A 68,135-nucleotide genomic window follows, 5' to 3' on the forward strand; every position below is an offset into this window, starting at 1 on the left:
TGGCCAGGGGGCATGATAAAGGGTGGCAACTTAATCTAAGGATCAATATAAACCATTCAGTTCAGTTGTTCAGTAGTGACTCTTTGCCACATCATGGACTGCAGTATGCCAGGCTTCCTTGTCCATCACCAACTCCTGGAGCTTGCTCAAACTCCATTGAGTTGGTGATGCCATCCAACCATCTCATTCTCTGTCATCACCTTCTCCTACTGCTTTCAATCTTTCCTAGCATCAGAGTATTTCTTCGCATCAGAGTCAGTTCTTCGCATCAGGTGGCCAAAGTATTGGAGCTTCAGCTTCAGCATCCATCCTTCCAATGAATATTCAGGACTGATTTCCTTTAAGATAGATTGGTTTGATCTTCTTGCTATCCAAGGGCCATAAAGATGTTAAGTTAAAATGTGATCTTTAAACTTTTTTTCTGCTTTTTTTTAAAATTTTATTTTATTTTTAAACTTTACAATATTGTATTAGTTATGCCAAACATCAAAATGAATCCACCACAGGTATACCCGTGCTCCCCATCCTGAACCCTCCTCCCTCCTCCCTCCCCGTACCCTCCCTCTGGGTCATCCCAGTGCACCAGCCCCAAGCATCCAGTATTGTGCATCGAACCTGGACTGGCGACTCGTTTCATACATGATATTATACATGTTTCAATGCCATTCTCCCAAATCTCCCCACCCTCTCCCTCTCCCACAGAGTCCATAGGACTGATCTATACATCAGTGTCTCTTTTGCTGTCTCGTACACAGGGTTATTATTACCATCTTTCTAAATTCCATATATATGCGTTAGTATACTGTATTGGTGTTTTTCTTTCCGGCTTAGTAAAACTCTCACTATTTGCAGATGACATGATCCTCTACATAGAAAACCCTAAAGACTCCACCAGAAAATTACTAGAACTAATCAATGACTATAGTAAAGTTGCAGGATATAAAATCAACACACAGAAATCCCTTGCATTCCTATACACTAATAATGAGAAAATAGAAAGAGAAATTAAGGAAACAATTCCATTCACCATTGCAACGGAAAGAATAAAATACTTAGGAATATATCTACCTAAAGAAACTAAAGACCTATATATAGAAAACTATAAAACACTGGTGAAAGAAATCAAAGAGGACACTAATAGATGGAGAAATATACCATGTTCATGGATTGGAAGAATCATATAGTGAAAATGAGTATACTAGCCAAAGCAATTTATAGATTCAATGCAATCCCTATCAAGCTACCAACGGTATTCTTCACAGAGCTAGAACAAATAATTTCACAATTTGTATGGAAATACAAAAAACCTCGAATAGCCAAAGCTATCTTGAGAAAGAAGAATGGAACTGGAGGAAAATGTGATCTTTAAACTGATTGGTTAGAAATGACATATTTTAAGGACAGGAGACAACCAAAAATGCACAGATCAGTGCTAGTAAGTCCTGTCTTTCTGGGGGACTATTTACCCCCTCTCAGTGTTTATGCTGTCTATGCAAGGAGATTAAACCACAGTCAATCCTAGAGCAAATCAGTCATGAATATTCATTGAAAGGACTGACACTGAAGCTGAAACTCCAACACTTTGACCACCTGATGTAAAGAACTGATTCCTTGGAAAAGACCCTGATGCTGGGAAAGATTGAGGGCAGGAGGAAAAGGGCACGGCAGAGGATGAGATGGTTGGATGGCATCACTGACTCAAAGGACATGAGTTTGAACAAGCTCCAAGACTTGGTGATGGTCAGGGAAGCCCAACATGCTGCATTCTATGGGGTTGCAAAGAGTTGGACATGACTGAGCAACTGAACTGAACTGACTGAGTGTCTGTGCTGAGAGCTTTGTATTTTTTCTCTTTTAAAATAAATCCTATTCACTTGCATGCAACTGAGAGTGTTTGCATGTTCTGTTCATCAAGTTCAGCTCCAGAAATAAGAACTCTGGTTCCAATCTCAGGAATCTCCAGGGAATCTGGCCTTGAAGTTGTCCTTAGGCCAAATAGTTATTTTGGAGGGAATGCAGTGCCACTCATCAGCAAATAACTGGATTAAAGTTTTATTGAGTAAGGCCCTGCTCATCAGGGCAAGACCCAGTTTTTCCCATTGCCAGTCCCTCCCATTAGGAAGTTTACACTTATCTAATGCTGCAACAAAAAATGATGACTTGGTGTGCTATTGAGGTATGCTGTTGCTGCTGCTGCTGCTGCTGCTAAGTCACTTCAGTCATGTCCAACTCTGTGCGACCCCAGAGACAGCAGCCCACCAGGTTCCCCTGTCCCTGGGATTCTCCAGGCAAGAACACTGGGGTTGCCATTTCCTTCTCCAATTCATAAAAGTGAAAAGTGAAAGTGAATTCGCTCAGTCCTGTCTGACTCTTCACGACCCCATGGACTGCAGCCCACCAGGCTCCTCCACCCATGGGATTTTCCAGGCAAAAGTACTGGAGTGGGGTGCCATTACCTTCTCGGCTCAAACTAACTGACCAGTAATCAAATATAACAACATTAACTGTCTTTTATGGAGTGCCTATTAAATACCAAGAAACAGAAGTACTATATCATATACCAACACTACAAGGTAGATACAATACTCAATTGCAACTTAAATATCTTCCCCAAGATGAGTTTAGTTCAGTCATTCAGTCATGTCCGACTCCTTGCGACCCCATGAATCGCAGCACGCCAGGCCTCCCTGTCCATCACCAACTCCCGGAGTTCACTCAGACTCACGTCCATCGAGTCAGTGATGCCACCCAGCCATCTCATCCTCTGTCGTCCCCTTCTCCTCCTGCCCCCAATCTCTCCCAGCATCAGAGACTTTTCCAATGAGTCAACTTTTCGCATGAGGTGCCCAAAGTACTGGAGTTTAAGCTTTAGCATCATTCCTTCCAAAGAAATCCCAGGGCTGATCTCCTTCAGAATGGACTGGTTGGGTCTCCTTGCAGTCCAAGGGACTCTCAAGAGTCCTCTCCAACACCACAGTTCAAAGGCATCAGTTCTTAGGCACTCAGCCTTCTTCATAGTCCAACTCTCACATCCATCATGACCACAAGAAAAACCATAGCCTTGACTAGATGAACCTTTGTTGGCAAAGTAATGTTTCTGCTTTTGAATATGCTATCTAGGTTGGTCATAACTTTCGTTCCAAGGAGTAAGCGTCTTTTAATTTCACGGCTGGAGTCACCATCTGCAGTGATTTTGGAGCCCAGAAAAATTAAGTCTGACACTGTTTCCACTGTTTCCCCATCTGTTTCCCATGAAGTGATGGGACCAGATGCCATGATCTTCGTTTTCTGAATGTTGAGCTTTAAGCCAACTTTTTCACTCTCCTCTTTCACCTTCATCAAGAGGCTTTTTAGTTTCACTTCACCTTCTGCTATAAGTTGGTGTCATCTGCATATCTGAGGTTATTGATATTTCTCCCGGCAATCTTGATTCCAGCTTGTGTTTCTTCCAGTCCAGCGTTTATTATGATGTTCTCTGCATATAAGTTAAATAAGCAGGGTGACAATATACAGCCTTGACGTACTCCTTTTCCTATTTGGAACCAGTCGTTTGTTCCATGTCCAGTTCTAACTGTTGCTTCCTGATCTGCATACAAACTTCTCAAGAGGCAGATCAGGTGGTCTGGTATTCCCATCTCTTTCAGAATTTTCCAAAGTTTATTGTGATCCACACAGTCAAAGGCTTTGGCATAGTCAATAAAGCAGAAATAGATATTTTTCTGGAACTCTCTTGCTTTTCCGTGATCCAGCAGATATTGGCAATTTGATCTCTGGTTCCTCTGCCTTTTCTAAAACCAGCTTGAACATCAGGAAGTTCACGGTTTGCATATTGCTCAAGTGGCTTGGAGAATTTTGAGCATTACTTCACTAACGTGTGAGATGAGTGCAATTGTGCGGTAGTTTGAGCATTCTTTGGCATTGCCTTTCTTTGGGATTGGAATAAAAGCTGACCTTTTCCAGTCCTGTGGCCAATGCTGAGTTTTCCAAGATCACCAGCTGACAAGTCAGGAAATTGGAATTCAGAGTATCCAATTCTAAAGCCATCTCTTTTTATAACTGCAAGGTAAGGTGTGTATCTTAAATCATCAGTGTAATTAGATTAGTAAGCACCATTATTGATAACTACTTTGCATTCATAACCACATTAAATTCTTCATATGTATTGCCTCATTCATTCTCAGAACAATATTAGGTATTTTTAAGTTCCTCATTTTACAGACATGGAAACCAAGGCTTAGAGAGTTTCAGTGACCTCACTGAGGTCATAGAGGTAGTGCTTGACAAAACTGGGCTAACTTCAGAATCTAATGTTCTCAACCATCTCACTCTTCTGCCTACAAAATGACAGAAAACACTTTGTTCCTGTAGAATTAGCAAAATCAATACCAGAAATAAATTGCGGAGCCAAAGTCCTATTGTATCACAAAGAATCTCACAATCCTAAAATATTCTCTTTGGCAATGTATGTTCTTAAATATTATAACAAAACACATGGGGAATGGCTGAAGGAACAACAAAAGTGTAGCCCAGTACAAGAAAGAATCAGAAACAGCAATCTGGAAGTACCTGAAAAGCTGTCATGAAAAAATGAGCATATATACTTGTTGTTACACAAGGAAAAATGAGGGTTGCATATATGTAAAGTTAAATGTAAAGAGCTTTCTAATAAGAAGAATTCTCCCAAAGCAACCTGAGTGGCTTCATACAGTGCTCTAACCATCACTGGGTTGGGAACAGAAGTAAAATAACATCAACACAACTTTAGAGGAAACAACATAGTTTTCATATGGATGAAACAAAACTAAATAAAACCATAGGTGAAATTTCATTCATATTTTTCAGGGATAAAATGAAAATCTTAATGAAAATTTAAACTTCATGTCAAAAATAAGAAGGAAAACTACAAACTGGAAAGATATTTACAGAGACAAAAGTTTTAATTAAGAGTTCATACAATTTAAGAGGAAAACTATCAAAATACCAAGAGACAAGAATAATAAAAAGGTAAATATAAGTAATACATAAACATAGACGTAATATTCAATATCATGAGCAATCATAGGAATAAAAAGTAAAACAAAGTAATGTTTTATATAAATAGAAAAGAATAGATACCATTTCTGGTTCTAGAAAATATGCAAAAATTAGTCTATGTGCAAATACTGCAGTAGCACAGTAAAATGTTAAGCTTTCAAAAATAATTTTGCAAATGAATCAAGAATTCTCTCAATTCATATCTTTCCATTCTATGATCACATCACTAGAGGTTAACCTTATGTTAGTTCTAATAGAAGGAAAGCAGATGACAAAGATATCAATGATCATTATATCAAAATCACAAAATATTAAAATAAAATTAAAATATCCAACAGCATTAAAATTAAGGTTAGATTATTCTTCAAATATTAGAGAGAAAGATTATAAAGACTGCAAAGTCACAGAAAATTATTGATTTAAAATGCAATATGCTAATTAAATTTTATCCACACGGGTATAAAGAAAAATTATTTCTATGTAGTTTTCAGTTAACAAGGATATGGATAATAAAAATAATTTAAAGAAGTAGAATGACTTCCTCTTTTACTAGGATTTCATTAGCACTGATCTAGCATGATCTGTGGAAGCCAAAGAAAAACAAATTCTTAGGGGAAGTTTAAGTGTTTTGAGAACTTTGCTGAGGTCATCAAATAGATGTGTTCAAAGAAAATTCAAAGAAATACATGGCTAGGGAAGGTTTTTGTTCAGTCAGGTTAACTGGGTTTTTGGAATGAACAGAAGTGGGGACTTCTCTAGAGAATTCTAAGTTTCTGACTCACAACCTTAGGGACTAAAGAAGTTTATAAAAATGAGTGCTAAATTAGCTTCCAAAAGAAGCTGAGTCTCTTGAGTGTCAACTTTAAGACAAATCATGGGAAACTAGAGTTGCATCACATCTTCTTTTTAACATGTTTTATTTCCTTCATGCCTCTTAAGAATATTCATGCACAGACAGATGGCCTAATCATGGCTGCTCTTTCTCCCATTTCTTTTTAGGAAGGAGCAACTGAAGTTTAGCATCTTCTGGCCTTATTAATAAAATGCAAATGAAATTCAAAACTGAGAATTCTTTCAGGTAATACAATGGAATGGTATGAATGACTAAAACCCAGTCAGAAGGTAAGATAAAGAGAGAAGTTTTATTTAAATTTTTCAAAAGAAAAACATCCCATCAATAAATATACAAATATTGAGCTGAGGTGACCATTGCTCAGAGGTTTTGAAAATATGTATATATTTATTTATGTGAAAGGAAAAAAATATAAAAACCCACCAGGCATCATCTCCAAGACCGGGATACAACTAAATTTTTGTATCTCAAATTTTTCCATGGGAGAGACTGTGAGGAAAAGAAAGTAGTTTGCAATGCAAAAGAGCCTCGTAAATAATAGACTTAGGCTTCCCTGATGGCTCAGGTGGTAAAGAATCTGCCTGCAATGCAGGAGACCCAGGTTTGATCCCTAGGTTGGGAAGATCTCTTAGAGAAGGAAATGGTCCCTGCTGTATTCTTGCTTGGAGAATCCCATGGACAGAGGAGCTTGGTGGGCTAGTTTGTGGGGCTGCAAAATCAGATAGGACTGAGCAACTAACACTTTTGCTTTCAGTGGCTATATCATTTGAGTACTGAGAAGTATTGAGTTCACTAAAATTTTAAGTAAAAAGTATCTGGAAAAAGAACGCCTCGTGTTTATATATTATTCACATATAAACTATGTTCAATAAGAGCTTGAGGATATATGTAATTAAAGATGTTTGTAATAAAAACAGCATTAGAAACCCCCCCCCAAAAAAAGTAACAAAGGGAAGAAATAAACATGAGGGTTAGTCTGATCCTCAGAAGGCCAAAGCAAAAAAAAAAAGTATTAAAAGTTTTTGAGTTTTCATTTATATAATTAATCAAATTCCACTACTGAGACCTTAATTCTCTACACTAAACCTGAGTGAAATTTTCAATATTTTTGCATATGAATTCATTATTAGAATAACGTCTTCATAGGTGGAAGATGATGAATGTCTTCAATGTTTTCAGAGGAAAATTTACATTTTATTGTGTATTTATCATATGGGTCCTTGAAAAAACTTGAGTGCATCATTTTGAATTGTGCTTTTATTTAAAAATTCATACTTATGTAAGCATTTTGACATAGCAATAAAAATAGGGGCTTGGGGACCATAAAGATACAGATTTAAAATTAATTAAAACTGCATTTTGATGTTGGGTTCCTTTCATTTTGTATGGAAAAAACTGCATAACTGGAACACTTTCTACCTTGAAAAACAGCACAAAAATAGTAGTCTGAAAATTTTTTTTCATATAAAGTAAATTAAATACCTATATAAAAAATAAAGATAAGGGTTCAAACAATAATTCTGGTATTTACCAACTATAAGACATTGAAATTGTACTTGAATTTTGAAATATCAAATTAATTTCTTCACTGTTAAAATATCGATAATAACTTTGAATTATTCTGAAAGATAAATGTTAAAAATTATTTGAAGTGCCAAATACAGACTAGGACCTCACATGTTGTCAATTACTCTTCTCTTGGTGAGCTAAAATAATACACCTTTCCATGTGGTATGTTAATTGAAGATCAGAGTTTATAAAACCTACAGCATAAAAGTTGGTAACTCTACTTATTTTTTCACAATATCAATTGTCTTAATTGATCTATTTAGAAGAACTGGAGAGGATAACAGAATTATATCCTCTAGTAAGAATTTAGAGTATAGATGGCATCTGCTTTTCAATGAAAAATCTTAGAACTTTAAATATTAGATCTTCAAGTAAGCAAGTCAATAAAAGTGAAAAAAAGTTCTAGAAAGTTAGGGATCTTTCTAGAAAATTAGAGAGCTTAACTTCTGTCTTGAATAAAAAAGTCACAGACTTTTCTTTAGGTCTGCTACAACAGTAAAAGAGTGCCTGAATGAAACCTCACAGCATGGAACCACAGACTGATTACTCTAAAAGACCAGGAGTTGGTTGAGAAGGATCAGAGGACAGCTAAGATTTAGGTCAGTTCAAAACCTCAACAAATAAGAATATCATCATCTAGTGACAATTCTATTCTAGGGACCATGGATCGGAAATCTCTTTTGAGATTATATTAATATGACTAAGAACTCAAATTCTTTATCTTGGTTCACTCCAAAAATAAATAACACTGTTAACCTGCAAGATTTAGAGAGTAGGGATCATAAATGCTCCAGGCCTACCAGAAAGAGTAGCTTCCCATGGATAACTAGACAAGATGCACCTGTACACCTCAGCCTTAATGTTTAGTATCTAGACACAAGGGACAATAACTGTAATGTTTAAATTGTTTTAGCATATTTTACTCTGAGTTAATCTTCCTAATATAATTTGACACCTACTTCAGTGTCTTTCTCTTTTTCATTATACTTTTCCTTTTGCACATTTATTTTAGAATTTGGGTAATTCAGAAAAGTAGGGGAAAAGTATCTAAGATAACCATTAATGTTTTGATATTTCTTTTCAGTCTTTCAATTCTGTCTAGGTTATCTTGGTTTAGATTTTGATCTTCCAAATAATGCTATAATTGTCTTGTTATCACTTAGTCATTCTAAAATAATTTAAATGTAATTTGGGGGTTAGTGGAAATTTATCACAAATGTCATATTAAAAGGTGATTAATGACCCAAAATAAGTGTACTATGATTATTTAACAATTCTCCTCGCATTAGATAAGAATGAAAAACTGTTTTAAAAGACCACTTCCAATATATAGATACCATGGAAAGTAATTGTATTATAAATTACCAAGAATCTTTTAAAATCTTCATTTCCTTGTTCCCAGATTCTATAAATTCATTTTAGAGAAGTAAAGTTAAATGGGGAAAGCATTTCAGGCACTATGCAATTCAATAGAGCATTTATTAACTGTTTCTTAAAAGGTACTCTAGCATTGCAAGAGTAATGAAAATCGTCTCCTTTATATTATCTATTATCCTTCCTCTCTACCTCTATTTGAAAACCTTAAAGCAGATTGGTGGTCTCTCTTTAAAAAATCTGCTAATAAAATTTTGTTTGCAGAAATTATCAAAGGGCTGTTAGGATACCTCATGTACACTACATTTATTTACTATAAGTAATTTTGAAATAGGAATCAGGTTTATAAGATGTTCCTCAAAACAGAAGGTTTGTGACCTGATTTACATCTGTCCTCCCGAAACTGCAGTACATTCAGATCTCAGATGACTGAAGTTCTGCTATCAGAAGATTATTCTCAAAGTCATTTGGTATGTGTACCTACAGTCAATCAAGCTCCAATCTTAATACCAAGTAAAGGTATATCCTGGCCTACCCAACTCTTGCTACCCTTTTTGAAATGTATGCCTACAAAGTAGGGTGCAGCCTGAATTAAATGAGTGTCCTCCTTTCTATGGACAGAGGAGCTGGCTGGGCCATAGTCCTTGAGGCCACAAAAGTGTCAGATAAGACTTGGAGACTAAACAACAACAATTTCCTTTCTATAAGCAATAGATATGTAAGTATTCTATTATTTTGAATGAATTGTCTCACTATTGTAAGCTAGAGTTTTCATAGAAAGCAGTATAACTCATTGGCAAATGACTATCACAGAAATAGCTAGTCCTATACTGGAAACATAACTACTTTTTGAAAACCCTAAGTAAAAGCCCATCTATTCAATCAACATTTTTTCTCTAAGAATATTTTTTAATCTAGGTAGAGTATCTTGAGAATGAAGAAGTGTTTTCAAAATTATACTCAGTTTTACTTAGTTGTTATAGGGAAGAATATCATACTAATATCTACTCTTTAGATTTTTTTCAAATTAAAGTCATTTTCTCTACACTCTACAGCACGGAACTCTGATCTTGTTCAGTTCAGTTCAGTCTCTCAGTCATGTCTGACTCTTTGGACCACCATGGATGGTAACATGCCAGGCTTCCCTGTCCTTCACCATCTCCCAGAGCTTGCTCAAACTCATGCCTATTGAGTTCATGATGCCATCCAACTATCTCATCCTCTGACGTCCCATTCGCCTCCTGCCTTCAATTTTTCCCAGAATCAGGGTCTATTCAAATGAGTCAGTTCTTTGCATCAGGTGGCCAAACTATTGGAGTTTCAGCTTCAGCATCAGTCCTTCCAATGAATATTCAGGACTGATTTCCTTTAGGATGGACTGGTTTGGTCTCCTTGCTGTCCAAGGGCCTCTCAAGAGTCTTCTCCAACACCACAGTTCAAAAGCATCAATTCTTCAGCACTCAGCTTTCTTTATAGTCCAACTCTCATATCCATACATGACTACTGGAAAAACCATAGCTTTGACTAGACAGACCTTTATCGGCAAAGTACTATCTCTGCTCTTTAATATGCTGTCTGGGTTGGTAATAGCTTTTCTTCCAAGGAGCAAGCATCTTTTAATTTCATGGCTGCAGTCACCATGTGCAGTGATTTTAGAGATCAAGAGAATAAAGTCTGTCACTGTTGCCATTGTTTCCATTGTTTGCCATGAGGTGATGGGTTCAGATGCCATGAGCTTAGTTTTCTGAATGTTGAGCTTTAAGCCAACTTTTTCTCTCTCCTCTTTCATTTTCATCAAGAGGCTCTTTAGTTCTTCTTTGCTTTCTGCCATAAGGGTGGTGTCATCTGCATATCTGAGGTTATTGATATTTCTCCCGGAATCTTGATTCCAGCTTGTGCTTCATCCAGTCTGTCATTTTGTATCATGTACTCTGCATATAAGTTAATAAGCAGAGTGACAATATACAGCCTTTACATATTCCTTTCCCAATTTGAAACCAGTCTGTTGTTCCATGTCTGCTTCTAATTGTTGCTTCTTAACCTGCATACAGGTTTCTCAGGAGGCAGGTAAGGTGGTCTGGTATAATTTCAACTTCTTGTCTTGGAAAATCAGATCAGATCAGATCAGTCTCTCAGTCGTGTCCGACTCTTTGTGACCCCATGAATCACAGCACGCCAGGCCTCCCTGTCCATCACCATCTCCCGGAGTTCACTGAGACTCACGTCCATCGAGTCAGCAATGCCATCCAGCCATCTCATCCTCTGTCGTCCCCTTCTCCTCCTGCCCCAAATCCCTCCCATCATCAGAGTCTTTTCCAATGAGTCAACTCTTTGTATGAGGTGGCCAAAGTACTGGAGTTTCAGCTTTAGCATCATTCCTTCCAAAGAAATCCCAGGGCTGATCTCCTTTAGAATGGACTGGTTGGATCTCCTTGCAGTAAAGGACTTTCAAGAGTCTTTTCCAACACCACAGTTCAAAAGCATCAGTTCTTCGGCGCTCAGCCTTATTCACAGTCCAACTCTCACATCCATACATGACCACAGGAAAAACCATAGCCTTGACTAGATGGACCTTTGTTGGCAAAGTAATGTCTCTGCTTTTGAATATGCTATTTAGGTTGGTCATAACTTTCCTTCCAAGGAGTAAGCGTCTTTTAATTTCATGGCTGCAGTTACCATCTGTAGTGATTTTGGAGCCCAGAAAAATAAAGTCTGACACTGTTTCCACTGTTTCCCCATCTATTTCCCATGAAGTGGTGGACCGGATGCTGAGCTTAATTTCAAATTCAGAAAATGGAAAAGGAATGACTTTCATATGGACAGAAATAAAGGGCAAACTCTTCTATGTGGGATTTTGTTGTTTGTATTTCTAAAAACTAAGGAATCCAAAACAAATTGCAATACACTTACACTGAAGTCTCACCAAAATGTTTAGTTTTGTATTGTCTGCTGTTCAATTTCAATATTACATAGAACTGAAACCCCAATGGCAAGTTCCAAAGATAACCAAAGAGAGATGATTTAAAAGGCCTTGCTAGTCATGTGCTTATACACAAGCAACATCAACAACATCTGAAAGCATGTTAATGAATACAGATCTTAAAACCCACTTCAGATCCACTGATTGAGAGTCCTTTACAAAAATTTCCCAAGTGATTCATCTGTATACTAAAATTTGGATGGGTGTTTTCTTCCTCAGCTACACAATAGAATCATCTTGAGAGCATTATTCTAAAAGATGCCTTAAACACTCCCATTCAGACAACTTGTATAATTTTGAGAGCAATAACCAAGTAATTTAATAAGGGGGATGTAAAGTCAAAAATTTAGGACTGAATAGTAGTTTGTTTACCTACTGTGTTTTAAAATACTTCTTACGTTATGAACTTTATCTCCCTCAGAGTTATAGTGATGATAAAATAAGTATGATGAAAATTTTCATGAATTGTAAAACCCTAAACCAATGTTATTGTTAATGACTGGCATGATATAAAATCATAAATCCATATTTTTAAGAAGTTAAGCATGTTATTTCCAAAATGATGACATTCAAAGTAAGTCTGAATCAGGAATAAGAAGTATTTATTATATAGTTCTTCCCTGACTCATAATTTGTGCATCATAATGTCAGAAATGGAATATTAAGTTTGTATTTTTAATAAATTACCAACATAATTATTGTCTTTCTTTTATCCCCTGACACATGAGCTAAAAGAAAAATTTGAAAATCTAAACTCACAACTGTAAACCCAGCCAACTAATACTGACCTGTTGCCCTTCCTCCAATATTCTCTTACTTCATATTATAATACGTATAGAGTCCTTAAACCCGCATCTCTTCTGGATTACTCCAGGTATGAAAATGTGAAATGGAAAGGACCAATTGGACAGACATTGAGTTCATTCTACAGGGACTTTCTGAGTATCCAAGAGCAGAAAAACTCCTTTTTGCAATGTGTTTGTTGATGTACCTGGTGATTCTCCTGGGGAACAGCACTTTGATCATCCTCACTCTCCTGGATTCCCACCTTCACACCCCTATGTACTTCTTCCTCTGTAATCTTTCCTTCCTTGACATTTGGTACACATCCTCCTTTATCCCCTCAATGCTGATACACTTTCTATCAGAGAAAAAAACTATCTCCTTCACTAGGTGTGTTGTTCAGATGTCTGTCTCTTACACTATGGGGTCGACAGAGTGTGTGCTTCTAGCAGTGATGGCATATGACCGTTCCATAGCCATCTGCAACCCTCTGAGATACCCCATCATCATGAGCAAGGCGCTTTGTATTCAGATGGCAGCTCTCTCCTGGGGACTGGGCTTTCTCAACTCATTGACAGAAACAATTCTTGCAGTGCAGTTGCCCTTCTGTGGAAAAAATGTCATCAATCATTTTGTTTGTGAAATACTGGCTTTTGTCAAGCTAGCTTGCACAGATATATCCTTGAATGAGATTACTATCATGTTGGGCAATGTACTATTTTTATTTGTTCCATTACTGTTGATTTGTATCTCCTACATTTTCATCCTTTCCACTGTCCTAAGAATCAATTCAGCCGAAGGAAGAAAAAAGGCTTTTTCCACCTGCTCAGCCCACATAATGGTGGTGACTGTGTTTTATGGGACAATCCTCTTCATGTATATGAAGCCAAAGTCCAAAGACGTTGCTTTTGACAAATTGATTGCCCTGTCCTATGGAGTCATCACACCGATGCTCAATCCTATCATCTATAGCCTGAGAAATACAGAAGTGCATGGCGCTATGAGAAAATTGACAGCTAGACTGGTTCTGGAGGAAAGAATGAGAAATTTGAATCTTTGAATTTGTGTACAAAATAAGCTCATATATTGGATGCAAGGTTTTCAGTATAAGCAGAACAAAGGAAATAAAGGCTATACGTAAAATCACAGAATTTAAGAGTTGGGAAGAAATTTCAGGGTAATAATCTAACTTCATCATTTATGAAAACAGCATAAAAATGTAGGGATATGTAGTCCGTGAAGTGAGAGCAAACTTTTAGAAACCAGAAAAAAATTGAAATTAAACTTTTCCAGAAATATCCAGGTTTAATTTTTAACAGTTAAAAATATGTACTTTTTCATTCCCTTTTTTGAGAGAACTACTTGAGTTCATGTTTTTTCTGTTTATTACTCATTTTTGTTTTACTCAGGGATTTGATCGGCTCCAACCTCATTTTTCTGGTGCTACTGCTAAGTCACTTCAGTCGTGTCCGACTCTGTGTGACCCCATAGACAGCAACCCACCAGGCTCCCCCATCCCTGGAATTCTCCAGTTAAGAACAGTGGAGTGGGTTTCCATTTCCCTCTCCAAAGCATGAAAGTGAAAAGTGAAAGTGAAGTCGCTCAGTCATATCCAATTCTTAGGGACCTCATGGATTGCAGCCTACCAGGCTCCTCTGTCCATAGGATTTTCCAGGCAAGAGTACTGGAGTAGGGTGCCATATATATTCCTTCTTCTTTCCCTTGCTGTGTTTTTTCTACCCAGTCTGCTACAGTATGCTGGATGCACTATGTAGTTATCCAAATATATCCTGTTCTTTCACACTTAAGGACAATAGTATATTTTCACTTCATCCCCGTTATCATATTTCTCATTTGGTGACAACACAGGCATTTAATTAAAGAAAATTTAAATGTTTTATCTTCTGAAAAATCCTTCCAAATTTACCCACAGTGAAAGCACTGTTTACAATTGCCAAGATATGGAAGCAACCTAAGTGTCCATCAGCTGATGAATGGATAAAGAAGATGTAATGTGTGGGTGTATATATATGTGGGTGAATTTTGTTGTTTACTTGCTATGTCCGAAATTTTTGGGAACCCATAGACTGTGCCCTGCTGGCTTCTCTGTCTAAGAGATTTCTCAGGCAAGAATACTGGAGTGGGTTGCCATTTCCTTCTCCTGAGGATCTTACTGACCCAGAGATCAAATCTGTGTGTCCTGAATTGGCAGGGGCATCTTTACCATTGAACCATCAGGGAAGCCCCAATAGAATATTACTCAGCCACAAAGAAAGAATGAAATTCTGCCACCTTAAAGCAACATAGATATACCTAGAATATATTACACTTAGTGAAATGAGTCAGAGAATGACAAATACTCTATGCTATTACTTTTATGTGAAATCTAAAAAATAAAACAAATGAATTTATGTTAACAAACAGTAACAGGCTCACAGATATAGAGAACAAGCTAGTGGTCATCAGTGAGGAGAGGGAAATGGGGAGGATGAGCCAGGGTATGGAATGAAGAGACACAAACTATTATGTATAAAGAAGCGACAAGATTTCCTTTTCAGAAGAGGAAATATATCCATTATTGTCTATTAATACTTTAAATGGAGTACAATCTATAAAAATAGTAAATCACCATGCTGTATAACTGAAACATACAATATTGTAAATCAACTCTTTTTCAATAGAAAAGAAGTAAAAATTAAAAATAAGGAAATAAGGATGCATCCTTCTCGAGGAGGAGCCAAGATGGCGGAGGAGTAGGACGGGGAGAACACTTTCTCCCCCACAAATTCATCAAAAGAGCATTTAAACATCGAGTAAATTCCACAAAACAACTTCCGAATGCCGGCAGAGGACATCAGGCACCCAGAAAAGTAGCCCAACTCTTCGGAAGGAGGTAGGAAAAAATATAAAAGACAAAAAAAGAGACAAAAGAGGGAGGGACGGAGTTCCGTCCCGGGAAGGGAGTCTTAAAAAGAGAGAAGTTTCCAAACACCAGGAAACCCTCCCACTGCCGAATCTGTGCCGAGCTTTGGAAGCACAGAGGGCAACATAAAAGGGAGGGGAAAAAAAAAAATAAACAATTAAAAATCGCGGACTGTGAGCCCTACGGGAACTCCCCCAGCGGAGAAGCAGCGCAGACGCCTGCACACGGCATTAGCAAGCGGGGGCTGGGCAGGGAAGTGCGGCGCGGGCTGTGTCCCTTAGAGTAAGAATCGGGCCGAATGTCCTGAGCGCTATCTGAGCGAAATAATTTGGGCTAGCAAACCAGACTGTGGGATATCTACCACGCGAAAAGCCAGCCCTAACCTAAGACACCGCCAGGCCCGCGCACAGAACAAAGGACTGAACAGAGATAGCCGGCTGCAGACCTCCCCCTCCGGTGACAGGCAACCAGAGCCGGAAGGGGGCAATCGCAGCCCCAGAGAGACACTATCTATAAAACTGTAAGCAGGCTTCTTTGCTAACTAAAACTTCTTGGGGGTCTGGACGGTCAACATCTGCCTGAGAAGGTGCGCCGGTTTTACACCCAGATAACCTAGTGGCGGGGAGGCGATAAGTCGCAGCATTGGCGCCCGCCAAGCACCTCATCGCCTGAGCTGCTCGACCTGGGAAGAACACAAAACGCAGGCCCAACCGAGTCTGCGCCTCTGAGGACTACCCGAGTGCCTGAACCTGAGCGGCTTGGACCTGGGAGCTCAGTCCAGGGCCGGCCTCTGATTGTTCCCGGCGGAACAACCTAGAGCCCAAGCAGTGTGGGCAGGGAGGTTACACGCGCCGTGAGCGGGGGCAGACCCAGTGTGGCTGAGGCACTTCGAGCGCACACCAGTGTTATCTGTTTGCAGCATCCCTCCCTCCCTCCCCACAGCGCGGCTGAACAAGTGAGCCTAAATTAAAAAAAAAAAAAAAAAAAATAGGGTCCTCCACCGTCCCCTTTGTGTCAGGGCGGGAACCAGACACTGAAGAGACCAGCAAACAGAAGAAGCTCTAACAGAGGGAAACGCCTTGGAAGCTACAGGCCATAGATTAAAACCCTGTGGTTACTACGGATTACATAGGAAGGGGCCTATAGATCTTGAGAAATATAAGTCGGACTAAGGAACTGCCAAAAATGAACTGAATCCACAATACTCACAACAAAACCAGAGAAAGACCTAGATATATTTTTACTATTTTTACGATCAATCTTTCTTTCTTTCTTTTTTTTTTTTAATTAAAAAAAAAATTTTTTTTAAGTCCTCTATTGTCCTTTAATTTTCACTTTTATAACTATTACTTTGCAAAAAAAAAAAAAGACCCTATTTTTTTTTTTTTTTTTTTTTCTTCTTCAGCAAACTTCATATATATATTTTATAATTTTTTGACCGTGGTTTTTTTTTTTTTTTTTTTTTTTTTCTTTTTCTTTTTCTTCTTTTCTTTAACATTGCATTTTTGAAATTCCAAACTCTACTCTAGATTTTTAATTTTAGCCTTTTGATATATGTTATCAATTTTGTACCTATAGTTTTTTTCATAATTGCTGTGACTTTTTTTTTTTTTTTTTTCCTCTGTTTCTTTCTCTTCTTCTTTTATATAACATCGTATATCTGCAATTCCAAACTCTACTCAAGATTTTTAATTTATGCTTTTTGGTATTTGATATCAATTTTGTACCTGTATTTTCTTTATAATTTTTGCGACATTGTTTTTGTTGGTTTGTTTGTTTTCTCTCTTTATTTTTCTTCTTCTTCTTTTTTTTTTTTTTTTTTTTTTTAACGTTGTATTTTTGAAATTCCAAACTCTACTCTGGATTTTTAATTTTTGCTGTTTGGTATTAGTTATCAATTTTGTACCTGTAGTTTCTTTATTACTTTCACGACCTTGTTTGTTTTTCTTTGTTCGCTTTTTCTCTCTTTCTTTTCCTTCTCCTTTTCATTAACATCGCATTTTTGAAATTCCAAACTCTACTCTAATTTCTAATTTTTGTTTTTATGTATTTGTTACCAATTTTGTACCTTTAAGAACCCAATCTTCAGGACCCATTTTTCACTAGTGTACGAGATTACTGGCTTGACTGCTCTCTCTCCCTTTGGACTCTCCATTTTCTCCACCAGGTCACCTGTATCTCCTCCCTAACCCCTCTCTACTCTACCCAACTCTGTGAATTTCTGTGTGTTCCAGACGGTGGAGAACACTTAAGGAACTGATTACTGGCTGGATCTGTCTCCCGCCTTTTCATTTCCCCCTTTTATCCTTCTGGCCACCTCTGTCTCCTGCCTACTTCTTCTCTTCCCTGTATAACTCCGTGAACATCTCTGAGTGGTCCAGTTGTGGAGTGCACATAAGGAAGTGACTACTGGCTAGCCCACTCTCTCCACTATTGATTCCACCTCATCTCATTTGGGTCACCTCTAACTCCCTCCTCCCTCTTCTCTTCTCCATGTAACGCTGTGAACCTCTCTGAGTGACCCTCACAGTAGAGAAACTTTTCATCTTTAATGTAGATGTTTTATCAGTGGTGCTGTATAGAAGGAGAAGTTTTGAAACTACTGTAAAATTAAGACCGATAACTGGAAGTAGGAGGCTTAAGTCCAATCCCTGACTCCAGGGAACTCCTGACTCCAAGGAACATTAATTGACAGGAGCTCATCAAACGCCTCCATACCGACACTGAAACCAAGCACCACACAAGGGCCAACAAGTTCCAGGGAAAGACATAACAAGCAAATTCTCCAGCAACAAAGGAACACAGCCCTGAGCTTCAAGATACAGGCTGCCCAAAGTCACCCCAAAACCATAGACATCTCATAACTCATTACTGGACATTTCATTACACTCCAGAGAGAAGAAATACAGCTCCATCCACCAGAACATCGACACAAGCTTCCCTAACCAGGAAACCTTGACAAGCCACCTGTACAAACCCACACACAGCGAGGAAACGCCACAATAAAGAGAACTCCACAAACTGCCAGAATACAGAAAGGACACCCCAAACTCAGCAATTTAAACAAGATGAAGAGACAGAGGAATAGCCAGCAGATAAAGGAACAGGATAAATGCCCACCAAACCAAACCAAAGAGGAAGAGATAGGGAATCTACCTGATAAAGAATTCCGAATAATGATAGTGAAATTGATCCAAAATCTTGAAATTAAAATGGAATCACAGATAAATAGCCTGGAGGCAAGGATTGAGAAGATGCAAGAAAGGTTTAACAAGGACTTAGAAGAAATAAAAAAGAGTCAATATATAATGAATAATGCAATAAGTGAAATTAAAAACACTCTGGAGGCAACAAATAGTAGAATAACAGAGGCAGAAGATAGGATTAGTGAATTAGAAGATAGAATGGTAGAAATAAATGAATCAGAGAGGATAAAAGAAAAACGAATTAAAAGAAATGAGGACAATCTCAGAGACCTCCAGGACAATATTAAACGCTACAACATTCGAATCATAGGGGTCCCAGAAGAAGAAGACAAAAAGAAAGACCATGAGAAAATACTTGAGGAGATAATAGTTGAAAACTTCCCTAAAATGGGGAAGGAAATAATCACCCAAGTCCAAGAAACCCAGAGAGTCCCAAATAAGATAAACCCAAGGCGAAACACCCCAAGACACATAGTAATCAAATTAACAAAGATCAAACACAAAGAACAAATATTAAAAGCAGCAAGGGAAAAACAACAAATAACACACAAGGGAATTCCCATAAGGATAACAGCTGATCTTTCAATAGAAACTCTTCAAGCCAGGAGGGAATGGCAAGACATACTTAAAATGATGAAAGAAAATAATCTACAGCCCAGATTATTGTACCCAGCAAGGATCTCATTCAAGTATGAAGGAGAAATCAAAAGCTTTTCAGACAAGCAAAAGCTGAGAGAATTCTGCACCACCAAACCAGCTCTCCAACAAATACTAAAGGATATTCTCTAGACAGGAAACACAAAAATTGTGTATAAATTCGAACCCAAAACAATAAAGTAAATGGCAACGGGATCATACTTATCAGTAATTACCTTAAACGTAAATGGGTTGAATGCCCCAACCAAAAGACAAAGACTGGCTGAATGGATACAAAAACAAGACCCCTGCATATGTTGTCTACAAGAGACCCACCTCAAAACAGGGGACACATACAGACTGAAAGTGAAGGGCTGGAAAAAGATTTTCCATGCGAATAGGGACCAAAAGGATGCATCCTTCATCCATTTAACATAAGAATTTTCAGGTGCATGTATTCTGAAAGGTGGGAGTAATGAAGGACAATGTTTCTACCATTAATCTCTTTTTTATAACCTATAACTTTTTTCAAAATGTATTTTCAGAAAACTTACCACATACATTTTGTTTGCAGTTCTGTATATTAAAATTTATTGGCTGTGAGGACAAGTATTAAAATTAAAATTCCACTTGTGATCATTATCATATTATAAGAAGAAAAGGATGTTAGTGTGGGAACTGTGGAGAGATAGAGGTAAAGTGAATCAAAAGAAATGGGAGCTCAATTATATACAGGACATGACACAAGAGATAAGTAAACATATGAGGTATAGTGAGAGCCTGCTTAGCACTGACAGAAGAGTTACACACAGAGAAAGAGAAAAACTAGAATAAACCATGAGATACTGGGTAAGAAGATAGTGTGAACTCACTGCTTTAAGTATATACGTAGAGAAATATGCATACAGAATAAGAGAGATATAGATATGGCTAGTCAAGGGTATGGTTTTTCCTGAGGTCATGTATGGATGTGAGAGTCAGACTGTGAAGAAGGCTGAGCACCGAAGAATTGATGCTTTTGAACTGTGGTGTTGGAGAAGACTCTTGAAAGTCCCTTGGACTGGAAAGAGATCTATCCAGTCCATTCTGAAGGAGATCAGCCTTGGGATTTCTTTGGAAGGAATGATGCTGAAGCTGAAACTCAAGTACTTTGGCCACCTCATGGGAAGAGTTGACTCATTGGAAAAGACTCTGATGCTGGGAGGGATTGGGGGCAGGAGGAGAAGGGGATGTCAGAGGATGAGATGGCTGGATGGCATCACTGACTCAATGGTCGTGAGTCTGGGTGAACTCAGGGAGTTGGTGATGGACAGGGAGGCCTGGCGTGCTGCGATTCATGGGGTCACAAAGAGTTGGACATGACTGAGCGTGAACTGAACTGAACTGATGCATATATATAGAAATTAATATGGATTACACAAATGTTCAAACTACCACAAAATGTTCAAACTACCACATAATTACACTCATTTCACATGTTAACAAGATAATATTAAATAGCAAGATAATGCTCAAAATCCTTCAAGCTAGGCTTCAACAGTACATGAACCAAGACCTTCTAGATGTAAAAGCTTGATTTAGAAACATCAGAGGAACCAGAGATCAATTTGCCAACATCTATTGGATCATAGAAAAAGCAAGGGAATTCCAGAAAAAAACATCTACTTCTGCTTTATGGACTATGCTAAAGCCTTTGACCTTGTGGATAACACCAAATTGTAGAAAATTCTTAAAAGAGGTGGGAATACCAGACTGCCTGACCTGCCTCTTGAGAACCAGTATGCAGGTCAAGAAGGAACAGGTAGAACTGGACATGCAACAACGAACTGGTTCCAAATTGGGAAAGATGTACATCAGGTTGGATACTTTCACCTTGCTTATTGAATTACTATGCAGAGTATATCATGAGAAATGCTGAGCTGCATGAAGCACAAGCTGGAATCAAGATCGCCGGGAAAAATATCAATAACCTCAGATAAGCAAATGACACCAGCCTAATGACAGAAAGCAAAGAGGAACTAGAGATCCTCTTGATGAGGATGAAACAGGAGAGTGCAAAAGCTAGCTTAAAACACAACATTCAAAAAACTAAGATCCTGGCATTCAGCCCCATCACTTCATGGTAAATAGATGGGGGGTGGGGGGCGTGGGGATGGAAACAATGAAAAACTTTATTTTCTTGGGCTCCAAAATCACTGCGGATGATGACTGGAGCCATGAAATTAAATGACGATTGTTCCTTGGAAGAAAAGCTATGACAAACATAGTTCAGTTCAGTTCAGTTCAGTTGCTCAGTCATCCAACTCTTTGCAACCCCATGAACCACAACATGCCAGGCCTCCCTGTTCATCAGCAACCCCCGGAGTCCACTCAAACCCTCGTCCATCGAGTCAGGGATGCCATCCAACCATCTCATCCTCTGTCGTCTCCTGCTGCTGCCCTCAATCATTCCCAGCATCAGGGTCTTTTCAAATGAGTCAGCTCTTTGCATCAGGTGGCCAAAGTATTGGAGTTTCAGCTTCAACATTAGTCCTTCCAATGAACACCCAATACTGATATCCTTTAGGTTGGACTGGTTGGATCTCCTTGCAGTCCAAGGGACTCTCAAGAGTCTTCTCCAACACCACAGCTCAAAAGCATCAATTCTTTTGTGCTCCACTTTCTTTATAGTCCAAATCTCTCATCCATATATGACCAGTGGAAAAATCATAGCCTTGACTAGACAGACCTTTGTTGGCCAAAGTAATGTCTCTGATTTTTAATATGCTGTCTAGGTTGGTCATAACTTTCCTTCCAAGGAGTAAGCGTCTTTTAATTTCATGGCTGCAATCACCATCTGCAGTGACTTTGGAGCCCAGAAAAATAAAATCAGCCACTGTTTCCACTGTTTCCCCATCTATCTGCCATGAAGTGATGGCACCGGATGCCATGGTCTTCGTTTTCTGAATGTTGAGCTTTAAGCCAACTTTTTCACTCTCCTCTTTCACTTTCATGAAGAGGCTTTTTAGTTCTTCACTTTCTGACATAAGGGCCGAATCATCTGCATATCTGAGGTTACTGATATTTCTCCCGGCAATCTTGATTCCAGCTTGTGCTTCCTCCAGCCCAGCGTTTCTCAAGATGTACTCTGCATAAAAATTATATAAGCAGGGTGACAATATACAGCCTAGATGTACTCCTTTTCCTATTTGGAACCAGTCTATTGTTCCATGTCCAGTTCTAACTGTTGCTTCCTGACTTGCATACAGGTTTCCAAGATGCAGTTCAGGTGGTCTGGTATTCCCATCTCTTTCAGAATTTTCCCCAGTTTATTGTGGTCCACACAGTCAAAGCCTTTGGCATAGTCAATAAAACAGAAATAGATGTTTTTATGGAACTCTCTTGCTTTTTCAATGATGCAGCGGATGTTGGCAATTTGATCTCTGGTTTCTCTGCCTTTTATTTTCTTATTTATTTTTTTTAATTATTTTATTTTATTTTTTAACTTTACAATATTGTATTGGTTTTGCCATATATCAACATAAATCCACCACAGGTATACAAGTGTTCCCCATCGTCTCTGCCTTTTCTAAAACCAGCTTGAACATCTGGAAGTTCACGGTTCACATATTGCTAAAGCCTGGCTTGAAGAATTTTAAGCATTACTTCACTAGCATGTGAGATGAGTGCAATTGTGCAGTAGTTTGAGCATTCTTTGGCATTGCCTTTCTTTGGGATTGGAATGAAAACTGACCTTTTCCAGTCCTGCGGCCTCTGATGAGATTTCCAAATTTGGTGGCATATTGAGTGCAGCACTTTCACAGAATCATTTTTTAGGATTTGAAATAGCTCAACTGGAACTGTATCACTTCCTCTAACTTTGTTCATCATGATGGTTCCTTAGGCCCACTTGACTTTGCATCCAGGATGTTTGGCTCTATGTGAGTAATCACACCATCATGATTATCTGGGTCATGAAGACCTTTTTTTTTTTTTTTTTTTTGCATAGTTCTGTATATTCTTGCCACTTCTTCTTAGTATCTTCTGCTTCTGTTAGGTCCCTACCATTCTGTCCTTTGTGACCCCATCTTTGCATGAAATGTTCCCTTGGTATCTCTTATTTTCTTGAAGTGATCTCTAGACTTTCCCATTCTGTTGTTTTCCTCTATTTCTTGGCATGATCACTGGGGAAGGCTTTCTTATCTCTCCTTGCTAGTCTTTGGAACTCTGCATTCAAATGGGTATATCTTTCCTTTTCTCCTTTGCTTTTCACTTCCCTTCTTTCACAGATATTTGTAAGGCCTCCTCAGACAGTCAATTTTTTTTTTTTTTGCGTTTCTGTTTCTTGGGGATGGTTATGATTCCTGTCTGCTGTACAATGTCACAAACCTCCATCCATAGTTCATCAGGCACTCTGTCTATCAGATCTAGTCCCTTAAATTTATTTCTCACTTCTACTGTATAGTCATAAGGGATTTGATTTAGGTCATACCTGAATGGTCTAGTGGTTTTCTCCATTTTCTTCAATTTCAGTCTGAATTTGGCAGTAAGGAGTTCATGATCCAAGCCACAGTCAGCTCCTAGACAGCATATTAAAAAGCAGAGACATCACTTTGCCAAGAAAGGCCATATAGTCAAAGCTGTGGTTTTTCCAGTAGTCACATACAGATGTGAAAGTTGGACCATAAAAAAGGCTGAGCACCAAAGAACTGATGCTTTCAAATTGTGGTGTTGAAGAAGACTCTTGAGAGTTCCTTGGACAGCAAGGAGATCAAATCAGTCAATCCTAAAGGAAACCAACCCTGACTATTCATTGGAAGAACTGATGCTGAAGCTGAAGCTCCAATACTATGGTCACCTGATGCAAAGAACCGACTCACTGGAAAAGACCCTGAAGCTGGGAAATATTCAGAGCAGGAGGAGAAGAGGGTGGCAGAGGATGAGATGATTGGATGGCATCCTCAACTCAATGGACATGAGTCTGAGCAAACTCCTGGAGTTAGTGAAACACAGGAAAGCCTGGTGGGCCACAGTCCATCGGGTTGCAAAGAGTCAGACGTGACTGAGAGACTGAACAACAGCAAAATATGGATGCAAATATTTGTAAAAGTGTGTATATTTACATGTACATAGGTGCATATAAAAGCACATTTATTCCCCACTTGTGACCACTGAGAACACCTAAGAATGATAAATGAAAAAATGTTAACTTTGAAATATGTACACTGGGTATAGAATACTATCAGTTCAGTTCAGTCAGTGCATGTCCGACTCTTTGCAAGCCCATGGACTGCAGCACACCAGATTTCCCTGTCCATTACCAACTCCCGGAGTCCACCTAAACCCATGTCCATTGAGTCGGGGATGCCATCCAACCGTATCATCCTCTGTTGTCCCCTTCTCTTCCTGCCTTCAATCTTTCCCAGCATCATGGTCTTTTCCAAAGAAAAAAGTTCCAAATCAGGTGGCCAGTATATTGGAGTTTCAGCTTCAGCATCAGTCCATCCAGTGAATATTCAGGACTGATCTCATTTAGGATTGACTGGTTGGTTCTCCCTGCTGTCCAAGGAACTCTCAAGAGTATTCTCCAACACCACAGTTCAAAAGCATCAATTCTTCAGCGCTCAGCTTTCCTTATGGTCCAACTTTCACATCCATACATGACTACCGGAAAATCCATAAGCTTTGACTAGACAGACCATTGTTGGGAAAGTAATGTCTCTGCTTTTTAATATGCTATCTAGATTGGTCATTGCTTTTCTTCCAAGGAGCAAGTTTATTTGATTTCATGGCTATAGTCACCATCTGCAGTGATTTTGGAGCCCAAGAATGTAAAGTCTGTCACTGTTTCCATTGTTTCCCTATCTATTTGTCATGAAGTGAAGGGATTACCTGCCATGATCTTAGTTTTTTTAATGTTGAGTTTTAAGCCTGCCTTTTACTCTCCTCTTTCACTTTTATCAAGAGGTTCTTTAGCTCCTTTTCATTTTATGCCATAATGGTGGTGTCATCTGCATATCTGAGGTTATTGATATTTCTCCTGGCAATCTTGATTCCAGCTTGTGCTTCCTCCAGCCAGCATTTCTCATGATGTACTCTTCATTTAAGTTTCATAAGCAGGGTGACAATATACAGCCTTGATGTCTTCCTTTCCCATTTTGGAACCAGTCTGTAGTTCCATATCCAGTTCTAACTGTTCCTTCTTGACCTGCATACAGATTTCTCAGGAGGCAGGTAAGGTGGTCTCATATTCCCAACTTGTTAAGAATTTTCCACAGTTTGTTGTGATCCACACAGTCAAAGGCTTTGGCATAGTCAATTAAGCAGAAGTTTGTGTTGTTGTCTTTTTTTTTTTTTCTGGAATTCTCTTGCTTTTTCTATGATCCAACGGATTGTTGGCAATTTGATTTGTGGTTCCTCTACCTTTTCTAAATCTAACTTGATCATCTGGAAGTTCTCAGTTCATGGACTGTTGAAGCCTAGCTTGGCAAGTTTTGAGTAGTACTTTGCTAGCTTGTGAAATGAGCACAATTCTGTGGTATTTGAACATTCTTTGGCATTGCTTTTCTTTCTATGGGATTATAGAATACTATAGTGACTCTTACTTTCATTACTTTAATGTTGTGGTTTCTACATTATCTCAGGCTTGCAGTGAGAACAAACCCTTCTCTTATGAAAATAAGGTACCTCTTTTCTGATTTTTAAGCAGTTTGTTTATGATGAACCTTGGTGTGGTTTTCTTTCTATTTATCATTATTTTGGCTACTGAGATTCTTTTGTCTATGTACTTATTGTTTTCATCAAGTTTAGAAAGTTTCTATCCATTATTTAAATATTATTTTTGTTTTGCATTTTGTATTTACTTAAATACTTCATTTAAAATACATTTTATTTAAATGCATTTTGTATTTACTACTGCTTTTTCTTTTTTGAACTCCAATTATATGTATACCATATCACTTAAAGCTGTCTCACACATTTAATGGTCTGTTCACTTTTTTTCATTCTCTTTTCTCTTTGTTTGATTTTATTTTTTTAATTTTATTTAATTTAACTTTACAATATTGTATTGGTTGTGCCATATATCAAAATGAATCTGCCACAGGTATACATGTGTTCCCCATCCTGAACCCTCCTCCCTCCTCCCTCCCCATACCATCCCTCTGGGTTGTCCCAGTGCACCAGCCCCAAGCAACCAGTATTGTGCATCGAACCTGCACTGGCAATTCATTTCATATATGATATTATACATATTTCAATGCCATTCTCCCAAATCATCCCACCCTCTCCCTCTCCCACAGAGTCCAAAAGACTGTTCTATACATCAGTGTCTCTTTTGCTGTCTCGTATACAGGGTTATTGTTACCATCTTTCTAAATTCCATATATATGCGTTAGTATACTGTATTGGTGTTTTTCTTTCTGGCTAACTTCACTCTGTATAATAGGCTCCAGTTTCATTCACCTCATTAGAACTGATTCAAATGTATTCTTTTTAATGGCTGAGTAATACTCCATTATGTATATGTACCACAGCGTTCTTATCCATTCATCTGCTGATGGATATCTAGGTTGCTTCCATGTCCTGGCTATTATAAACAGTGCTGCGATGAACATTGGGGTACACGTGTCTCTTTCAATTCTGGTTTCCTCAGTGTGTATGCCCAGAAGTGGGATTGCTGGGTCATAAGGCAGTTCTATTTCCAGTTTTTTTTTTTTTTTTTTAAGGAATCTCCACACTGTTCTCCATAGTGGCTGGACTAGTTTGCATTCCCACCAACAGTGTAAGAGGGTTCCCTTTTCTCCACACCCTCTCCAGCATTTATTGCTTGTAGACTTTTGGATCGCAGCCATTCTGACTGGTGTGAAATGGTACCTCATAGTGGTTTTGATTTGCATTTCTCTGATAATGAGTGATGTTGAGCATCTTTCATGTGTTTGTTTATTTTAAAGTGTTACTGTTTCTCTGATTCCTTGTTCACTAATCTTTCCTTCTGTAGGGTCCAATTACTTTAATTGCATCCAAAGTATACTGGATAGATTCATATTAGATAAACTTCATTATTTAATCTTAGAATTTATATTTTTAAAATATCTCTAAATATAATTTTATATTTATAAATATAAATAAATATATTTATTTATAAATATATCTCTAAATATAATTTTCTGTATCTCAAATGACATGATTTTTTCTCAACCTTCTTGACTATATTAAATACAGTCAGAATAACTTCTTAATGTCATGTCTAGTATTCTATCAGTGTCCTGTTTGCTGCTTTAAAAACCTACTTTCTTTCTTATTTTTGTTTTATTAAAATATTATTAACAACTAAAAGGTGTGTCCATTTAGGTTATACAAGGTGAATTTTATAGGTGTGCAATGTGTTGATTTTATTCTCAGCCTTGTGTGAGCTTGAAAATCATTCCCTCCAGTTTTCCTGGATGATCCTTTCCCAGGTCCTGCTTAGTTTCTTCATACACCTTCACTGATCAGTACTCAGCTGAAAGCAGAGCGGTGTCCCTTTAGAGCTCTAGCTCTTTTTTCTGTAGCTTCCTCCTCTCTGGATTTGGACTTGAAAACTAGCTGCCTTGCTCTCCCTGGCCTCTCAATTCCATCCTCAAATCCTTTCCCGATGGGTTCCCTCTCCCTATCTCATTACCTGGAAATTCATCATTCAGGGAAGTAAGTTGGGAAAATAAAAGGGTTCACTTCATTTGTTCCTCATCTCTCAGGGATCACTGTCCTATGTTGTTTGATGTTCAATATCTTAAAATTGATTTTTCACACTTATTTCTGTTTTATTTTTATTGCTTCAGGTAGAAGGGCAAAACACAGTCCCTGTTTCTTCTTGGTCAGAAGCAGAAATCTAATCCTCCGCACTTTTCTATTTTCCCCATCAGAAAACAAATCCGTTCAGTTCAGTCACTCAGTCATGTCCGACTCTTTGCAACCCCATAGACTGCAGAAAACCAGGCTTCCCTGTCCAGTACCAACTCCAGAGCTTGCTCAAACTCATGTCCATCAAGTTGGTGATGCCAACTTAATTAATCAAATATTAAACAAATATTTCAGTATATTTTAGAATGGGTGGCAATGGAGAAAAGCTGAGAAAGAAAGGTAAATAGAGAGAGACAAAGAGGAGAGAGATAGAGTGGAGAGAGACAGACAGCAAAGAGAGGAGGAGAGATTTGGGGGTATTTTATGCTAATATTCCTAAGAGCTGCCAGAGTGAAAGGACTAGACATGAAAAAAAGTAACAGGTGCTGCTCAATCTAATGAAATCACAAGTAAATTCAAAGGAGCTGAATTTAGAATCCAGCCAGAATGAAGATCAAAACTGACTCTGTAGCCAAGACATGGAAGCAACCTAAGTGTTCATTGACAGGTGAGTGGATAAAGAGGTGATATACATACAGAAAGGAATATTACTCAGCTATTAAAAAGAATGGAATAACAACATGTGCAGCAACATGGATGGAAATATAGATTGTCATACTGAGTAAAGGAAGTCAGACAGAGAAGGACAAACACTGTATGATATCAGTTTTATTCAGAATCTAGAAGAATTGATGCTTTTGAACTGTGGTGTTGGAGAAGACTCTTGAGAGTACCTGGGCTGCAAGGTGATCCAACCAGTCCATCCTAAAGGAGATCAGTCCTGGGTGTTCTTTGGAGGGACTGATGTTGAAGCTGAAACTCCAATACTTTGGCCACCTTATGCAGAGAGCTGACTCATTTGAAAAGACCCTGAAGCTGGGAAAGATTGAAGGTCGGGGGAGAAGAGGACGACGGAGGATGAGATGGTTGGATGGCATCACCGACACAATGGACATGGGTTTGGGTGGACTCTGGGAGTTGGTGATGGACAGGAAGGCCTGGCGTGCTGCAGTTCATGGGGTTGCAAAGAGTCGGACACGACTGAGCAACTGAACTGAATTCAAAAGTAGACATGAACTTATAAAACAGAAATAGACTTACCGGCTTAGAGAATGAACTTACTATTACCAAGGGAGAAGGAGGGAGGGGGAGGAATAGATAGGGAGTTTGTGATGGACATGTACACACTGCTGTATATGAAATGAATCACTAGCAAAGATATACTGTATAGCAAGGGAACTCTGCTCAGTATTACTAACAACTTATATGGGGGAAGAATTCGAAGATTAATAGATACATAAACATATTACTGAATCACTTTGCTCTGAACTTAAAACACAACATTTTTTTTTATCAATTACACTCTAAAATGAAATAAGTTGACTGACAGGTGGTCTTTCAGAAGTAGCAAGAAAGAATTTTATCATAAGTATAGTAAATAAGTTATCTGTATTTCATAGAAGAGAAAATCAAACTAGAATGTTTAAAAAACAGCCTAAGTTCACTCAGCTTGTGCAGACAACAATCAAATTGGAATTCTATACTCCAAATCACAAGTGTTCTGTTCTTTTCCCTTTACTTCAACTCTGACCAATTATAGAAAATGAAGCCAATCATTTTATAGATATCTGTCCCAAACTTCTGCATAAACCATATCATCCACACCTAGGGCTCAATTGCCATCTCTGAGCAAAGTCTTTTTAATATACAGCTTGACTCCTGATTTCTCTCCTGGACTTCACTAATCTATCTTTATCTGGAAGTCTAATCATCAACACAGTCAACCAGTCATCCAACTTACATCATTACCTTATGAAGTCATCATTCTTAAGCTTCTCCTCTTATTCAATCAATGGTTGCATCAGAGTTCTTTACTTATACTAGTAGGATCATTGTTGATGACTATCCATACATGAAAGATCCTCAAATCCAATACTGTAACCATGAAATTCCCATATTCATCCTATCTTTTCATCTCATTGGTTTCTAAGTCTTTGCTGCCTTTATGTACACTGTCTCTATGGTCCTCTAACTCATTTGTCCCATTCCCAATTGATCCTCTATACTGTCGAAAGACCAGTCTTTCTAAACCTAACATCTTAACCTGATCTCATCACGAGAGTATGAGAAAATATTCACTGACCTGATATTTCTACAGAAAAAAGCCCAGTATGATAAGATTTTTGACAAGCTTCATCAAACCATTTCACCTTCATCTCTTAAACAAATGCTCATTAAAGTCCTGAGAGGATCTCTCTCTTCCCTTGCCTTTGATAATAAAAATTACTAGCAATTGGTTGTTGGTTTTTATTTTCTCATCTGACTGTCACAGGTTCATAATGTAGACATTGCAGTGTCCATTTCCAAAGCACAGAGAGGTCAAGTTCTTATATGGAAGAAACCATTAGCCTTGACTTCCAATTTCCTCTTTTTATTGTATTTAAAAAGAAGTAAAAAATGGTAACACCATCCTAATATTAAATGTATTAAATATGTATTAAATGTATTAAAATAATGTATTAAATATATTAAAATAACCAACTATGAAATACTAGTCACAGGAAAAAGTGGGCTTAAAACTCAATATCCAAAAAAATAAGATCATGTCATTTGGCCCCATCAATTCATGGCAAGTAGATGGAGAAAAACTGGAAACTGACAGATTTATTTTCTTGGGCTCCAAAATCACAATGGATAGTGACTGCAGCCATGAAATTAAAAGATTCTTGCTCTTGGAAGAAAAGTTATGACAAACCTAGACAGTATATTAAAAAACAGAGAAATTATTTTGCTGACAGTGGTCTATATGGTCAAAGTTATGTGTTGGTTTTTTTTTTTTTTTCCCAGTAGTCATTTACAGATGTAATAGTTGGAACATAAAGAAGGGTAAGCATCAAAAAGTTGATGCTTTCAAATTTTGATGCTGCATAAGATTCTTGAGAGTCCTTTGGACAGCAAGGAGATCAAACCAATCAATCCTAAAGGAAATTAATACTGAATATTCATTGGAAGAACTGACGCTGAAGTTGAAGCTCTAATACTTTCACCACTTGATGTGAAGAGCCAGCTTATTGGAAAAACCCTAATGCTGGGAAAGATTGGGGGCAGGAGGACAAGGGGCTGTCAGAGGATGAGATGGTTGGATGGCATCACTGACTCAATGGACGAATATGACAAAACTTCAGGATATAGTGAAGGACAGGGAAGCATGGTGTACTACAGCCCATGGGGTGTCAAAGAATCGGATATGACTTAGCAACTGAACGACAGTCATAGGCAATAAAATAACGAGCAATCCACCATTATCTAGTATGTGTACTATGGAAGTTTATTAAAATCAGGCAGACCAACCAACAATACTAACACCTATAATGGTATCAGAAGACTTAAGAGGTCTTCACAAAGTGAAGTTATAATTATAGGCTTATAGATATTTGGTGAAGTCAGTTTCAGAAAAGTACTTACTTGGAGATAATAAACCCAAGGCCAGATAAGAGAAAATTTTAAAAGGAATGCAAACTTTACTTTAGGAAGGCTCCATATAGAAATAGAGTTTTAGGGGCTTGGTTAGGTTCTACTTCCTCATCTATAGATCAGATTCTCTCTGACCTTGTGAAGACAGTGAAAATCTAATCTTTGAAGGAAGGCAGATGAGTGAATATGACAAGTTGGAATTAATAACTATCTTAAGCCTCATCACTGTGTTAGCTTTTATTTATATATACTTCTGATACCTCCATTCTTTCACCTTTCTATTATTTCTCCAATACTCATAAATCATTGCTTTCAAGTATTATTATCAGATAAATATTGATCAGTCCATTGACTCCAATCTAACTATCTGAGGTTGTTGCTGTTTGGACAAATTAGATAAATCTTTGTTATACTTTGCTAACATGTCCTAAAATTAATCTTCTATCTCTTTCTTCTATACCAATGGGCAGTCCTCAACATGAGTCCAAGCCATTAAAAAAAACTACATATATCATTAATGATTCCATGAAAAAAACAAATATGTTTCGTACATTTAGCTATCTGGTCCAGAGAGGGATTACAAATGCTATGAAAATTTCTAAGTATACATTTTAATTCTTTGTATATTGTGGTTTATATAATAAGATATTTCATATATTTCAATATTTTACAATTATTTAATAGGCTTTCTTTATTGTAACATCTATAGCACAGATTTCATGTCCTTTTTTTTTCCTAAGTGCTAATGAGTTCATTTATACTTATATATTTATATTATATGAATATATTTATATATTCATTGGATTTAAGGAACCAGGTGTCTGGAATAACAGGATTAAACAGAGTACTAATAGTTTTTGAATATTCATTGGAAGGACTGATGCTGAAGCTGAAGCTCCAATACATTGGCCACCTGATGCAAAGAGTAGACTCATTAGAAAAGACCCTGATGCTGGGAAAGATTGAAGGCAGGAGGAGAAGGGAACGACAGAGGATGAGATGGTTGGATGGCATCACTGACTCAATGGACATGAGTTTGAGCAAGCTCAGGAGATAGTGAAGGACAGGGGAGCCTAGTGTGCAGCAGTCCATGGGGTCACAAGAGTCAGACACTACTGCGCAACTGAACAACAACAGCAACAACTAATAGTTTCACTGAAACACCTTTTATCTTCTTGTGAATTTACAAAAAAAAAAAAAAAAAAAAAAAGATGTCAGCATCTGAAGACTAACAACATGCCACTAAACTCCCTGATATTTTTTTTCTTGACTGAAACTCATCCACTCTACTTCTAGTCAGGATATATTTCTGCAGATATTTTATATCTGTATATAGATATTCACATTATACACACACATATCTGCATACAGAAACATATCCACACATTTAAAACACAGCCACACATTTAGAGAATATGTAATTATTTCTATTCCATTTAGTTATGTTAAAAAAGAGTTCATACTAGTTTGCTAACACTGCCATAACAAACATCAGGGACTGGGTGGCTTAAACAACAGAAATTATCAGGTCATAGTTTTGGAAGCTAGAAGTCCAAGATTAGGATGTTAGCAGGTTTAAAGTCTTCTGAGGCCTCTGCTTGGCTTCTAGAGCGTCACCTTCTCACTATGTGCATTCAAATTTTCTTTTCTTATAATGACACAAATCAGATTGTATAAGGGCCTACAATAACAGCCTCGTTTCAATTTAACCATCTTTTAAAGGTCATATCTTCAAATACAGATGCATTCTGAGGTACTAGGTATGTGTGGGAGTAGGGGATGGGAGGCTAGGCCTTGAACATGAGAGTTTTGAAGGGACACAACTCAGTGTTACACAGAGGCCAATAATAAATTAGCTAAAAATCTAGTAAAGTAATTACATTTGCATATTGTTGTTGTTGTTATATCAGTTGTTGTTGTTCAGGTGCTCAGTCGTGGTCAACTGTTTGCGACCCCATGGACTGCAGCACACTATTGAGTAATGCCATCCATTGAGTCAGTGTTGCCATCCAACCATCTCATCCATTGTCATCCCCTTCTCCTTCTGCCTTCAATCTTCCCCTGCATCAGGGTCTTTCCTAGTAAGTTGGCTCTTCTCATCGGGTGGCCAAAGTATTGGAGCTTCAGATTCAGCATCAGTCTTTCCAATGAATATTCAGGATTAATTTCCTTTAGGATTGACTGGTTTGATCTCCTTGAAGTCCAAGGGGCTCTCAAGAGTCTTCTCTAACACCACAGTTCAAAAGCATCAAGTCTTCAGTGCTCAGCCTTCTTTATATCCAACTCTTCACATACATTTGTATATTACATGTACATAATTTTGAATACTCACCAATATGCTAATTTAATGTTTAAGTTATATTTACACTGAAGTAGCACCTCACACTGATCAGAATGGCCATCATCAATATGTCTACAAATAATAAATGCTGGATAAGGTGTGGAGAAAAGTGAACTCTCCTATACTGTTTGTGAGGAGGCAGATTGGTACAACCACAATGGAGACCAGTATGGAAGTTCTTTAAAAAACTAATAATAGAGTTGCCATAGAATATTGAAATCTACTTCTGGGCATATATACAGAGAAAAATGCTAATTCAAAAAGATACATGCACCCCAATGTTCATAACAGCAATATTTGCTATAGGCAAGACATGGAAGCAACCTAAGTGTCCACTGACAGATGAATGAATAAAGATGTGGAATACATATACAGTGTAATGTTACTCAACTATAAAAAGGATAAAACAATGTCATTTGCAGCAACATGGTTGGACCTAGAAATAATTATACTAAGTGAAGTAAATTAGAGAAAGACAAATAGATGATACCATCAATTTGTGGAGTCCACAAAAAATGATAAAAATGAATTTATTTACAAAATAGACTCACAGATACAGAAAACAAGCTTATAATTACCAAAAAGAAAGGAGGATGATGGATAAATTGAGAATTTGAGACTAACTGATTGCGGCTGTTGTTTAGTTACTAAGTTGTGTCTGACTCTTTTGCAACTGCATAGACTATATGGACGGAGGAGCCTGGAAGGCTGCAGTCCATGGGGTTGCTGAGGTTCGGACATGACTGAGAGACTTCACTTTCACTTACATGCATTGGAGAAGGAAATGACAACCCACTCCAGTGTTCTTGCCTGGAGAATCCCAGGGATGGGGGAGCCTAGTGGGCTGCCGTCTCTGGGGTTGCAGAGTTGGACATGACTGAAGCGACTTAGAGCAGTAGCAGCAGACTCTATAGCCCACCAGGCTCCTCTGTCTGTAGGATTTCCCTGGCAATAATACTGGAGTGAGTTGCCATTTCCTTTTCTAGGGGATCTTCTCGACCCAGTGATAGAACCTGTGCCTCCTGCATTGTCAGGAAAATTCTTCACCACTGAGCCACCAGAGAAGCCTGAGGTTAATAGATACCCGATTACCTAATGCTACCTACGAAACAGATAAATATCAAGGACCTACTATAAACATGAGGAAATATATTCAATATCTTATCATAAACTACTTTGGAAAAGAATCTGAAAAAGAATACATGCACACACATAACTGAATTATTTTGTTATATACTTGAAACAATATTAATCAATATATTTCAATTTTTTTAAAATTTAGAAAGAAATAAAAATATCACTAAGCCAACAAAAATAATTTATTTAACCCTGTATCCCCAAATAAAAATTAAAATTTGTCATTATGAGACTATTTGTTTAAGATCAGATAAACTTATGTATGATACATTGATATTACTTAGACTTTCAGTGATTAAAGAAGAGACTTAGAAAATTGCACATCACATTTAACAATGAGTGTCTACCCCAACTATCTCCTGATATATAGATAGAGCACTAAATATCCCTTAATATTTACAGATATTATTTGCTACTAGAGACTGAAAGAGCACAGAGAGGGTTCCTAACCAGCAATTTTTTCACAGCCACTTTCACTTCTCTGTTCCATAAACTATAAATGATAGGATTCAACATGGGGTTAAGCCAGCATATACCAAGGCTATAAATTTATCTATTTCCTGTGAATCTATATTTGACGGCTTCAGGTACATGGAGAGAGCTGTCCCATAGAATAAAACCACTACACTCAGGTGGGCTGCACATGTTGAAAAAGCTTTGCTTCGATCATCCAATTACTGATTCTTAGGATGCTAGAGAGGTGAATGCATAAGAAATACAAATGAGGAGCATTGGCATGAGAAGAAGAAGTACACTGATCACCAGCATGATTAAGTGCACCTTGGAAGTGTCTACACAAGCCAGTTTCAGGACGGCAAGAATCTCACAAGCGAAATGATCGATGACACCACTTCCACACAGTGACGGCTGCAACAGACACAGTTCCCACCAGGGCAGTGAAGGAGCCTGTCACCCACGAGCCAGCTGCAATCCGAACACAAATCCTCTTGTTCATGATGATGGGGTATCTCAGGGGCTCGCAGATGGCTACATATCGGTCATACGCCATCACAGACAGGAGCACACACTCAGTGGAGCCCATGGCCAGAGAGAAGTACATCTGAGCAGCACACCCTGAGAATGAGATGGTGTTTTTCTCTGAAATAAAATTTTCCAGGATTGGAGTCAGGGCAGAAGAAGTATACCAGATGTCCAGATATGACAGGTTGCTCAGGAAGAAGTGCATGGGCGTGTGTTGGTGAGAATTCAGGACACTAACCGAGATCAGAATAATATTGCCCAGTAACGTGATCAAGTACATCAGCAGGCACAGCACAAATATGGTGATTTCAACTTTGGGATAGTGAGTAAATCCCAGAAAAATAAAATTAGAAATGACTGTTGCATTTGTCTTGTCCATTTTATTCTTCTTTATTCATCTGGAATAGTGAATAAAAGTACACATGGCCTATGTTTAAAATTTACACTCTACCAACTTTTCAAGGAGTTTTTGTTGGAGGAACTTTAAAGGGAGCATTGCCTTCCAATATTACTAGCAATATTCACTCATTCATCCAACATTTACTGAATACACTCTAAGGCACTGAGAATCTAGAGTGAGGTTATACAAGCTCTTCTCTTAGGCAAATCAAAATCAAATAAAAGACACACTCAAGTAAATTAAAAGTTACAATAACATGATATACATATGCCCCAAGATACTAGGCAAACACAGAGACAAATGCTAACCTATGTCAGGGGTATTGCTTAGTAAGATATTTTGAGATTTGTTTTAATCAAAATATGAACTGGCCTCAGTCAAGTTAAAGATCAGAAGAAGTTTCTGGGCAAAGAAACATTTTTTTGTGGTTGTAAAAGTTGAAACAGGAAAGGTTTTGGTTGCACTCCAAAAAGTTTCACATTATGTGGAAAAAAAAAAAAAAACAGATGGAAATGCCACATACTAAGGAATATAAACAAGAGATCAGCAAGAATCCATTCACTCTAACACTATGTGATATCTGTCTTCAAGAAGGCATTTTTGACTACGGAATAATCTTCAACCCATCCTTTATTACAAAGGTAAGTAATTCATAATGTAAAGCAAATTATTTACAATATATCTCACAACTGATCACATATGGAAGTATGTTTGAAAACCACTGTCTTTCAAAATAGAGTTCAAACAAATTCAGTCACAAATTACACAAGCCTCACATTCTCGTCATTGCCTACTTCTCTGATCTCATCTTCCAACACTCTACTTCTACCTTCTGGTCTAAAACAAGCACTCCGTGGGTCCAGATTCTTAGCATGCAGATTTATTTTTTATATATTTTAATATGCAATTATCTATCTGAAGTACCTTTCCTTCCTGGCTTTAATCTTAACTTTCTTGAATATTTCAATTAGTTATCAAAACTGTATGCCATAAATCATAAGTACAGCTTCATTTTTTGTACACAGTTATGTTGTTCAAGTATATCACACTGCCTATACCCAGATATGCACATCCCTATTGCCGCTGCAGTGGAGGCTGAGCTTGTGAAGAGATTGTTCCTCACAATACTAGCAAAGCGATAAGTCATGTTTAAGATTTTTAATTATACATGGCTGCTTTGAACATGACAAGTTTTTGATATGTGTTAAGATAAATGCATTTTCACTTAGGTTCTCTGTGTCAACATAAAAGCCTGAAGACCTCTGAACTTGTTATATACATCTGCAAAATTCTCTGATCATTTCTCTGATCTCAAAGAAACCAGTTGAATTAAGAAACAAAATGATTAGCTCTTAGTTTTAAGTATTTGATATACAATGAGATGTGAAAAGACAATGATCACTTGTGCTCTTAGAAGAGGAAGAAATACTTTCCAAAAGGTCATCGTCGGTAAGGAATTAGAGCACTGTCAGAGTGTGAGATTTTAGGCTCCGAAATCAACCCTGCTGTTTACTGGCATGCAAAATTTAGCAAATCACTTGACCTCTTTGAAACGTGATTTTACCGGCTCTCTGGTGGCTCAGCAGTAAAGAATCTGCAAGAGGTGCAAGAGATGCAAGAGACACAAGTTTGATTCATGGGACAAGAAGAAAGCCTGGAGGAGTGTATGGCAACCCCCACCAGTATGCTTGTCAAGAAAATGCCATGGACAGAGGAGCCTCACGGGCTACAGTCCATGGGGTCACAAAGAGTTGGACACAACTGAAGGGTAATAGTTTCTATCTTGTGAAGATTTTCAAGATCTAGATTAACTTGCTTTACATTCTCCCTCCATAATCCCAATTCCATGATCGCTTTAATGTTTCTCAGAATCACAATAGTGGTTTATGATTTCATGTTCTCCCTGCGTTCCTGAAGCATAATTGCCTCTATGCTGCTATGGTGCTGGCCCATTGACTCAGATTTTTAAAACATAGCAAATTTTTCAAAATTTATTAAAATTTCAACCTCCAATCTATGTATGAAAATGAAACATTTTACCAATTATTTCCAGAAAGGCAAAAGTTAGACATGTCTGATCTCTAACGTCCACTTTGGTCAGCAAATACCTCCACTCCACTGAGGGTTTCTCCATTGGGTTTTCCCCACCCAGCACTCAGTTTTCTTTTTCTGGCTCTGGGTCCTCGTGTTCCCTCTCCCTTCACCTGCTCTTCTGTCTACTTTTAGAAACAAAACAATGAAGTCTTCACCTTTTCTCATCCAGATGGAGTCCCACTCATTACCTCATTCTTATCTTACATCTTTGTCAGGGTCTCACCTACTCCAAGTCACTTTATATTTTCTCTTTCTCTAAAATGATTTCTGATTACAATGCTAAGATAATTAAGCTTTTTTCAACAAATTCCTCTCTTTCTTTCTAAATGTCAGAGCCAGAATAGACTCTAAACTCCTAACCCAACCTTCTCATTTTAAAATTGACAGATAATTCTGGGAACTATAATATATGTAAATCCTATAATAAACCATAATGAAAAAGAATATGTGGATATATTTGACTTAATCACTTTGCCATACACTAGACACTGACACATATTGTAAATCAACTATACATCAATAAAAAATTTTAAATGCAAAAAAATAGTTGACATGTACTTGAGGGAGTTCAATGACTTGTCTAGGCAAATGACAAATCTGGAACACATAAGCAAAAGTTTTATCAAACCTTCAAATCTCATTTCTTCATCTCAATATTTTTCCTACCAACTAGTGTTTCTTTTTAAAGTAAATATCTTTGTTCTGGTTTCCTGGCATAGCTAAGATCTATTAATAAATTTTGTAAATCTGAGATTACAGAAGGAGATGGCTAATGTCTGTTCCCATTTACCTCAGCACACGGCATGCACATCTTCACTTTTGGTTAAAGTGTGCTTCAATATTTAAAGGTGATCTTCAGCAAAGTCTTTCTTGAGAGTCTCGTGTAGTGCTCAAAAGAGTAAAAGATTCTAAAATTTGCAATTTTGATAGTATTCTATTAAAACTGTATTAAAGTGGGTTGTGCAGAGGTACTTTTACTCAGCTTATACTAGAAAAGGACATGGATGTTCCTAGTTTGCAAAAAATCAACCCAAATCTTGCCTGACTCACTGTGTCAACATGCATAGCTCATGTTAATTAAAAACTGTTTAATACAGAGTGAAGTAAGCCAGAAAGAAAAACACCAATACAGTATACTAACGCATATATATGGAATTTAGAAAGATGGTAACAATAACCCTGTGTACGAGACAGCAAAAGAGACACTGATGTATAGAACAGTCTTATGGACTCTGTGAGAGAGGGAGAGGGTGGGAAGATTTGGGAGAATGGCATTGAAACATGTAAAATATCATGTATGAAATAAGTTGCCAGTCCAGGTTCGATGCAGGATACTGGATGCTTGGGGCTGGTGCACTGGGACGACCCAGAGGGATGGAATGGGGAGGGAGGAGGGAGGAGGGTTCAGGATGGGGAACACATGTATACCTGTGGCGGATTCATTTTGATATTTGGCAAAACTAATACAATTATGTAAAGTTTAAAAATAAAATAAAATTAAAAAAATAAAAATAAATTAAAAAAAACTGTTTAATAATTTCTTAAGAGAAATAATGATATGAAGATTTGTTCTGCCCAAATCACCCCCTATGATTTTCTCCAAATCTTCCAAAGGGCAATCCCTAGAACTTCTCTACTAAAGTCTCCTACTGCTTTTAGGGACCTTCCAACTCCCTTAACAATTTAACTTTGTTATTCTGAAACCTAAAGAAGTTAAGAAAGTTTCCATTTCTCCTGGGTATAATTCTCCAAGTTCAATTAAGAAATTCAGGGCAAAAAAAAAACAATAGCAAAATTTTTGTAATTATTTCAGGCACTTAGCTAAGTAAAAGGCCTGATTCTTGAGAAATATCTGTGCAAGCAGAACTAGAGGGCACTATTTGCCTATTCCATTCCTCTGCAGATGGCCCTTGAACTACATAGCAAACATTCCAATTAATAGAACTGTAGAGATGCCATCCCAAGTAGCCTCTGAGTTTGTAATGTGACCCATTCATTTTCAGCAATCTCTACAATTATCTCAGTTATCAGAGTAATAGAGGATAAAATATTCTTATCCCACTTTTAAATGGCCATAAGGTGAAATTTGGGCTCTAGATTGTTTTCTTGGGCTCTACTTCTTTGAGGAAAAATGTCTGTTATTTACTTTGACTGAATTTCATATTCATTTTTATTATTGGTTTTCTAAAATTTTACAAAGAGATTCTTAAATGTGGCTTTCTTTTTATTTACCCTTCTTAACATTACAGATCTTCTTGAGTTTAAGGCTTGATGTCTTTCATAAGTTTGAGAAAATCATTCAGTATTAGCCAATTTCTTTTCTACCCCACTTCCCCTCTTTCCTCTCCCCCTCAGTGTTCAGCTATACATGCTAGTCTTTTCCAACATGACCCATACAAGCTCTTACACTCCTTTCTGTATTTTCCATTCTTTTTTTCTCCATACATCAGTCCGGATATTACTACTGATTAACCTTTCAATTTGCTAATCCTTTCTTCAATTGTGTCTAAGTTGTGGTAAATCCATCTCTAGTTCCTCATTCTGGCTGTATTTTTCAGCTCCATAATATCTACTTGACTTTTTAATATAATATCAAATGCTCTAGTGAACTCGTCATCTTGTAATGTATGTAAAGGTACATGTTAACACTGGTTATTTTCAAATAGGTCTGGTAACTTCTATATTTGGATCATCCTGAGAGACTTTCAATCATCTGTTTTCATCTTTTGATCTTATATCTTACCAGTTATCATACATAAAAAACATAATTTCTGGATGATGTTTTATTTAAACAAAGAGAATTTCCTTTATCCTTTGATACAAGCCTAGATTGAGAAAGACTGCTTTAATCCAAAGAGTCACTGAGACAAGTTAGAGATGGATTTCAGGTTTTGTATAACTTGGCCATAAATCTGTTTCATCCCCTATTTTAGATTTATTGCTGTAGGTTCCAAACTGAGAACCTGGAGTTAGTACAAGGGAGATTTCTCTTTCAAGAGTCAATGGACTTCAATTTTTATCTCATACCCACTATGGGACTGATAAAACCTAAGAGAAAGCAAAGTTGCTCAGTTGTGTCTGACTCTGCGACCCCATGGACTGTAGCCTACCAGGCTTCTCAGTAAAACCTAACCTAACATATTTAACCTCCTTTTGCTCAATTTCAAGCGCTCTAACTCTGGGCAGCCTAAAGATTAGCAAGTGCTTCATTGGTAAATGAATTATACCTGTTGAGATCATTTAACTTCCTTAATTCAGAAACTTGGCCTCCCTTCAGTTCAGAATAGAATGTCTTGGTAGGTTTAACTCTCTCTAGAACCTTAGCTCCTCATATCCTGACTCATTCAGAAGCAATCTAATTTGTTAAAAAAAAATTATACTTGTCTAGGTTTGTCATAACTTTTCTTCCAAGGAGCAAGCACCTTTTAATTTCATGGCTGCAGTCACCATCTGCAATGATTTTGGAGCCCAAGAAAATAAAATCTATCACTGTTTCCACTTTTTCCCATCTATTTGCCATGAAGTGATGGGACCAGATGCCATGATTCATTGTTTGAATACTGAGTTTTAAGCCAGCTTTTTCACTCTCCTATTTCACCTTCATCAGGAAGCCCTTTAGTTTCTCTTTGCTTTCTGCCATTAAAGTGGTAACATCTGCATATCTCAGGTTGTTGATATTTCTACCAGCAATCTTGATTCCAGCTTTTGATTCATCCAGCCCAGCATTTAACATGATGTACTCTGCATATAAGTTAAATAAGCAGGATGACAATATACAGTCTTGGCTATTGCAAATACTGCCACTATGTACATTGGGGTGCACATATCTTTTTGAATTACAGTTTTTGTGTTTTCTGAATGTATATCCATGAGTAGAATTGCTAGGTCATATGGTAGTTCTATTTTTGGTTTTTTGAGAAATTTCCATATTCTCTTCCATAGTGGCTGCACATATTTATATTCTCTCCAACAGTGTACAAGGGTTCCCTTTTCTCTACATTCTCATCAACATTTGTTATTTACGTTCTTTTTGATGGCAGCCATTCTGACATGTGGGAGGTGATATCTCATATGATTTTGATTGAATTTCCCTGATAATTAGCTATGCTGAGCATCTCTTCATGTACCTGTTGACCATCTACGTTTCCTCACTTGAAGAATCTCTATTCAGTTCTTCTGCTCATTTTTAAATCAGGTTGTTTTCTTTTTTGAGGTTGAGCTGTATGATTCATTTATATATATTGGATATTAATCCTTTATCAGTAACGCTGAAGAAGCTGAAGTTGAATGGTTCTATGAAGACCTACAAGACCTTTTCGAGCTAACACCCAAAAAAGACGTCCTTTTCATTATAGGGAACGGAATGCAAAAGTAGGAAGTCAAGAAACACCTGGAGTAACAGGCAAATTTGGCCTTGGAATATGGAATGAAACAGGGCAAAGACTAATAGACTTTTGCCAAGAAAATGCACTGGTCACAGCAAACACCCTCTTCCAACAACACAAGAGAAGACTCTACACATGGATATCACCAGATGGTCAACAACAAAATCAGATTGTTTATGTTCTTTGCAGCCAAAGATGGAGAAGCTCTCTACAGTCAATAAAAACAAGACGGGGAGTTGACTGTGGCTCAGATCATGAACTCCTTATTACCAAATTCAGACTTAAATTGAAGAAGGTAGGGGAAACCACTAGACCATTCAGGTATGACCTAAATCAAATGCCTTATGATTCTAAGGTGGAAGTGAAAAATAGATTCAAGGGCCTAGATCTGATAGACAGAGTGTCTGATGAACCATGGACTGAGGATCGTGACATTGTACAGGAGACAGGGATCAAGACCATCCCCATGGAAAAGAAATGCACAAAAGCAAAATGGCTGTCTGGGGAGGCCTTACAAATAGCTGTGAAAAGGAGAGAAGCAAAAAGCAAAGAAGAAAAGGAAAGCCATAAGCATCTGAATGCAGAGTTCCAAAGAATAGCAAGAACAGATAAGAAAGCCTTTCTCAGCAATCAATGCAAAGAAATAGAGGAAAACAACAGAATGGGAAAGACTAGAGATCTCTTCAAGAAAATTAGAGATACCAAGGGAATATTTCATGCAAAGATGGGCTCAATAAAGGACAGAAATGGTATGGACCTAAGAGAAGCAGAAGATATTAAGAAGAGGTGGCAAGAATACACAGACAAACTGTACAAAAAAGATCTTCATGACCCAGATAATCACGATGGTGTGATCACTGACCTAGAGCCAGACATCCTGGAATGTGAAGTCAAGTGGGCCTTAGAAAGCATCACTACGAACAAAGCTAGTGGAGGTGATGGAATTCCAGTAGAGCTATTTCAAATCCTGAAAGAGGATGCTGTGAAAGTGCTACACTCAATATGCCAGCAAATTTGGAAAACTCAGCAGTGGCCACAGGACTGGAAAAGGTCAGTTTTCATTCCAATCCCAAAGAAAGGCAATGCCAAAGAATGCTCAAAGTACAGCACAATTGCACTCATCTCACATGCTAGTAAAGTAATGCTCAAAATTCTCCAAGCCAGGCTTCAGCAATACATGAACCGTGAACTTCCAGATGTTCAACTGGTTTTAGAAAAGGTAGAGGAACCAGAGATCAAATTGCCAACATCCGCTGGATCATCGAAAAAGCAAGAGAGTTCCAGAAAAACATCTATTTCTGCTTTATTGACCATGCCAAAGCCTTTGATTGTGTGGATCACAATAAACTGTGGAAAATTATGAAAGAGATGGGAATAACAGACCACCTGACCTGCACCTTGAGAAATCTGTATGCAGGTCAGGAAGCAACAGTTAGAACTGAACATGGAACAACAGACTGCTTCCAAATAGGAAAAGGAGTAAGTCAAGGCTGTATATTGTCATCCTGCTTATTTAACTTCTATGCAGAGTACATCATGAGAAATGCTGGACTGGAAGAAACACAAGCTGGAATCAAGATTGCCGGGAGAACGATCAATAACCTCAGATATGCAGATGACATCACCCTTATGGCAGAAAGTGAAGAGGAACTCAAAAGCCTCTTGATGAAAGTGAAAGTGGAGAGTGAAAAAGTTGGCTTAAAGCTCAACATTCAGAAAACGAAGATCATGGCATCCGGTCCCATCACTTCATGGGAAATAGATGGGGAAACAGTGGAAGCAGTGTCAGACTTTATTTTTTTGGGCTCCAAAATCACTGCAGATGGTGACTGTAGCCATGAAATTAAAAGACGCCTACTCCTTGGAAGGAAAGTTATGACCAACCTAGATAGCATATTCAAAAGCAGAGACATTACGTTGCCAACAAAGGTCCATCTAGTCAAGGCTATGGTTTTTCATGTGGTCAGGTATGGATGTGAGAGTTGGACTGTGAAGAAGGCTGAGCGCCGAAAAATTGATGCTTTTGAACTGTGGTGTTGGAGAAGACTCTTGAGCGTCCCTTGGACTGCAAGGAGATCCAACTAGTCCATTCTGAAGGAGATCAGCCCTGGGATTTCTTTGGAAGGAATGATGCTAAAGCTGAAACTCCAGTACTTTGGCCACCTCATGCAAAGAGTTGACTCATTGGAAATGACTGATGCTGGGAGGGATTGGGGGCAGGAGGTGAAGGGGACGACAGAGGATGAGATGGCTGGATGGCATCACTGACTTGATGGACATGACTCTGAGTGAACTCCGGGTGTTGGTGATGGACAAAGAGGCCTGGCGTGCTGCGATTCATGGGTTCAGATATGACTGAGCGACTGAACTGAACTGAACTGAATCCTTTATCTGTCATATGATTTACAAATATCTTCCCCTATTCACTAAGTGGTCTTTTCATTTTGCTGATGGTTTCCTTTACTGTGCAAAAGCCTTTACATTTAAGTAGGCCCCATTTTTTTTTAATTTCTGCTTTTATTTCCTTTAGTTTAATATATGTATCCAAAAAAATTTATGCTACAATTTATGTCAAAGAGTGTTCTGCCTATGTTTTCTTCTAGGATTTGTGTAGTATCTGGCCTTACACTTAGATAAAAGATTTGCCTTTTGCAGCAATATGGAAGGACTCAGAGAGCATTATGCTAAGTGAAACAAGTCAGACAAAGAATGAAAAGTGATATGATATCACTCATATATGGAACCTAAAAAATACAGCAAAATAGTGAATGTAACAGAAAAGAAGCAGACTCACAGATCTATATCTTCCCTCTACTCTGATGTTGGGAAAGATTGAGGATGGAAGGAAAATGGGGCGACAGATGATGAGATGGTTGGATGGAATACCAGCTCAGTGGACATGAGTTTGATCAAACTCCAGGAGATAGTGAAGGACAAGGAAGCCTGACGTGCTGCAGTTCATGGGGTCACAAAGAGTTGGATGTGACTTCTCAGCTGAACAACAACAAACAGAACAAATGAGGGCTTATCAGTGGTATTGAGTGGGGCAGGATATATGGGCAGGCAAGTGGGAGATAGAAACTACTGAATATAACATAGGCTAGAAATATGTATTTACAACATGGAAAATATAGCCAATATTTAGTAATAACTAAATATTATATAACCTTTGAATTGTATTTTTAAATATTTTAATTATTTTTTAAAGTGATTTTCTGATGAAAAACTAACATTTTCAGTGGGAAAACAAAGTTTCTTTGTTTTGGACTCATATTTTTTACTTGTTATTTAATGCTTACATATCATTTTAGATGAGTTGGTTATCAGTTCCTCTATAATTTAGAAAATAACACTTTTTAAATAAACAGGTGATACAGTATTAGTATCCTAATGAGGAGCTGCCAGAAATAATGACTATTCTAGTGAATTACCGCCTGAATGTTCATAGATCCATACAAAGTTATTATTATAGATAGGCATTACGTAATTTTCAGTGACAACTCCAAATCTAATTTGCAGCATGTTCTCCTAGTGGACTACTCCAAATTTGATGAATGACCTTCCCAATTAACTTCAAGAGTCCCTGGGAGTATCTCTCATGTGCTGAATATATGTCCACCTCCTCCCCCTCAGGATACTGCTATCACACTGTTATGATCTGCTATTCCTATCACTCCCCTGGAATCTGATTCTTCAGTTCAGTTCAGTTCAGTTCAGTTCAGTTGCTCAGTCATGTCCGACTCTTTGCGACCCCATGAATTGCAGCACGCCAGGCCTCCCTGTCCATCACCAATTCCCAGAGTTCACTCAAACTCACGTCCATCAAGTCAGTGATGCCATGCAGCCATCTCATCCTCTGTTGTCCCCTTTTCCTCCTGCCCCCAATCCCTCACAGCATCAGAGTCTTTTCCAATGAGTCAACTCTTCCTCAAATTTTCACTTAGTAGAAATAAGTCCAGAGCCAGCTATAACTCAGGAAACAAAGGGAAAATAATCCACACATGGCATAAAACAAACTGGAAAAAGAACCACATCAACATTGATGACACTGAAGAACAGGCTCAAATGACTAGCAGTGAAGCCTAAATAGTGATCAGGAATAAGAAATGATTAGCCACAACCAGAAGTTTCTAAAAACAACTATTCCCTCACACTTCTGTATTCTTTCTCCCTCTGAATGGCACATTTTTTGTCCTAATAAAGTCAAATAAAATTCAAAAATTGCTAGTCTGTGTTCCCAAAGAAAGACCAATCTTCCATATGGTGTTTCCACTTTCTGGGAGGGTGCATAATGACCAACATTGAATCCAACTATTGAGAAAACCTGAAAACCAGTGAAAAAACTGTGATCTCATTTTTCAAAAAAAAAATCTTTGGGGGCAGCTTCTCATTGACCATCATGATGAAAGAAGTAAATGTAAAAGAATAACAAAAAATAATATATATATATATAAACTTTTCAGAAAAGAAACTCCCAAGAGCTCATTTTATTCCCTGTACAGTTTCAGAAAGCATACCATTCCAAGAGGAAGTCAGTTAGGTCTTTTTTTTTTTCTTTTTTTTAGTTATATGTAGGATCTGGGAATGATTAACTGATGGTTATCTCAAATTTCTTAAAGAACATTCTCAAAAAATTACTAATAGAGTTAAAACAACATTTCAAGAAGATAGAGATAGAAATATAAAGGACTCAAGAGAAATAGACTCAATTTCTCTCTTTGTGTTATGGTAGTCTGTATAATGTTCCTCACTGCCTCATTTGTGAAATATAAGAGGAGAAATGTATGCCTTCCTCATAGTGAAAATAAATACAAGATTAAAAAAAATTAAAGGATAAGATAGAAAAACAAGAATATTTTAAAATCTAAATAAAAATGAACAATTAAGAATTATGGGATTTTTGTTATCATTAGAAAGCTAAAACAATCAAAGAGAAATAAAACCAAGTAACTTAGTACCTCAAAGTTTTTTTTTTAATCTAAAATAAACATAATCAAAACTAAATAAAATTTAAAATTCAGAGGCTAATATGATAACAGTTACAGAGAAAAGAGATGTAATATTAAAGTAAACATTAAAGTCTAAGATGAAAATCTGAAGTGTGCAACTCAGATCAAGAAGAAATACGGACTTCCTTTATGGTCCAATGGGTGGGAATCTGACTTGCAGTGAAAGGGACATGGGTTTGATCTCTGATTGGGGAATAAAATCCCACATACCCGGGACAACCAAGCCCAGTAAGCCTGAGTGCTACAACTATTGAGACCGTGAGCTCTGGAGTCCACATGCCATAACTAGAAAGTTCATGTGCTGCAATATCCCACATGCTGCAACTAAGATCCAACAGACCCAAATAAATAAATATTTTAAATAAATGTAAGAAGTAAAATGACAAAGGGGATTTTTTTAAAGATTGAAGGTTACAAACAGAGGAAAGAAATATAAACCCCAGATAAAAATCAAATGTAAAAACCATCTAAAAGATAGATTCACATTTCTTAAAACAGATTCCTCTTGGATTGGCAATTCATTAAATATTTCATGGATAGAGAGCCAATGGAACAGACAAAAAGATATAGCTCTATTTTTATCAGTGGGTAATTTGACTCAGAAGTTATTTATATTTACAGCTTTAAATATCAGGTATTTGGTTGTAAGACCAAAAGAGTTAGATCCCATGTATCAGAAGGTATATATATTAAAAAAAAAAAAAAACAACTGCCAAAGCAGATATGTTGAAAGTAGAAAAGAATAATTTAATGCCTCCTAGTTGGATATGAGGGGCTTCCCAGGTGGCTCAGTGGTAAAGAATCTGTCTGCCAATGCAGAAGATGAGGGTTTGATCCCTGGATCAGGAAGATAAGAAAGAAATATAAGAAAATGGCAATCCATTCATATTCTTGCCTAGGACATCCCATAGACAGAGGAGCCTGGTGGGCTACAGTCCACTGGGTTGCAAAAAAGTTGGAGAAGACTCAGCGACTAACCAACAAAATTAAATAATTGATTTCTACATTGTGATTATAAAAGTTACCTGTCCCTTTTCCATTTACTTATTAAAAACTTTTCTTCTCAGTAAATGTTTTACTGCTTCCTTCACATCCTTGTTCCTGAGACTATAGATTAAAGGATTAATCATAGGAGTAATCACTCCATAGAACACAGACACAAGTTTGTCAGTAGCGTCCATGTCATCTGAATTAAGTGTCTCTTTAGACTTGGGCTTCATGTACATGAAGAGAATGGTTCCGTAGAATATTATCACCACAGTCAAGTGGGCTGAGCAGGTAGAGAAGACTTTGCTTCTCCCCTCAGAAGAGCGAATTCTGAGGATGCTCATAATAATTAATGTGTAAGAAATAATGATTAACAATAATGGTGTCATTATGAATAAGGTTGTGGCCACAAGCATGATGAACTCGTTACCTGAGATATCAGCACAGGCCAATTTCATGACAGCCAGAATTTCACAGGTGAAATGATTGACGACATTATTCCTGCAGAAGGGCAATTGTATTACACACCCAGTTTGTACTGCAGAGTTGACAACTCCTATGAGCCAGGAGCCAGCTGCCATGGGCACATAGGAACCCTTGCTCATGATGACAGAATATCTCAGAGGGTTGCAAATAGCCACATACCGGTCAAAGGCCATCATGCCCAGGAGCACACACTCTGTTGTCCCCATGGCCAAGCCAAGGAACATCTGCACAGCACAGCCAGAGAAGGAGATGGTCTTTTTTTCTGAGAGGAAGCTCACCAGCACGGGGGGAATGGAGACAGTGGTGTAGCAGATGTCCAGGAAGGAGAGGTTCCCCAGGAAGAAGTACATAGGGGTGTGAAGGTGGGAGTCTAAGATGCTGATGAGAATAAGGGTACCATTTCCCAGAAGGATGACCACATACATTATTAAGACTACCACAAAAAAGAGTAGCTCAAGCCTTGGATAACCAGAAAGCCCCTTCAGAAAAAATTCCACCAGAATCGTTTGGTTTTCCCATTCCATTGTATGGTTTCTTTTTCACCTGTAATACATTAGAATGTGTTAAGATAAAATATGTATTCTACTATGATTATATTCAACTATGAACCAATGTAGAAGTACCATATACTCATAGGAAGAAAAGAAAATATAAAAAGGAATAGACCAAAGAAAGAAGAAAAGAAATAAAGTGGGCCAAATAGAATAGAGAGGGGGAAGAAAAGAGAAACGAATGTATTTCAAGCTACAAGCAATATGCCATGTAATTTACTGAATCTCATCAAGGTTCTGGGAGAGAGGTATCATCATCCACATTTTACAATAAATAAATCAAAGCAAAAATATTAAGTAAACTTAATTAAAGGTAAATTTAGAGCAGAGGTAAGATTCAAACCCAAGTCTTCCTTGCTGAAGCCTGAGCTTTTGGTCATGTTTGTTACCACAAGTTAACTAGAGTTTAAAATAAATTCGAGTATTGCATTATGTGTAACTGAAAAATAAACTATTTTTATTGGCTACAAACCACCACTGGAGAACGAAAGGGCAACTCACTCCAATGTTCTTGCCTGGAAAATCTCATGGACAGAAGCCTGGTGGGCTACAGTCCATGGAGTCACAAAGAGTTGGACATAACTTAGTGACTTAACAACAACAAACCCTCACACAATAGATTAATGATCTTATCACTGTTCCATGTTACACTGCTATGCTTATTATCTGACTTGTCCACTAGCATGAAAAATTCATTAAAGCAGGGACTTTTTCTTGTTTACTTCTACAATACCGGTACCTACAATATAATAGACACAAAGATAAGAGGTTCAGAAATATTTGTTGAATAAATGAATACAGCCAAGGACCAAATGACTAATATTTCTTACTCTACTAATTATTTTATTTGTACATTACTTAATTTAGTCTGAGAAGCAACCCTATTAGGCTATTATTGCTATTATTAGCATAGTCATTTTCATTATAAAAAAGGAAGAAAATAAGTAATTTGCTTAATGTCAAGGTCAAGGTCATAGCTAAATAAGTGGTTGAACCAGAACTTGAATCCAAGCCATATGGCTGTGGAGTTCAAACTTAATTGTTTATTTTGCAGAGCACTTGACTCACAGTCTAGAATATCTTGTAATCTAATAGACAGCACTCATATTTCAAAAGAAACATCAGACCAAAATAGGTTTAATATGGTGATTTGAGAGCCCTTTAATTCTTTATATTTTGAAGGGAAATTATTCATTTCTGTGACAAAAATATATCTATTAGTGTATAATTCTTCATAATTCGTGTATAATTCTTCATAATTCTGTAGTCTCCCCTTATGAGTAGTTCTATCTACTTTTTCACTGCTATTTTAATTGATTTCTCTTTTCATGAGTTTCACAAGAGGTTTTCCCATATTACAAGTTTTCTCCAAAAAAAATTTTTAATGCTTTTGGAGAGATTTGTACTTCCCATTTTGTTTCATTAATGTAGGTTTTTGTGTTTGTAAATGTCTTTAGGCTTATTTGGCATTTTATAATTGCATGAAATAAGAAAAAATATTTTTTAGTATTTTATCTTTATCCTCTTTCTGGCTCTGAGTCATTTAAAACACTTTGTTTTACTATAGACTGAGATTTTGCTATGAAATGTTCTTGTTACTGGTTTCCAGATAATTTTTTTCCCCTTCTGTCTTTAATCCAAATATTATCTAGATATGTATACCTAGTGATCAGATATTTTTATTCCATTTTATTATATCTAATTCATTTTTTTATGATAAAAAATGTGACTTGTAATTCTAAAGTTATATATTTTTGGTTCTATTTACTTGATCCATGTTGTAAATGTCAACAAAAAATATGAATTCTCTTTGGGTGAGATATATTATTTATATAGGGCAATGGCAACCCACTCCAGTACTCTTGCCTGGAAAATTCCTTGGATGGAGGAGCCTGGTAGGCTGCAGTCCATGGGGTCGCTAAGAGTTGGACATGACTGAGCGACTTTACTTTCACTTTTCACTTTCATGCATTGGAGAAGGTAATGGCAACCCACTCCAGTGTTCCTGCCTGGAGAATCCCAGGGACAGGGGAGCCTGGTGGGCTGCCGTCTATGGGGTCGCACAGAGTCGAACATGACTGAAGTGACTTAGCAGCAGCAGCATACACACATATAACAATACATGTATACACATAATCAGGTTTATTAAATGCCCTATTCAAATCCTTGAGATTATTTTCTGTTTATCTATATTTAATTAACTCTATATAATGATGGTTGGATGATATCACTGACTTGATGGACATGAGTTTGAGCAAGCTCCGGGAGTTGGTGATGGACATGAAATCCAGGCGTGCTGCAGTCCATTGGGTTGCAAAGAGTCAGACACAACTTAGTTACTGAATTGAACTGAACTGAATAAAGTTTTACTTGTATATCTAGAATTATTTTTATAAGCTTAGTTCTGTGTTGTTTAGTGTATACCTGTTTATGGCTGATAAAATTCTTCATACATTGTGAATGTTACAATTAATTTTTATCACATTTTTTACTTTTAATTTAAATTCCACTTTTATGTTATCGATATCCAAGCAAGAATACTGGAGTGGGTTGCTATTTCCTTCTCCAGGGGTTCTTTCTGGCCCAGGGATTGAACCTGCATCTCTTACATCACCTGTGTTTGGCAGGCAGGATCTTTACTACCAGTGCCACCTGGGAAGCCCAACTTTAGCTCTCTTTGTTGTGTGTACTCAGGCGTGTCCAGTCCTTTGCGACCCTATGCACTGTAGAACACCAGGCTCCTCTGTCAATGGGATTTTCTAGGCAAGAATACGGGAGTGGGTTTCCATTTCCTACTCCAGGGGATCTTCCTGACCCAGGGAAGTACAAAATGTGATAAAAATAGGTCAGTTAATTATAACATTCACAATTTATGAAAAAGGTTATCAGCCATAAACAGGTGTACACTAAACAACACAGAAATTAAACATATAAAAATAATCCTAGATACACAAGTAAAACTTGATTATAAATATTTATATAGAACTGATTAAATATAGCTAGCAGAAAAATTATCTCAAATACTTGAATAGCGCATCCAATAAATGCCCTGATTATGTGTATACATGTATTATGTGTATATATATAAATCATAATATCTCCCCCAAAGACAATTCATATTTTTTGTTGACATTTTCAACATGGATCAAGTAACTTGCTGCCAAAAATATATAACTTTAGACTTACAGGTCACATTTTTTATTATAATAAATAAACTAAATATAATAATTGTATAAAAATATCTGATCACTAAGTATGTGCAACATATATGTGGGTGTAAGTTGTTAATTCTTTTTACAGTCATTGCTTTTTATGAGCATATTCACTCCATTCACTTTAGAATACAATTATAAATGTACTTCATTTCTTTCCTTCCATATACTTTATTTTTATTACATACTTATTTTGCATTACTTTTACTTCCCTCTTTCTTTTTTCGGCTGGCTGATTAAATTATCATTCACCAACTGTTTGCCTTAACTTGAACATCTGTTCATTTTTTCCATTCCATGAATGGTGAGTTATCTTCTTTCTTTACTTTCACAATCTGACATACAGACCAAACATTTGTTTGTAAAAAAGAACTTGCATTGGCCAAAAAGTTCATTCAGGTATTTCTGCACCAGTTTACAGATAAATCCAAATGAACTTTTTCAACTATAATGCTCCTAATCTCCTAAATTATCCCTCAAACACAAAATGAAGATAGAACTACAATAGTTTTATCCCTCCATTTCTATCCCTACTCCACAATTCCAAGATGCTACCAAGATAAATTAGGAGATTCAAATTTAGATTAATTTGAAGATCAAAATATATATATTAGCTAGAAACAAACAAATGGATACATGAATTGAGGCTATTATTGCTAATTGACATGTTGTTACTCTATTTGGTACTTTATATGTTTTTATATATATATATAATATACACACACATACATATATATATTGAAAGGAATGTTTAAGAAACTTAGTGACCAAATTACTAAGGAACTTCTGCTCAGAGAATTTCCTAATATCACTCACTGTGACTTATCCTCTAGGTAGCACTGCACTGATGTCTTACAGGGACGAGCCATGGTTTCATTTCTAATGACCTTGCCTTCTAAAGGTAAGGAGACAGGCACTCTTATACATTCTCAGTGAGCACATAAATTGGTGCATCCTCTGTGAAGGACAAATTGGCAGTGTTAAACAGAATCATAAAGGCATGCATATAACTTTGACTACAGAATATACTGCTAGGTAATTCCCACACAATTATGCCTGTGCATGTGTAAAGTAATTTATTTAAAAACTGATTCATTAAAGTACCATTTGTAATAGCAGATGTGGAAGCAATTTAAATTTCTATGAGAAGGGGACATAGAAATAATGAAATACCGATCTGCTGTCAAAAAGATTAAGAGACTCTTTGTGCATTGACATGGAAAGATCATCAAGAACTATTAAGTGTAAAGGTAATATTCAGAACTGACATCCCTGGTGGCTCAGTGGTAGTCGACAAGACCCCCTGGAGAAGGAAATGGCAACCCACTCCAGTATTCTTGCCTGGGAAATCCCAAGGACAGAGGAGCCTGGTGGGCTATGGTCCACGGAGTTGCCGAAGAGTGGGACATGGTTTAATGACTAGACAGCAATGCAAATGTTCAGAACAGTATATAAGGCACAGTAACCTTTGTGTATAAATATTTTACATATATGTCTGTGTACACACACACACACATGCACACACACGTGTGTGTGTGTGTTAGTAGCTCAGTTGTATCTGACTCTTTGCGACCCTATGGATTGGGGCCTGCCAGACTCCTCTGTCCATGGGATTTTCCAGACAAGAATACTGGAGTGGGTTACCATTCCCTTCTCCAGGGCACCTTCTAGATCCAGGGATTGAACCCGGGTCTCCTGTACTGCAGGCAGACTCTTTACCATCTGAGTCACTATATGTGTCTGTACACACACACACATGCGTGCGCGCGTGCACACACACACACACCAACATTTTTTTGCTCCTATGTAGAATACCTATAGAAAAATAAACAGGAATAACTTGTTATCTCTAGGAAAGGAAATGAATAGTTCATTAACAGAAATGGAAGGGAGGCTGTTAACTGTATGTTGTTCAGTATCTTTTAAAAATTTTGAATCTTGTGACTATAATACCTACCATAAAATAAATTACATTTAAGCTAAAGAGTTCTTGTCTTTGAGATGTATAACCTTTCTCCTTTCACTTTTCTGATGGCACACGACATCAAACCATCCACTGCCATGGGACACAACTACATACAGTTAAAAATTGTTCTTATTCAGTATCACACCTTAAATGGGAATTGCTAAAGACTAACAAGTCCTTTGCTTCCTTTGTAGCTCATAGCTCAGTCAGTAAAGAATCTGCCTGCAGTGCAGGAGATCCGGGTTCGATCCCTGGTTTGGGAAAATCCCTGGAGAGGGAAATGACAACCCACTCCAATAATCTTCCCTGGAAAATCTCATGGACAGAAGAGCCTGGTGGGCTGCAGTCCATGGGTCGCAAAGAGTCGGGCATGACTGAGCGACTAAAACACACTAACAAGTCCTTTTGGAGAAGGCAATGGCAACCCATTCCAGTACTCTTGCCTGGCAAATCCCATGGACGGAGGAGCCTGGTAGGCTGCAGTCCATGGGTCGCTAGGATCAGACACGACTGAGTGACTTCACTTTCACTTTTCACGTTCATGCATTGGAGAAGGAAATGGCAACCCATTTCAGTGTTCTTGCCTAGAAAATCCCAGGAACGGGGGAGCCCGGAGGGCTGCCGTCTATGGGATCGCACAGAGTCAGACACGACTAAAGCGACTTAGCAGCAACAACTCCTTTAAATATAGTCATAATTTAATATTCAAGATATTTTCAGAAGGATCATTAGGATTTTCAGGCCCACATGGATCTCCTGTCCCTCCATCAAACTGAAAGCTATCCTCTGGTCTGGTTTAGAATCTATACTTCTACCCCAGTCATTTTCTTTCCATTAAATGTGCTACTACTTTTAGGAACTAGTAAAATTCCTGGAACAAAATTACAGCTCAATAAATGTTAGCTATTATTCTTGTTTCATTCACAAGTCCAAAGAGCCATCCCTCTTTGGGAATTCTTTGTCCGCCTATCTTTAAAAGGTACTTTCTCTGAATCTCAGGTCTATCTTCCCAATTTCCGGACATAATTAGTCACCTCAACATCACTCCAAACTCAACTTCATTTCTCCATTCTAAACTCATCTCCTATCCCCAGCTCTTAACATTTTGTAACTTTTTATAAAATTTGCATTTTGTTAGAATTTTTCAGATTTTCTGGGTTACTGTGTAAACTACTTGAGACCCCAAAAGGCAGTAGATACATGTGAAGTTCATTGACTAATGGAGATTATACCTACACCTATAATAATCATCTCTACAAAAACCCTTGTTCAAGAGCTGCCTCCATGCTACATGATATTCTACCAAAGATATTCCATAATATTGTTAGGAACACAGGCCTTGGAGGTAGGCTTAGTTTAAATGGTATCTCTGCCCCTTACTAAGCAGGGTGGCCTGGGCATATTTCTGATCATCACCTTCCCCAGCTATAGCATGGACATAAAGACAGCACCTGTACCATATATTTATTGATAAGATTAAATGAGATAGTATATATTATACAATTACCACAGTAATGGTTTCCACTGTTAGTAGTTTCCTTTATGCCACTCTATCACGGTTCTTCCTTTTGTTAGAGTCTTTTTACATCTTTGGCCAGTCATCGTCTTTTCCATGGCCAGGTGTATACAGCTGAAAAGTTTAATCACGTCACACACAGTGTTCTGGCAAATGGTATTATGTTCATCTTACGGTCAAATCCTAATACACTTCATCACAGTATGTAACACTCCAGTCCTTTATCACACTCTGATCCTTTGGATGTCAGCAAATTGAGTGGCAAATAGGAAAAATCACTCATAAGTTTCAATTCACTCCATAAAAAAAATAGGATTTTAGGGAGGCATTAGTATGTTCCTTGTCTTAAAAAGCTGGCTGTTTGTTTTTTTGTTTTTTTTTGTTTTTTTTACTGAGACTATGTTAACATTTTTGGCAAGCCTATAACATAAAAAAAAAAAAAATAGAAAAGTCATTCATTTTTACAATTATAACCTAATAATAGAAAAGCAAATATTCAAAACAGTCACCAATAGTGTATGCAAACACACTAGGATAATGCTCAGTCAGGTCTCTTTCTGGCTATTCACTGCTTTGGTAAATCATCTGTTTCACATATGAGGTGTCTTTAAGGCAAATTGGTCATAGTTTTCCTCCTCACATGTTTCTCTGCACAAAGAGTCCCTAGCACAGTATGTGGCATGTAGTTCATCTTGCTCTCAGTTGATTGAGCCAAATGAATCAGGGTTGCTGCTAGGGGACCAGGAAAGACTTGTTTCTTATGAATTTCATGCTACAGAACACAGAGTTCCTGCTCTACTGTGTAGTGAGCCTTAATGAGCTAGAAATGATAACAGAGTGTTCAAATACTGTGTGCTCCTCTAAAAAGCTACACACTGACACAAAGGAATTCATAACTACTGGGCAAACTCCATTCTGTTCCTTGCTCAAAGCCTTTGCATGTTAAACTGCTCTTGTGATCTCAAAAGTCTTTATTTTTCCCTACTACCTCTCAGTGACTAGACCCTTAAATTCCATTTCCAATATTTAGTCTCTCTTCAGTGAGAAAAACATCTTAATTTCAAACTTGACACATTTAACCCATCAGGCTAACTTTTGCTTGTAGTTGATAAGATTTGGTTCTTGTCTTTACAATAACTTACCTTCAAACCAGGTTCTGACTCTCTTTCTAGGTTGGAGCAACAATAGATATTTTTAACTTTCTTTTTCACATGTAGCCAATTTTCATGACTCCTCATTTCATGAACCTCTAAAGAGGCAGCTACTGATGAATAATCATTTTGCCATAGAAATTCACTGATTTGTTGACATCTATAGAAGTATGCAGGTTGCAGGTATGAGAACTAGGATAAATTCCTCTAGTTCAAATAAAGAATTGTTAGATTCCTCTAGTTCAAAATAGAAAGAAAATTAATATTTAGTAATAAATTTAGGAATAGGACAACTTGCCCCTGAAGCCCAGGCTGAAATACAACCCCATTGTGGAGACCCACAAATACCTAAAGAACATGCTTCAGGCTTTGGGACACAATTTAAATGTTCTAAAGGATGTTTCTAAACCTCTGTGCAAAATTTTCAAATGCTTCATGGATGAAATATGTATAAAACTTATGAGACTCCAGAAATAAAGCCCTAAAGACCTAATTATAGGAAGCCTATTACTCTGCTTCACACAGAATCAGGAGGAGTCTTGTGCAATGTTATCAAAGTTTTCCCAGTTGAATTCTCTCTCTGTCTCTCTCTCTCTATCTCTGTCTATCTCTCCCCCAGCTCTCTCTTACACACATACTCATATTAACACACAAACACACCTACACCATTTTTGGAGTATAAATGGTTATTACAGTACACAATTTCTTTATACATTTTTTAGAAACTCTAGATTTTATAGGCATTCACTTTATATATTTAGCTTATATAAATGCTGACTTTTTGAATAAACATTATAAATTTCTAAAACTGAAACATCCTGTAAAAGAAAAATTTAAAAAAAGTAAAGAAAGAAAAAAAGGAAGGAAGAGAAAGTAAGACAAGCCAAGAAAGTATATCCTTAGGCAATACACACACAGAGATGTAAAGAACAAAGAGGAAAATAAATTGAGACTTCTGGTTCAAAATGGCAGAATAGAAGGACATGCACTTATCTCCTCCTGAGAGAACACCAACATTAAACTAGTTGTTCAACAACCATCAGAGGAGGACTCTGGAACCCACCAAAAAAGATACACCACATCCAAAGACAAGAAGAAGCTGCACAAAGACAAAGCTGCAGTGAGATGGTAGCAGCGTGATAAAATCAAATTCCATACTGCCAGGTGGGTGCCCCACAAACTGGAGAACAATAATATCCAATAAGTTCTCCCACTGTTCTGAAAGTTCTGAACCCACGTCAGGCTTCCCCTCCTGAGGATCCAACAAAGGGACTGGGAATGAGGTAGAAACTGCTAGGTAGTCAGGGTAGGACTCTGAGACCTCGGTCTTGTTTTCAATAAACATCTCACCCCATTAACCTAAAACTATACCTTTTGTCCCGAATTCCTAAAATGTGTCCTTTGTCTGATAAATTATCATCACTCAGATCCAGGAAAGGTTAGTAATTGACATCTGTTCCATAAGCTTGAGGGAAAAACAACTAGTGATCCATTCATCTTTAGCCCTTACATCTGGTCTACTTTTAAATGGCCAGAGGGCACAATAAAGGGTGGCAACTGAATCTAAGGATCAATATAAACCATTCAGTTCAGTTGCTCAGTAGTGACTCTTTCCCACACCATGGACTGCAGTATGCCAGGCTTCCTTGTCGATCACCAACTCCTGGAGCTTGCTCAAACTCCATTGAGTTGGTGATGCCATCCAACCATCTCATTCTCTGTCATCCCCTTCTCCTACTGCTTTCAATCTCTCCTAGCATCAGGGTATTTTCTAATGAGTCAGTTCTTCGCATCAGGTGGCCAAAGTATTGGAGCTTCAGCTTCAGCATGATCCTTCCAATGAATATTCAGGACTGATTTCCTTTAAGATAGATTGGTTTGATCTTCTTGCCATCCAAGGCCCATAAAGATGTTAAGTTAAAATGTGATGTCTAAAATGATAGGTTAGAAATGACATATTTTAAGGACAAGACAACCAAAAATGCACAGATCAGTGCCTGTCTTTCTGGGGGACTATTTACCCCCTCTCAGTGTTTATGCTGTCTATGCAAGGAGATCAAGCCACAGTCAATCCTAAAGCAAATCACTCATGAATATTCATTGGAAGGACTGAGGCTGAAGCTGAAACTCCAACACTTTGACCACCTGATGTAAAGAACTGATTCCTTGGAAAAGACCCTGATGCTGGGAAACACTGAGGGCAGGAGGAGAAGGGGACAGCAGAGGATGAGATGTTTGGATGGCATCACTGACTCAAAGGACATGAGTTTGAACAAGCTCCAAGAGTTGGTGATGGACAGGGAAGCCCAACATGCTGCATTCTATGGGGTTGCAAAGAGTTGGACATGACTGAGCAACTGAACTGAACTGACTGAGTGTCTGTGCTAAGAGCTTTGTACTTTTTTCTCTTTAAAATAAATCCTATTCACTTGCATGCAACTGTGAGTGTTTGCATGTTCTGTTCGTGAAGTTCAGCTCCAGAAATAAGAACTCAGGTTCCCATCTCAGGAATCTCCAGGGAATCTGGCCTTAAGTTGGCCTTAGGCCAAATAACTACCAGGGAGGGAATGCAATGCCACTCATCAGCAAATAATTGGATTAAAGTTTTATTGAGTAAGGCCCTGCTCATCAGGACAAGACCCAGTTTTCCCCATTGCCAGTCCCTCCCATTAAGAAGCTTACACTTACCTAATGCTGCAACAAAAAATGATGACTTGGTGTGCTATTGAGGTATGCTGTTGCTGCTGCTGCTGCTGCTAAGTCACTTCAGTTGTGTTCGACTCTGTGCGACCCCATAGACAGCAGTCCACCAGGCTCCCCGTCCCTGGGATTCTCCAGGCAAGAACACTGGAGTGGGTTGCCATTTCCTTCCCCAATTCATGAAAGTGAAAAGTGAAAGTGAAGTCACTCAGTCCTGTCTGACTCTTCGTGACCCCTGGAGTGCAACCTACCAGGCTTCTCTGTCCATGGGATTTTCCAGGCAAGAATACTGGAGTGGGGTGCCATCGCCTTCTCCGCTCAAACTAACTGACCAGTAATCAAATATAACAATGTTAACTGTCTTTTATGGAGTGTCTATTAAATACCAAGAAACCTAAGTACTACATCATATACCAACACTACAAGGTAGGTATAATACTCAATTGCAACTTAAATATCTTCCCCAAGATCATCAACCAACAAGTCAGGAAATTGGAATTCAGAGTATCCAATTCTAAAGCCATCTCTTTTTATAACTGCAAGGTAAGGTGTGTATCTTAAATCATCAGTGTAATTAGATTAGTAAGCACCATTATTGATAACTATTATGCATTCATAACTACATTACATTTTTCATATGTATTGCCTCATTAATTTTTAGAACAATATTAAGTATTTTTAAGTTCCTCATTTCACAGACACGGAAACCAAAGCTTAGAGAGTTTCAGTGACCTCACTGAGGTCATAGAGGTAGTGCTTAACAAAACTGGGCTAACTTCAGAATCTAATGTTCTCAACCATCTCACTCGTCTGCCTCCAAAATGACAGAAAACACTTTGTTCCTATAGAATTAGCAAAATCAATACCAGAAATATATTGTGGAGCCAAAGTCCTTTTGTATCACAGAGAATCTCAGAGTTCTAAAATATTCTCTTTGGCAATGTATGTTCTTAAATATTTTAACAAAACACATGGGGAATGGCTGAAGGAACAACAAAAGTGTAGCCTGGTACAAGAAAGAATCAGAAACAGCAATCTGGAAGTACCTGAAAAGCTCTCATGAAAAAACGAGCATATATACTTGTTGTTACACAAGGAAAAATGAGGGTTGCATATATGTAAAGTTAAATGTAAAGAGCTTTCTAATAAGAAGAATTCTCCCAAAATAACCTGAGTGGCCTCATACAGTGCTCTAACCATCACTGGGCTGGGAACAGAAGTAAAATGAACATCAACCCAACTTTCGAGAAAACAACATAGTTTTCACATGGATTAAAAAAAAACTAAATAAAACCATAGGTGAAATTTCATTCATATTTTTCAGGGATAAAATGAAAATCTTAATGAAAATTTAAACTGCATGTCAAAAATAAGAAGGAAAACTACAAATTGGAAAGGTATTTACAGAGACAAAAGTGTTAATTAAGAGTTCATACAATTTAAGAGGAAAACTATCAAAATACCAAGAGACAAGAATAATAAAAAGGTAAATGTAAGTAATACATAAACATAGATGTAATATTCAAATTCATGAGCAATCATAGGAATAAAAAGTAAAACAAAGTAATGGTTTATATAAATAGAAAAGAATAGATACCATTTCTGGTTCTAGAAAATATGCAAAAATTAGCCTATGTGCTAATACTGCAGTAGCACAGTGAAATGTTAAGCTTTGGAAAAATAATTTTGCAAATGTATCAAGAATTCTCTCAATTCATATCTTTCCATTCTATAATCACATCACTAGAGGTTAACCTTATGTTATTTCTAGTAGAAGGAAAGCAGATGACAAAGATATCAATGATCATTATATCAAAAACTCAAAATATTAAAATTACAATATCCAACAGTATTAAATTAAAGCTAGATTATTCTTCAAATATTAGAGAGAAAGGTTATAAAGACTGCAAAGTCACAGAAAATTGTTTTAAAATGCAATATGCTAATTAAATTTTATCCATACTGGTATAAAGAAAAATTATTTCTATGTAGTTTTCAGTTAACAAGGAGATGGATGATAAAAATAATTTAAAGAAGTAGAATGACTTCCTCTTTTACTAGGATTTTATTAGCACTGATCTAGCATAATCTGTGGAAGCCAAAGAAAAACAAATTCTTAGTGGAAGTTTAAGTGTTTTGAGAACTTTGCTGAGGTCATCAAATAGATGTGTTCAAAGAAAATTCCAAGAAATACGTGGCTAGGGAAGGTTTTTGTTCAGTCAGGTTAATTGGGTTTTTGGAATGAACAGAAGTGGGGACTTCTCTAGAGAATTCTAAGTTTCTGACTCACAACCTTAGGGACTAAAGAAGTTTATAAAAATGAGTGCTAAATTAGCTTCCAAAAGAAGCTGAGTCTCTTGAGTAAGTGTCAACTTTAAGACAAATCATGGGACACTAGAGTTGCATCACATCTTCTTTTTAACATGTTTCATTTCCTTCATGCCTCTTAAGAATATTCATGCACAGACAGATTGCCTAATCATGGCTGCTCTTTCTCCCATTTCTTTTTAAGAAGGAGCAACTGAAGTTTAGCATCTTCTGGCCTTATTAATAAAATGCAAATGAAGTTCAAAAATGAGAATTCTTTCAGGTAATACAATGGAATGGTATGAATGACTAAAACCCAGTCAGAAGGTAAGATAGAGAAGTTTTATTTAAATTTTTCAAAAGAAAAAACATCCTATCAATAAATATACAAATATTGAGCTGAGGTGACCATTGCTCAGAGGTTTTGAAAATATGTATATATTTATTTATGTGAAAGGAAAAAAATATAAAAACCCACCAGGCATCATCTCCAAGACCGGGATACAACTAAATTTTTTTATCTCAAATTTTTCCATGGGAGAGACTGTGAGGAAAAGAAAGTAGTTTGCAATGCAAAAGAGCCTCATAAATCATAGACTTACGCTTCCCTGATGGCTCAGGTGGTAAAGAATCTGCCTGCAATGCAGGAGACCCAGGTTCAATCCCTACGTTGGGAAGATCTCTTAGAGAAGGAAATGGTCCCTGCAGTACTCTTGCTTGGAGAATCCCATGGACAGAGGAGCTTGGTGGGCTACAGTTTGTGGGGCTGCAAAATCAAATAGGACTGAGCAACTAACACTTTTGCTTTCAGTGGCTATATCATTTGAGTATTGAGAAGTATTGAGTTCACTAAAATTTTAAGTAAAAAGTATCTGGAGAAAGAACGCTTCATGATTTATATATTATTCACACATAAACTATGTTCAATAAGAGCTTGAGGATACATGTAATTAAAGATGTTTGTAGTAAAAACAGGATTAGAAACCAAAAAAAAAAAGGTAACAAAGGGAAGAAATAATCATGAGGGTTAGTCTGATCCTCAGAAGGCCAAAGCAAAACAAAAAAAAAAGTATTAAAAGTTTTTGAGTTTTCATTTATATAATTAATCAAATTCCACTTCTAGACCTTAATTCTCTATGCTAAACCTGAGAGAAATTTTCAATATTTTTTCATATGAATTCATTATTAGAATAATGTCTTCATAAGTGGAAGATGATGAATGTCTTCAATGTTTTCAGAGGCAAATATACATTTTATGTGTGTCTTTATCATATGGGTCCTTGAAAAACTTGAGTGCATCATTTTAAATTCTGCTTTTATTTAAAAATTCATACTTATGTAAGCATTTTGACATAGCAATAAAAATAGGGGTTTGGGGACCATAAAGATACGGATTTAAAATTAATTAAAACTGCATTTTGATGTTGGGTTCCTGGTTCATTTTGTATGGAAAAAACTGCATAACTGGAACACTTTCTACCTTGAAAAACAGCACAAAAATAGTAGTCTGAAAATTTTTTTCATATAAAGTAAATTAAATACCTATTTAAAAAATAAAGATAAGGGTTCAAATAATAATTCTGGTATTTAGCAACTATAGGACATTGAAATTGTACTTGAAATTTGAAATATCAAATTAATTTCTTCACTGTTAAAATATCGATAATAATTTTGAATTATTCTGAAAGATAAATGTTAACAATTATTGGAAGTGCCAAATACAGAATAGGACCTCACATGTTTCATTTACTCTTCTCTTTGTGAGCTAAAATAATACACCTTTCCATGTGGTATGTTAATTGAAGATCAGAGTTTATAAAACCTACAGCATAAATTTTGGTAACTCTACTTATTTTTTCACAATATCCATTGTCTTAATTGATCTATTTGAAGAACTGGAGAGGATAACAGAATTATATCCTCTAGTGAGAATTTAGAGTATAGATGGCATCTGCTTTTCAATGAAAAATCTTAGAACTTTAAATATTAGACCTTCAAGTAAGCAAGTCAATAAAAGTGAAAAAATATTCTAGAAAGTTAGGGATCTTTCTAGAAAATTAGAGAGCTTAACTTCTGTCTTGAATAAAAAAGTCACAGACTTTTCTTTAGGTCTCTTACAACAGTAAAAGAGTGCCTGAATGAAACCTCACAGCATGGAACCACAGACTGATTACTCTAAAAGACCAGGAGTTGGTTGAGAAGGATCAGAGGACAGCTAAGATTTAGGTCAGTTCAAAACCTCAACAAATAAGAATATCATCGTCTAGTGACAATTCTATTCTAGGGACCATGGATCGGAAATCTCTTTTGAGATTATATTAATATGACTAAGAACTCAAATTCTTTATCTTGGTTCACTCCAAAAATAATTAACACTGTTAATCTACAAGATTTAGAGAGTAGGGATCATAAATGCTCTAGGCCTACCAGAAATAGTAGCTTCCTATGGATAACTAGACAAGAAGCACCTGTACACCTCAGTCTTAATGTTTAGTATCTAGACACATGAGACAACCACTGTAATGTTTAAATTGTTTTAGCATATTTTACTCTGAGTTAATCTTCCTAATATAATTTGACACCTACTTCAGTGTCTTTCTCTTTTTCATTATACTTTTCCTTTTGCATATTTATTTGAGAATTTGGGTACTTCAGAAAAGTAGGAAAAAAGTATCTAAGATATCCATTAATGTTTTGAAATTTCTTTTCAGTCTTTCAATTCTGTCTAGGTTATCTTGGTTTAGATTTTGATCTTTCAAATAATCTTATAATTGTCTTGTTATCACTTAGTAATTCTAAAATAATTTAAATGTAATTTTGGGGTTAGTGGAAATTTATCACAAATGTCATATTAAAAGGTGAATAATGACCCAATATAAGTGTGCTATGATTATTTAACAATTCTCCTCACATTAGACAAGAATGAAAACCTGTTTTAAAAGATCATTTCCAATACACAGATACCATGGAAAGTGATTGTATTATAAATTACCAAGAATCTTTTAAAATCTTCATTTCCTTGTTCCCAGATTCTATAAATTCATTTTAGATAGAGAAGTAAAGTTAAATGGGGAAAGCATTTCAGGCACAATGCAATTCAATAGAGTATTTGTTAACTGTTTCTTAAAAGGTACTCTAGCATTGCAAGAGTAATGAAAATCGTCTCCTTTATATTATCTGTTATCCTTCCTCTCCACCTCCATTTGAAAACCTTAAAGCAGATTGGTGGTCTCTCTTTAAAAAATCTGCAAGTAAAAATTTTTTTTGCAGAAATTATCAAAGGGCTGTTAGGATACCTCATGTACACTACATTTATTTACTATAAGTAATTTTGAAATAGGAATCAGGTTTATAAGATGTTCCTCAAAAGAGAAGGTTTTCGACCTGATTCACATCTGTCCTCCCGAAACTGCAGTACATTCAGATCTCAGATGACTGAAGTTCTGCTATCAGAATTTTATTCTCAAAGTCATTTGGTATGTGTACCTATAGTCAATCAAGCGCCAATCTTAATACCAAGTAAAGGTATATCCTGGCCTACCCAACACTTGCTACCCTTTTTGAAATGTATGCCTACAAAGTAGGGTGCAGCCTGAATTAAGTGAGTGTCCTCCTTTCTATGGACAGAGGAGCTGGCTGGGCCATACTCCTTGAGGCCACGAAAGAGTCAGATAAGACTTGGAGACTAAACAACAACAATCTCCTTTCTATAATCAATAAATATATAAATATTCTATTATTTTGAATGAATTGTCTCACCATTGTGAAATAGAGTTTTCCTAGAAAGCAGTGTAACTCATTGGCAAATGACTATCACAGAAATAGCTAGTCCTATACTGGAAACATAAGTACTTTTTGAAAACCCTAAGTAAAAACCCATCTATTCGATCAACTTTTTTTCTTTGGGAATATTTTTTAATCTAGGTAGAATATCTTGAGAATGAAGAAGTGTTTTCAAAATTATACTCAGTTTTACTTAGTTGTTTTAGGGAAGAATATCATATACTAATACCTGCTCTTTAGATTTTTTCAAATTAAAGTCATTTTCTCTACATTCTATAGCACACAACTCTGATCTTGTTCAGTTCAGTTCAGTCTCTCATCATGTCCGACTCTTTGGAGCACCATGGACGGTAACACGCCAGGCTTTCCTGTCCTTCACCATCTCCCAGAGCTTGCTCAAACTCATGCCTATTGAGTTCATGATGCCATCCAACTATCTCATCCCATTCTGCTCCTGCATTCAATCTTTCCCAGAATCAGGGTCTTTTCAATTGAGTCAGTTCTTTGTATCAGGTGGCCAAACTATTGGAGTTTCAGCTTCAGCATCAGTCCTTCCAATGAATATTCAGAACTGATTTCCTTTAGGATGGACTGGTTTGGTCTCCTTCCTGTCCAAGGGCCTCTCAAGAATCTTTCCAACACCACAGTTCAAAAGCATCAATTCTTCAGCACTCAGCTTTCTTTATAGTCCAACTCTCATATCCATACATGACTACTGGAAAAACCATAGCTTTGTCTAGACAGAACTTTGTTGGCAAAGTACTATCTCTGCTCTTTAATATGCTGTCTGGGTTGGTAATAGCTTTTCTTCCAAGGAGCAAGCATCTTTTAATTTCATGGCTGCAGTCACCATGTGCAGTGATTTTAGAGATCAAGAGAATAAAGTCTGTCACTGTTGCCATTGTTTCCATTGTTTGCCATGAGGTGATGGGTTCGGATGCCATGAGCTTAGTTTTCTGAATGTTGAGCTTTAAGCCAACTTTTTCTCTCTCCTCTTTCATTTTCATCAAGAGGCTCTTTAGTTCTTCTTTGCTTTCTGCCATAAGGGTGGTGTCATCTGCATATCTGAGGTTATTGATATTTCTCCCGGAATCTTGATTCCAGCTTGTGCTTCATCCAGTCTGGCATTTTGCATCATGTACTCTGCATATAAGTTAAATAAGCAGGGTGACAATATACAGCCTTGACGTACTCCTTTCCCAATTTGAAACCAGTCTGTTCTTCCATGTCTGCTTCTAATTGTTGCTTCTTAACCTGTATACAGATTTCTCAGGAGCCAGGTAAGGTGGCCTGGTATAATCTCAATTTCGTTTATTGGAAAATATTGAGCTTAATTGCAAATTCAGCAAATAGAAAAGGAACGCCTTTCATATGGACAGAAATAAAGGGCAAACTCTTCTATGTGGGATTTTGTAGTTTGTATTTCTAAAAACTAAGG

At 37.2% G+C, this 68,135-nt stretch overlaps 2 protein-coding genes and 1 pseudogene across 2 annotated transcripts; 1 reads left to right on the forward strand and 2 right to left on the reverse strand.

Moving 5' to 3' along the window:
• The first annotated feature begins 12,699 nt into the window (after window positions 1-12,699).
• On the forward strand, window positions 12,700-13,653 carry LOC129651763 (olfactory receptor 13D1-like). Its single transcript, XM_055580337.1, has one exon. The coding sequence runs from the start codon at window positions 12,700-12,702 to the stop codon at window positions 13,651-13,653; it is 954 nt and encodes a 317-aa protein (XP_055436312.1).
• Window positions 13,654-35,409: 21,756 nt separating this feature from the next.
• On the reverse strand, window positions 35,410-36,529 carry LOC129651764 (olfactory receptor 13F1-like; annotated as a pseudogene).
• A 12,549-nt stretch (window positions 36,530-49,078) lies between these two features.
• On the reverse strand, window positions 49,079-59,342 carry LOC129651765 (olfactory receptor 13C2). Its single transcript, XM_055580339.1, has 3 exons — window positions 59,279-59,342; window positions 58,983-59,006; window positions 49,079-50,054 (listed from the first exon to the last, which is right to left on the reverse strand). Exon 3 carries the CDS (start codon window positions 50,033-50,035, stop codon window positions 49,079-49,081), a length of 957 nt encoding a protein of 318 aa, XP_055436314.1. The 5' UTR covers window positions 50,036-50,054; window positions 58,983-59,006; window positions 59,279-59,342.
• Between the last annotated feature and the right edge of the window lie 8,793 nt (window positions 59,343-68,135).

Source organism: Bubalus kerabau, chromosome 4 (assembly GCF_029407905.1).
Source record: "Bubalus kerabau isolate K-KA32 ecotype Philippines breed swamp buffalo chromosome 4, PCC_UOA_SB_1v2, whole genome shotgun sequence".
Taxonomy (NCBI): Eukaryota; Metazoa; Chordata; class Mammalia; order Artiodactyla; family Bovidae; genus Bubalus; species Bubalus kerabau.

Excerpts from the sequence above, each read along its gene's own strand:
- LOC129651763 (XM_055580337.1), top strand. The coding sequence starts at position 12,700 with ATGGAAAGGACCAATTGGACAGACATTGAGTTCATTCTACAGGGACTT.
- LOC129651765 (XM_055580339.1), bottom strand. The coding sequence starts at position 50,035 with ATGGAATGGGAAAACCAAACGATTCTGGTGGAATTTTTTCTGAAGGGG.